This window comes from Hemitrygon akajei, chromosome 25 (genome assembly GCF_048418815.1).
Source record: "Hemitrygon akajei chromosome 25, sHemAka1.3, whole genome shotgun sequence".
In the NCBI taxonomy this organism is placed as follows: Eukaryota; Metazoa; Chordata; class Chondrichthyes; order Myliobatiformes; family Dasyatidae; genus Hemitrygon; species Hemitrygon akajei.
In genome coordinates this window covers 21,657,183-21,728,946 of record NC_133148.1, presented here as the reverse complement: position 1 = coordinate 21,728,946, position 71,764 = coordinate 21,657,183, and the positions used below count along the sequence as shown (strand labels likewise).

Below are 71,764 nucleotides of genomic sequence, written 5' to 3'. Positions count from 1 at the left end.
AACTGCTCTCTGTGTAGAAAGGGATTCACTCAGTCATCCAACCTGCAGAAACACAAGCTAGTTCAAACTGTATAGAGGCCGTTCACCTGCTCTCTTTGTAGGACGGGATTTATTCAGTCATCCAACCTGCAGAAACACCAGCTAGTTAACATTGGAGAGAGGCCATTCACCTGCTCTGTGTGTAGGAAGGGATTCATTCAGTCATGCAAACTGCAGAAACACCAGCTAGTTCACACTGGAGAGAGGTCGTTCACCTGCTCTGTGTGTAGGAAGGGATTCATTCAGTCATGCAAACTGCAGAAACACCAGCTAGTTCACACTGGAGAGAGGCCGTTCACCTGCTCTGTGTAGGAAGGGATTCATTCAGTCATGCAACCTGCAGAAATACAAGCCAGTTCGCACTGGAGAGAAGCCGTTCACCTGCTCTGTGAGTTGGAAGGGATTCATTCAGTCATCCATCCTGCAGAAACACAAGCAAGTTCATACTGGAGTGAGGCCATTTTCCAGCTCTGTGTGTTGGAAGGGATTCATTCAGTCATCCAACCTGCAGAAACACAAACTCGGTCAAACTGGAGAGAGGCCGTCCACCTGCTCTCTGTGTAGGACGGGATTCATTCAGTTATCCAACCTGCAGACACACCAGCTAGTTCACACTGGAGAGAGGCCGTTCACCTGCTCTGTGTGTTGGAAGGGATTCATTCAGTCATCCAACCTGCAGATACACAAGCTCGTTCAAACTGGAGAGAGGCCGTCCACCTGCTCTCTGTGTAGGACGGGATTCATTCAGTTATCCAACCTGCAGACACACCAGCTAGTTCACACTGGAGAGAAGCTGTTCCCCTGCTCTGTGTGTTGGAACGGATTCATTCAGTCATACAAACTGCAGACACACCAGCTAGTTCACACTGGAAAGTGGCTGTTCACCTGCTCTGTGTGTTTTTAAGGGATTAATTTGGTCAACCAACCTGCAGAAACACCAGTTAGTTCACACTGGAGAGAGGCCGTTCACCTGCTCTGTGTGTAGGAAGGGATTCATTCAGTCATCCATCCTGCAGAAACACAAGCAAGTTCAAACTGTATAGAGGCCGTTCACCTGCTCTCTTTGTAGGACGGGATTTATTCAGTCATCCAACCTGCAGAAACACCAGCTAGTTAACATTGGAGAGAGGCCGTTCACCTGCTCTGTGTGTAGGAAGGGATTCATTCAGTCATGCAAACTGCAGAAACACCATCTAGTTAAGATTGGAGTGAGGCCGTTCATCTGCACTGTATGTGGGAAGGGATTCATTCAATCATGCAACCTGCAGAAACACAAGCCAGTTCCCACTGGTGAGAGGCCGTTCACCTGCTCTGTGTGTTGGAAGGGATTCATTCAGTCAACCAACCTGCAGGAACACCAGCTAGTTCAAACTGGAGAGAGGCCGTTCACCTGCTCTCTGTGTGTGGGAATGGATTCACTCTGTCATCCAAACTGCAGAAACACCAGCTATTTAACACTGGATAGAGGCCGTTCACCTGCTCTGTGTGTAGGAAGGGATTCATTCAGTCATCCAACCTGCAGAAACACCAGCAAGTTCGCACTGAAAAGAGGCCGTTTGTCTGCTCTGTGTGTTGGAAGGGTTTCATTCAGTCATTCAACCCGCAGAAACACCAGCTAGTTAACACTGGAGAGAGGGCATTCACCTGCTCTCTGTGTAGGAAGGGATTCGCTGAGTCATCCAACCTGCAGAAACACAAGCTAGTTCAAACTGGAGAGAGGCCATTCACCTGCTCTCTGAGTAGAAAGGGATTCACTCAGTCATCCAAACTACAGAAACACAAGCAAGTTCACACTGGAGAGAGGCTGTTCACCTGCTCTGTGTGCAGGAAGGGATTCATTCAGTCATCCAACCTGCAGAAACACAAGGAAATTCACACTGCAGTGAGGCCGTTCACCTGCTCTCTGTGTAGGACGGGATTCATTCAGTCATGCAACCTGCAGAAACACCAGCAAGTTCGCACAGTAGAGAGGCCGTCCTTCTGCTCTGTGTGTTGGAAGGGTTTCATTCAGTCATCCAACGTGCACAAACACAAGCCAGTTCACACTGGAGAGAGGCCGTTCACCTGCTCTCTATGTAGGAAGGGGTTCACTCAGTCATCCAACCTGCAGAAACACCAGCTAGTTCACACTGGAGAGAGGGCATTCACCTGCTCTCTGTGTAGGACGGGATTCATTCAGTCATCCAACGTGCACAAACACAAGCCAGTTCACACTGGAGAGAAGCCGTTCACCTGCTCTGTGTGATGGAAGGGATTCATTCAGTCATCCAAACTGCAGAAACACCAGCAAGTTCACACTGGAGAGAAGCCGTTCACCTGCTCTGTGTGTTGGAAGGGATTCATTCAGTCATCCAAACTGCAGAAACACAAGCAAGTTCACACTGGAGAGAAGCCGTTCACCTGCTCTGTGTGCAAGAAGGGATTCATTCAGTTATCCAACCTGCAGAAACACCAGTTATTACAGACTGGAGAGAGGCCATTCATCTGCACTGTCTGTGGGAAGGGATACATTCAGTCATGCAACCTGCAGAAACACAAGATAGTTCACACTGGAGAGAGGCCAATCACCTGCTCTGTGTGCAGGAAGGGATTCATTCAGTCATCCAAACTGCAGAAACACAAGCAAGTTAACACTGGAGAGAGGCCATTCATCTGCACTGTCTGTGGGAAGGGATTCATTCAGTCACCCAACCTGCAGAAACACAAGCTAGTTCACACTGGAGAGAGGCCGTTCACCTGCTCTGTGTGTAGGAAGGGATTCATTCAGTCATCCAAACTGCAGAAACACAATAAAGTTCACACTGGAGAGAGGCCGTCCACCTGCTCTGTGTGTAGAACGGGATTCATTCAGTCATCCAACCTGCAAACACACCAGCTAGTTCACACTGGAAAGTGGCTGTTCACCTGCTCTGTGTGTTTTTAAGGGATTAATTCGGTCAACCAACCTGCAGAAACACCGGTTAATTCACACTGGAGAGAGGCCGTTCACCTGCTCTGTGTGATGGAAGGGATTCATTCAGTCATCCAAACTGCAGAAACACCAGCAAGTTCACACTGGAGAGAAGCCGTTCACCTGCTCTGTGTATTGGAAGGGATTCATTCAGTCATCCAAACTGCAGAAACACAAGCAAGTTCACACTGGAGAGAAGCCGTTCACCTGCTCTGTGTGTTGGAAGGGATTCATTCAGTCATCCAAACTGCAGAAACACAAGCAAGTTCACACTGGAGAGAAGCCGTTCACCTGCTCTGTGTGCAAGAAGGGATTCATTCAGTTATCCAACCTGCAGAAACACCAGTTATTACAGACTGGAGAGAGGCCATTCATCTGCACTGTCTGTGGGAAGGGATACATTCAGTCATGCAACCTGCAGAAACACAAGATAGTTCACACTGGAGAGAGGCCAATCACCTGCTCTGTGTGCAGGAAGGGATTCATTCAGTCATCCAAACTGCAGAAACACAAGCAAGTTAACACTGGAGAGAGGCCATTCATCTGCACTGTCTGTGGGAAGGGATTCATTCAGTCATCCAACCTGCAAACACACCAGCTAGTTCACACTGGAAAGTGGCTGTTCACCTGCTCTGTGTGTTTTTAAGGGATTAATTCGGTCAACCAACCTGCAGAAACACCGGTTAATTCACACTGGAGAGAGGCCGTTCACCTGCTCTGTGTGTAGGAAGGGATTCATTCAGTCATGAAACTAGCAGAAATACCAGCTAATTCAGACTGGAGAGAGGCCGTTCACCTGCTCTTTGTGTAGGAAGGGATTCATTCAGTCATCCATCCTGCAGAAACACAAGCAAGTTCACACTCGATAGAGGCCATTCAACTGCTCTCTGTGTAGAAAGGGATTCACTCAGTCATCCAACCTGCAGAAACACAAGCTAGTTCAAACTGTATAGAGGCCGTTCACCTGCTCTCTTTGTAGGACGGGATTTATTCAGTCATCCAACCTGCAGAAACACCAGCTAGTTAACATTGGAGAGAGGCCATTCACCTGCTCTGTGTGTAGGAAGGGATTCATTCAGTCATGCAAACTGCAGAAACACCAGCTAGTTCACACTGGAGAGAGGTCGTTCACCTGCTCTGTGTGTAGGAAGGGATTCATTCAGTCATGCAAACTGCAGAAACACCAGCTAGTTCACACTGGAGAGAGGCCGTTCACCTGCTCTGTGTAGGAAGGGATTCATTCAGTCATGCAACCTGCAGAAATACAAGCCAGTTCGCACTGGAGAGAAGCCGTTCACCTGCTCTGTGAGTTGGAAGGGATTCATTCAGTCATCCATCCTGCAGAAACACAAGCAAGTTCATACTGGAGTGAGGCCATTTTCCAGCTCTGTGTGTTGGAAGGGATTCATTCAGTCATCCAACCTGCAGAAACACAAACTCGGTCAAACTGGAGAGAGGCCGTCCACCTGCTCTCTGTGTAGGACGGGATTCATTCAGTTATCCAACCTGCAGACACACCAGCTAGTTCACACTGGAGAGAGGCCGTTCACCTGCTCTGTGTGTTGGAAGGGATTCATTCAGTCATCCAACCTGCAGATACACAAGCTCGTTCAAACTGGAGAGAGGCCGTCCACCTGCTCTCTGTGTAGGACGGGATTCATTCAGTTATCCAACCTGCAGACACACCAGCTAGTTCACACTGGAGAGAAGCTGTTCCCCTGCTCTGTGTGTTGGAACGGATTCATTCAGTCATACAAACTGCAGACACACCAGCTAGTTCACACTGGAAAGTGGCTGTTCACCTGCTCTGTGTGTTTTTAAGGGATTAATTTGGTCAACCAACCTGCAGAAACACCAGTTAGTTCACACTGGAGAGAGGCCGTTCACCTGCTCTGTGTGTAGGAAGGGATTCATTCAGTCATCCATCCTGCAGAAACACAAGCAAGTTCAAACTGTATAGAGGCCGTTCACCTGCTCTCTTTGTAGGACGGGATTTATTCAGTCATCCAACCTGCAGAAACACCAGCTAGTTAACATTGGAGAGAGGCCGTTCACCTGCTCTGTGTGTAGGAAGGGATTCATTCAGTCATGCAAACTGCAGAAACACCAGTTATTTCACACTGGAGAGAGGTCGTTCACCTGCTCTGTGTGTTGGAAGGGATTCATTCAGTCATGCAAACTGCAGAAACACCAGCTAGTTCACACTGGAGAGAGGCCGTTCACCTGCTCTGTGTAGGAAGGGATTCATTCAGTCATGCAACCTGCAGAAATACAAGCCAGTTCGCACTGGAGAGAAGCCGTTCACCTGCTCTGTGTGTTGGAAGGGATTCATTCAGTCATCCGAACTGCAGAAACACAAGCTAGTTCAAACTGGAGAGAGTCCATTCTCCTGCTCAGTGTGTAGGAAGGGATTCATTCAGTCATCCATCCTGCAGAAACACAAGCAAGTTCACACTGGATAGAGGCCCTTCAGCTGCTCTGTGTAGGAAGGGATTAATTCAGTCATGCAACCTGCAGAAAGACAAGGTAGTTCACACTGGAGAGAGGGCATTCACCAGCTCTGCGTGTAGGAAGGGATTCATTCAGTCATCCAATCTGCAGAAACACAAGCAAGTTCACACTGGAGAGAGGCTGTTCACCTGCTCTCTGTGGAGGAAGGGATTCACACATTCATCCAACCTGCAGAAACACCAGCTAGTTCACACTGGAGTGAAGCCGTTCACCTGCTCTCTGTGGAGGAAGGGATTCACACATTCATCCAACCTGCAGAAACACCAGCTAGTTCACACTGGAGAGAGGCCGTTCACTTGCTCTGTTTGTAGGAAGGGATTTATTCAGTCATCCAAACTGCAGAAACACAAGCAAGTTCACACTGGAGAGAAGCCGTTCACCTGCTCTGTGTGTTGGAAGGGATTCATTCAGTCATGAAACCTGCAGAAACACCAGCTAGTTCACACCAGAGAGAGGCCGTTCACTTGCTCTGTGTGTTTTTAAGGGATTAATTCGTTCAACCAACTTGCAGAAACACCAGTTAGTTCACACTGGAGAGAAGCCATTCACCTGCTCTGTGTGTAGGAAGGGATTCATTCCGTCATCCAACCTGCAGAAACACCAGCAAGTTCACACTGGAGAGAGGGCATTCATCTGCTGTGTGTGTGGGAAAGGATTCATTCAGTCATCCAACCTGCAGAAACACAAGCAAGTTCACACTGGAGAGTGGCCGTTCACCTGCTCTGTGTAGGATGTGATTCATTCTGTCATCCAACCTGCAGAAACACCAGTTAGTTCACACTTGAGAGAGTCCGTTCACCTGTTCTGTGTGTAGGAAGGGATTCTTTCAGTCATCCTACCTGCTGAAACAAATGCAAGTTCACACTGGAGCGAGGCCGTTCACCTGATCTGTGTGTAGGAAGGAATTCATTCAGTCATCCAACCTGCAGAAACACAAGGAAGTTCACACTGGAGAGTGGCCGTTCACCTGCTCTGTGTAGGATGTGATTCATTCTGTCATCCAACCTGCAGAAACACCAGCTAGTTCACACTTGAGAGAGTCCGTTCTCCTGTTCTGTGTGTAGGAAGGGATTCTTTCAGTCAGCCAACCTGCTGAAACACCTGCAAGTTCACACTGTAGAGAGGCCGTTCAGCTGCTCTGTGTGTTGGAAGGGATTCATTCAGTCATCCAACCTGAAGATATATCAGTGAGTTCACACTGGAGAGACGCCGTTCATCTGCTCTAAATGTGGGAAGGGAGTTCATTCAGTTGTCCAACCTGTAGACACATCAGAGAATTCAGACCGGGGAGAGGCTGTTCAAATGCTCCATGTGTGGAATGGGATTCATCCAGTCATCTGAGCTACTGACACATCAAAGGGTTCATACTGGGGTGAGTCCGTTGATTTGCTCCATGTGTGGGAAGGGATTCATTTAGTCATCCCAACTGCTGAAACATGAAAGAGTTCACACTGGAGAGAGGCCATTCACCTGTTCCGAATGTGGGAAAGGGTTTATTGAATCATTCAACCTGCGGTCGCTCCAGCCAATTCACACTGGGTGAGGCCATTCACCTGTTTTGAGTGTGGAAAGGGATTCACTCATTCATCCCACCTGATCAGACACCAGCGAGAGGCCGTTCATTTGTTCCATGTGTGGGAAGGGATTTATTCAGTCGTCCCACCTGATAATACACCAGCGAGTTCACACTGGGGAAAGGCCATTCACCTGCTCTGAGTGTGGGAAGGGATTCATCCATCCATCCAACTTGCAGAAACACCAACGAGTTTCCAATGGGGAGAGGCCGTTCATCTGTTCTGAATGTGGGAAGGGGTTCAGTCAGTTATCTCACCTTGTGAGGTACCGGCAAGTTCACACTGAAAAGTCACACACTTGTCCTTTGTGAGCAAAGAAGCTGGTCCTCCCACCTATGGGAAGAGCAGCAAGTTCACGCAGGGTAGGAGGTTTAAATAAATCTGATGAATTTTTAAGCATCGCATTTGGAGAGTCCATTTGCAAGTTTAAGAGTTACTGTTGTCAAATTCTGCATTTATTGCTGCTGTTCATCACTCCTGGAACTGAACCCTGGTCATCGGGCACGGGAGGAGGTTGTTCTGATGACAATAGCCTTTAATTGGACTTTTATTTAATACTGGGGATCTGGTCAGGAAGGGAATGATGAAGGGTCTTGGTCTGAAATATCACACAGAACCGATGCTCACGACATGTGTTTTACTTTTTGTGTCATTTTCTGTAAACTCTAGAAACTGTCTAGAGACATGAAAATCCCAGTTGATCAGCAGTTTCTGAGATACTCAAACCACCCCATCTGGTACCAACAATCAAAGTCACTTAGATCACATTTCTTCCCCATTCTGATGTTTGGTGTGGACAAAATTTGAACCCCTTGACCATGTCTGCATGCTTTCATGCATTGAATTGCTGCTACATGATTAGCTGATTAGATATTTGCATTAATAAGCAGATGTACTGGTGTACCTACAACATGGTCACTGTATATATAGTTAAATTTGTTTTTTTCCTGCATCAATACGATACGAAATCACGATTGTAATTTACAAAAATAAGTAACTAAATATTGTAAAAGGGAATACCGACCTTTTCATTGACCTTTCAGAAATCTGAGGATGGAAAGAAAGAAATGTTTCTAAATCACTGAGTATGGGTCTTCAGACTGCTGTACATCCTCGCTGATAGCAGTAAAGAGAAGAGGGCATGTCCTGGATGGTAAGGGTCCTTGATGATAGATGCCGCCTTCTGAAGGTACTGCCTCTTTAATGTGGCATGGTTGGGTCATGGTTGGATCAGAGATGGGAACCATTATGGGTCAGAAATCAGAGAGGGGTCAGTACAGGGTTGGGGGGGGGATGATGGGTTTCTACAGAGGAGGGAATGAGTAACAGGAATACGTGACGATGAATGAAACAGCATCAATATCTGAATGATACCCAGTGAAGCTTGTTCCATCCAAGATCCTGGGTGATCTTGCACCTCATCAGTTGCTCCTACACTGTGCACCCCCCCCCCCCCCCCAGATCTCCGGTCGTCTCTTCTCTATCCCCAGCTCAGTTTCTGAATTTAAAAATGCAAACACGAGGAACTCTGCAGATGCTGGAAATTCAAATACACACACAAAATGCTGGTGGAACGCAGCAGGCCAGGCAGCATCGAGGTGAAGAAGCACTGTCGATGTTTCAGGCCGAGATCCTTTGTCAGGACTACTGAAAGACAAAATAGGAAGAGATTTGAAAGTAGGAGGGGGAGGGCCTCCCACACACAGCATTTTGTGTGTGTTGCTTCAGTTTCTGAAATCTCCCATTTCACCCCTTACCCCCAAGGTAGATTACCTTCTTCCCTCTCACACCTAGTTCCTGCCTCTACACCCTACCTCCCCTTATCCACCCTTCCCTCACTCCCTCTACCCATTTCCTCCCCACCTCCCTCTGCCCATTCCCATTCCCTCTCCCACTATACTCCTCCTCTTGCCTCTCACCCATCCCCTCCTCTATTCTCCTCCATCTCCTTCACCCCTCCCCATCACTCTTCTCCCATTCTTCCATCTTCCTCCCTCCCTTGCTCCCACTCCACCCCTCCTCTTTCCTCTCACCCATTCCCCCTCTATTCTCCTTTCCCCCTTCCGTCCTCTGCCCCACCCCCATTCTCTTTCCTCTCGCCCTTCCCTATCACTCTTCTCCCATCCTCAAACTCCTCCCCCACTTGCTTCCACTCCTCCCTTTCTCCCCATCCTCCTCTCCACCAATATCCCTTCCTCTCTCCCCTTTTGCTTCTCCTCAGCCCTCCCGTCACCCCTCTCTCCTCTCCCCTCACCTACTCCACACTTTCCCTTTCCCCTACCCATCCTCCCTTCCCCTCCCCTCTCCCAGTCTCTCCCTCTGCACTCCCACCTCTCCCTACCCTCTCTGTCCTCTTCCCCTTCCCCCTCCCAGTGGGCTGGAACATGAGCAACTTCACACAGGGGGAGGAAGTTTAAGTAACTGTATGTTGAATTTTTAACCATCACACTTGGAGAGTCTATATGAAAGTTTAAGAGTGACTGTTGTCAGATTCTGCAGTTACCACTGATGTTCATCACATCCAGGATTGAAACCTGGTCACTGGGCTGGAGAGGAGGTTGTTCTGATTACATTAGCCTTTAATTGGACTTTTGTTTAATACTGGGGATCTGATCAGACAGCAACCATGTAAAGGAATGATGAAAGGTCTCAGTCTGAAATATCACCCACAGAACTGCTGTATACTGGATGTTTTGTGTTTTTTTCTGCACAATTCTCTGCAAATTCCAGAGACTGTTGTGCATGAAAATCCCAGTTGATCAGCAGTTTCTGAGATACTCAAACCACCCCATCTGGCACCAACAAAGTCACAGATCACATTTCCTCCCCATTCTGATGTTTGGTCTGAACAACATTTGAACCTCTGGACCATGTCTGCATGCATTCATGCATCGAGTTGCTGCCATATAATTGGCATATGATATTTGCATTAATGAATAGGTGTACTGGTGTATCTATAACGTGCTGACTATATATATAGTGACATTTTCTGGCAGCAATACGATACCAAATCATGGCTGTATGTTACAAAAATAAGTAACTAAATATTGTAAAAGAGGACATTGACCTTTCAGAAATCTGAGAATGGAGGGGAAGAAATGTTTCTAAATTATTTTTATGTGTGGGTCTTCAGGCTGCTGTACATCCTCACCGATAGCAGTAATGAGAAGAGGGCATGTCCTGGATGGTGAGGGTCCTTCTTCATGTACCACTCCAATCTTTGGATTGCCTCCTTCCCCCCCTCGCATTATCCTCCCTCCTTCACTCTCCCTACCCATATTCTCCCCGCCTCCCACCCATCCCCAACTCCTCCTCTGCACTTCTTATTGCCCCTCATCCCATCCCCTCACCCCTTCCTTGCCATTCCACCTCCTCTTGCCCCTCACCCCATCCCCTCCTCTCTTCCCTCCCTTGCCCTAGCGCCATCCCACTTCGCTCGCCCTTCCCCATCCCTCCGCATCACCGCTCTCCACCTCCTCTCAACCCTCGGCCCAGTCCCCTCCTCTCCACCAGGACCCCATCCCCTCACCTGCCTCCCCTTCCTCCTTTCCCCTGCACCCTCACTCTTCCCCCACTTCCACCTTCCTCGCCGCTCACCTAATCCCCCCTTCCCTACCTCACGTTCCCTCCCCTTTGCTCCCTTGTCTCCGCTCCCCCTCCCCAGTCCACCCTCACCTCCCACCCACCCACCTCTCCCCATGGCTGGAACACCAGCAAGCTTACCCAGGGGAGGAAGAAGTTTAGGTAACTCTATGCTCAGTTGTTAACCATTACACTTAGAGACTGTTGTCAGATTCTGCAGTTACCGCTGCTGTTCATCACATCCGGGACTGAACCCCGGTCACTGGGCTCAGGAGGAGGTTGTCCTGATGACATTGGACCAGAGTTTAATATCGGGGATCTGGAAAGGAATGATGAAAGGCCACATGATTGTCTTGATTTGAGATATTTGCATTAAGGAGCAGGTGTACTGGTAACATGGCCACTGAGTGTTTCTAGTAAAATTCGTTGTTTTCCTGAAGCAATACAATACAAAATTATAGTGTCACAAAAATAAATACTACTGTATATCACAAAAATAAATTTCTAAATCGTGTAAAAGAGAATAACGAGATGTTCATTGACCATTCAGAGATCTGAGGGCAGAGGGGAAGAAATGTTTCTAAATGTTGAGAGTGGGTTTTCAGGCTCCTGTACCTCTTTCCTAACAGCAGAAAGGACATGCCCTGATGAAAGGTGCCGCCTGTTTGAGGTACAGTACCGCCTCTTTCAGGTGGACGGCTGGGTTACTGTCGTCCGCTGCCCTGATCAAACGGGCGCCATGTGACTCGACGCAGGATTGGTCCAGCCTCCTGTCTCCTGGTCACGTGCTCCGCGAGCGGACAACCGAAGCTGGCGCTGTGATTGGCTGCATGCTGCCTCAGCGGCTCTCCTGTTCCCTGATTCCCATTGGTTGTCTTGCTGGTTGGGCGGTATCCATTGACGAACGGACGGCGCCGTGACTGGCGCATCTTCGTGCCGCTCATCGCAGCCTTCTGCAGCTCTGTCCAATGAAAACGTGCGGTTGCTCGCGGCCTGCGTGCTGATTGGACGATGGGAGAAAGCGAGAGATGAAGCGAAAGACCAAATGTCAGTGAGAGGCAGGCGACAGTGACAGTGGAAAGAGACAGGCGGTGAGGGGAGAGGCAGTGAGGAGCGGGTAGGGTTCAGTGAGGGGAGAGGGAGAGGCAGTGAGGAGCGGGTAGGGTTCAGTGAGGGGAGAGGGAGAGGCAGTGAGGAGCGGGTAGGGTTCAGTGAGGGGAGAGGGAGAGGCAGTGAGGAGCGGGTAGGGTTCAGTGAGGGGAGAGGGAGAGGCAGTGAGGAGCGGGTAGGCTATAGTGAGGGGAGAGGGAGAGGCAGTGAGGAGCGGGTAGGGTTCAGTGAGGGGAGAGGGAGAGGCAGTGAGGAGCGGGTAGGGTTCAGTGAGGGGAGAGGGAGAGGCAGTGAGGAGCGGGTAGGGTTCAGTGAGGAGAGAGGGAGAGGCAGTGAGGAGCGGGTAGGGTTCAATGAGTGGAGAGGGAGAGGCAGTGAGGAGCGGGTAGGGTTCAGTGAGGGGAGAGGGAGAGGCAGTGAGGAGTGGGTAGGGTTCAGTGAGGGTAGCAGGTCAGCGTGAGGTAAGAGCCTGAGGAGAGAGTGGGAGAAAGATTGTGAAAGACACATCGGGAGAAGGACAGTGAGGGACGGTGAGAGGAGGAGAGACAGTGAGAGTGAGGGGAAGAGGAACAGTGAGAGGAGGGACAGTGAGGGGAAAGAGGAACAGTGAGAGGAGAGAGAGAGAGAGGCAGTGAGGCTGAGGAAAAGAGGGACGGTGAGGAGAGAGACTGAGGGGAAGAGGAAGAGAGAAAGACTGTGAGAGTGAGTGAAAGAGGGTTAGTGAGAGGAGAGAGTGAGGGAAAGAGGAACAGTGAGAGGAGAGAGAGGCAGTGAGGCTGAGGAAAAGAGGGACAGTGAGAGGAAAGAGGAAGAGAGAGACTGAGAGTGAGGGAAAGAGGGACAGTGAGGGGAGAGGAGTGTGAGGGAAAGGGAGGTGGAGCGAGTGAGGGATACTGAGGGGGAGAGGGGCAGTGACAGTGGTGAAGAGGAGGGGGAGTGAGTGACAGAAAGGAGGGAAGGAAAAGACATCAGGAAGCGGTGGAGAGGAGACTGTACCTGAGGAGAGGCTGGGTTTGGGAGAGAGATTATTCCCAATCAAACCGGCACCAGAGAGAGGATTCACGGACGCTGACCGTGCAGACTGAGAGCGGAGAGGGGGCTAGATCGGACATTACTCTGAGCTCACCATGTTTTACTTCCCTGACGTATTGCAGAGAACCACCGGGAAATTTTGCACCATCTGGTGAGGGGAGGGGGTTGTGGGGTCATTGTTTCTATGGGTCTGGACGGGGGCTCGGAGAATGTTCGTGTGGTCAGGATCTGGCACCCCCATCCCCTGAATCTCCCCGTTTGAGATCCTGCTCCTCGGACTTGAACCCCATCCCTGCCCGGGGCAATCGCTCAGTGGCCAGGAAGAATTGAAGAGAAATGGGGTCCTGTGACATTCCTCGGTGCTGAACATCACTGAGAAACAGGCCCTTCAGCCCACAGTGTGCCAATGAAGGGCCCTCAAACCTTAACTTTGATTCTCTCTCCACAGGTGCTGTCCGACATGCTGAGAGTTTTCAGCATTTTCTGCTTTTATTTCAGATTTCCAACAGCCACAGTACTCTGTGCCCATCTGTAATAACCCCCTTTTCAACACAATGCTGTGTTTCAAATGTTCGTCTAAATACTTAAATACCACTCCAGTCCCCAGGCAATGGTGGGTACCCCAACTACCCTCTGGGTGAAAAATACCCTCACACAGCCTCCAAATCTGCCTCTCAGTTTAAGCCTGTGCCCTTTTGGATAGAAAACTTTACAAAGGGGTAAATGTTCTATCCAAGCGAGCTGTGCCTCTCTCCTCTCTTCCTATTTCCCTAGCACATCCTCCCCCTTCCCCTTTCCATCCTCCCTCCTTCCCTCCCTCCTCTCCTCTCCTGTCCTCCCTTTTCTCCCATCCTCCATCATGGGTCTGTTGGCTCTATCAGCTGCAGCCTGGTCAGGTTGTGGGGGTGGGGGGGGGGGTTTGCTGGGTCATTAGGGAGGGATGGGATCCATGTCGTACCAGCACAGGATGGGCTTGTTACTGTTACTCTGATGAACTAATGTCTCTCTCTCCTTTCCCTCCCCACCCAACCCAACCCAACCGCCACTACCCTCCCTCTGCACCTCCCACCCAATCTCTCCTGCTCCTCTCACTCACTCCCTCTTTCTCTTCTCACCTCCACGCCACCTCTCTCTCTCCATCACTCTCCCACCTAGGCTGGTGGCAACCAAAGCTGGGAAGGTTACAAGACGAGACTATTTGAAAGTGAACGTTGTGAGAACATGGTGAGAGTATTCCCAGCTCCCCCCATCGTTATCTCTGCCCTCCCCTCCTCTCCTCTCCCCTCACTCCACCTCATGCTCCCTTTCTCTTGTACCCCCTTTCTCCCTCCTCTCTTTCATTCCCCCTCCAATGCCCATCCTGCTCTCCCTCGCACGTACTGCCACTCTCAGTCACTTCCTCTCTCGTTCCCCTCTGTTGCTCGCCCCAGACACTCGACCTTCTGGCTAACTCACAGCCACTCCACTCTCTCAGACTCGTGATCCCCATCCCCTTCCCCTCTCTGCACAGTCAACCTCCGTTCACACTCTCACTCTCCTCCTGACTCCCCCTCTCACCCCCACAGCCGCAGCCTTACTGACGGCCCTAGTTATGCGATTCACCAGGACCCTCACAAGGAGCGGCAATCTGTTCTGCAAACTCGAGCTGAGGCTAGGCCAGCACCACCTGCCTCACTCACAGTCACACCCTCGTGTCCCTGGCCACAGAGTGAATTTGAATCAGTTAATCCAATGGGTGTGATGGCAGCTCCAGGTAACTCCCCTCCCTCCCTGGCCCATTGTAATGTTTGAAACACACGCCAGTTCATCAACTTTGAGCTTGAGTTCCTCGAGCAGCCAACACACGTTACAGATGATGCTGTCACGGTGGGGTCCAGCACTCCCTAGATCAGGCAGCTGCAACTCATCAGCTGGTAATGCATCCCTATTTTATTTAGTTTGTTGTAAGTTGCTGTCCTTTTAGTTATATAAAACCAACAGTTACAAAAATCCCTTACCTGTAATTACCTGCGACTCACCTGTGCCTCCTTGTCATAGCCTATCAAGCCAAAGCTCAGAGCCTAGACTCCTCACACAACTGTTGATGCAAAATGGTCTCCCCCTCTTTTCACCAAAGCCTCAGTTCCCCTTTCTGATGCTGAACCATTGCAACAGTGGCCACCCCCTCTTGCATTCCCCTGCCATCTCGCACCCTTCTTACTCACTGTAGCTGCACACTTTCTTCTTGCCCCCGTCTCTCTACCTTTCCCCACTCTCTCACACTCAGTCCCTTCTCTCACCCCTCCTCTTTCTCTTGCTTCCCCTCTCCTCTCCCTCTGATTCCAGCTCTCACTCTCCCCTTCTCTCCTTCCTGTGTTCCCACTCTTTCCTCCCTCACTCCCCTCTCGTCCTCGCCAGTACCTTATTCCCAGCTCTCTTGCTGCCTACTTCTTCAACATCCATCTCTCATGCTCTCTCTACCCTCTATCCCGCACCATCTTTCTTGGTCTCACCCCCTACTCTCCCTCACTCCCCTGCCCCACCCACTCCCTCGCCCTGCCCCCTCCCTCGCTCCCCTCCCCTCACTCTCCTCCCCTGCACTTGCTCTCCTCCTTACCCCTCCCCTCTCCTCGCCCTCCTCTGCCCCTCCCCTTGCCCTCCTCTCCCCCTCACTTTTCCCTCACCCTCCTCTCCCCTCACTTTGCCCATGCCCTCCTCACCCCGTCCCCTCACTCTTCCCTCACCCCCTCCCCTCACTCTTCCCTCGCCCTCCTCTCCCCCTCCCCTCACTCTTCCCTCTTGTTCCTCCCCCTTTTCCCCACTCTTTGCCCTACATTCCCTTCCCCCTTCTGTTTTTCTGTCCCCCTGTTCGTTCAGAGCCCAGCCCCCAGGGAGCAGTCTCTGTTTTCCCAGATTCTCTGTTGCCGGTCATTCCTGGGACAACCAGGACGAGATTACTTCTCTCCATCTCTCAATTCTCTCCCCCTCCGCCAACCCCAGCCACTAAGAGCCTTGACTCTCTGTTCCTCTCCCTGCAGTGAAGAGATCATCAGGTACATTCTGGTACAGGTCCTGCCGCCCTACCCCAACACCTCCAGGCCTCGATTCTCCCTCTACCTCTCGGCCCAGCTTGAGATCGGCGTTGTCCGAGTCTTCCACAGGCAATGCAACTACCTGATAGGTAGGTGAGGGAGGGAGAGAGACACTGGGGCTGTGCGCCAGGGAAACGTACATCTTTGACCAGACCTGTGCCCAGGAAGGGATGATCGGAGGGTGGTGGGGAGGAGGGGTTTGCCTCTCGTTGCATTTGGTGATTGGATGGGAGGGGTGTCTGTAGTTGAGATCTGGGCCACGTTCAGTTGGATACATTTAGTGTTTTCCAGCAGTTGTTTAACCTGTACCTGGAACCTGGCTTGCATGGTGACACTCCGGTTAAATGGTTTGCCTGTAGCCGAGACCTGAGCTGACAGAGATGACCCTATAAATGGATTACCTGTCACCAGACATGGGCTGTCTGTAACAGCTGGGACAGCTGTTGTCAAGCTTGATAGGGGTCTTCCTGTAGGACTGGCCAAGCATGCCTGTAGTTGAAAGCTGGGATGCCTGTAGCCTCCTTCAGTGGAGAATTTCCTGTGATAAAGACCCAGGATGCCTGTATCCTCTGTGGGAACTGCGCCTGTAGCCGACACCTTTCAGGGGTTTGGCTGTAGCACAGACCGGGGATGGGTGTTTCCTGTAGGAGGGACCTGGCGTTCGGTTGTTCTTTGCACGCAACCTTCACGAGGAACACGCGTGGCTGTGGCTGGAAGGGGTTGGCCTGAGCTGGGACAAGAGAACCCCTGCCGATGTAGCCCTGCTCGGTGGCAGAGAATCGGGAAGCACTGCTGGAAATCCCGGAGTCGGCAGAGATGGTTCCCATGGATAGGGGACGAGCTGGCGGGAAGGGGGAACACAAAGGCACCCAGTGCAGACTCCAGTAGCCCTCTGCATCAAGGTCACCCTCCTCACTACCCCCCACCATTTCTCCTCCTCCTTGCTCTATCCACAGAAGAGATCCAGCACACCTTGGAGCGGATCGACCGGATGTATTCCCAGGTTCGGATCAACATGCCGGAGCTGGAGCAGTGAGTATCCTCGTGGGGGTGGGACTGGAGGGAGGAGAGAGGATCAGATCCTGGGAGGGGCCGGTTCTACTTCCAGGGGAGCCAGGTGTGTGTTGAGGGAGTTAAACACGAGGAGGGTAATTGGACAATGGAGTGAATATGGGTGGAAACTCAGTGACCAGGTCCCATGATTGGGGGAAGTTTCATTGGGATGGGATGGAGAGGAGGGAATTGTATCTGAGGGGTGAGGGTTAATTAGTGGAGTGGGTTCAGGTCATTGGTGTGGGAGTGACGAGCAGGTCCCCAGGACTCAGAGTCCTGAGTTGGTGGTGGTGTTTCTGTTTGTGGGCAACGGGTCCCCAGGGGACTGGGTGGGGGTGACACTGGTACGTTTGAGCCCATGGTCCCTGGTCCATGGATTGGCAATGGATGGTGTTTTTATATGGAGGGGTCTGATGCTGTGGGAAGGGAGGGATAGTCAGCAAGAAGGCTTGGCAGTACAACCTGGCACAGTGGTGAACAGATGCACAATGGGGAGAGGGAGGCCCCAGAGGCAAGGTGAGAGGAGGGAGGAGTGCAAGGGAGGTTAGTTGGGGAAGATGTGGGTGGGTCACCAAGAGGAAGGGAGGGAAGATGCCTTGGGGAAGAGAGAGAGAGAGGCCACAGAGATGGAGAGCTTCCTGGAGCAGTCGGTCAGGACGCCGGAGGGAATTTCTGGATGTAGGAGGGAAGGCAGGAAAGATCAGGGAGATTCCCCAGGGTTAGAGGTGGAACCTCAGGGGAGGATGAGAGGGAGTGGGAAGATTTGGTAGATGCCTGGGCCAACGTGGTGGTGTTACCAGGAAAGTGAGGATGTGTTGGGAAGGGTTTGGGGTTGGTTTCCCGGGGGGGGGGGGGGTATTTGCAGGGTTCCTCACTCGGACCTGTGATCCTGCTCCCTTTCAGGCCCAACCTGCTGCTGCCGGACATGGCCACACTGATGGAGACCTACGAAGGGGCCTTGGATCCATTCTTTGGATTGATGACTAGTCCCCCACTGCCTAGTCCAAGTCTGATCCCACAGGCAAGTGTAAAGTCGGGTTGTAACTCCCACCTCTCCTCCCCTGACTCATTAAACCTATCGGAGCACAATCAGGCCATTTGGCCCATTGTCTGCTCCGCCATTCGATCATGGCTGATTTACTTTCTCTGTCAACTCCAATCTCTTGCCTTGTCCCTGGACTAATCATCCCCCAATCAATCTTCACTTTAAATATCCCCAATGACTTGGTCTTTGAGGCCATCCATGGCAATGAATTCCAAAGATTCACCACCTTCTGGCTAAAGAAATTCCTGCTCAATTCTGTTCTAAAGTGACATCATTTTCTTCTAAGGCAACACACACAAAATGCTGGATGAATTCAGCAGGCCAGGTAGCGTCTGTGGAAAAGAGTTTCGGGTCCAGACCCTTCATCAGGACTGGAAAAAAAGGTGAGAAGTCAGGAGACTTTTTTCTTCCAGTCCTGATGATGGGTCTCGGCCAATAATTTCGACTGTTTTGTCTTTTCAATTGATGCTGTCTGGCCTGCTGAGTTCCTCCAGCATTTTGTGTGTGTCGCTTTGGATTTTCCAGCATCTCCAGATCTTCTCATCCTTACATTCTAAGGCTGTGTTGTCTGGTCCTTGATTCTCCCACCACTGGAAACAACCTCTGGACATCCACTGTGTCTACTCCTTTCAATATTTGGTACGTTTCAATGAGATTCCCCTCTTTCTTCTAAACTCTGAGTAGAGGCTCAGGGCCATCAAACGCTCTACATACGTTAACCCTTTCATTCAGGGATCATTCTCGTAAACCTCCTCTGGACCCTCTTGAATGTCAGCTCATCCTTTCTTGGATATGGGGATCATAACTATGCAGAAAGCTCCAAATATGGTCTGACCAATGACTTAGCATTATCTCCCTGCTTTTATCTTCTCGTCTAGAGGAAATGAATGCTAACATTGGATTTCTCTTCCTTATAACAACTCCACCTGCATATTAACCTTCAGGGAATTCTACATTAGCCGAGTTTGCTCCCTGTTTAGAAAATGGTTTATGCATTTATTCCTCCTACTGAAGTGCATGATCATACACTGTATTCCATCTGTCACTTCATTGCCCATTCTCCTCATCTGTTGACTTTCTACAGACGCTTTGCTTCCTTGCTACCTGCCCCTATGCCTATAGTCCGTAAACCTGCCCACGGCATCATCAATTCAGTCATCTAGATCATTAAACTGTAACGTGAAAAGAAGTGACCTCTGCAGAACACCACTAGTCACCAGAAAAGATCCCCTTTATCCCTGGGAGTGTGTGACGGGACGGTGTGGAGGGAGCCTCACCCTGTGTCTGACCCTGTCCCTGGGAGTGCGTGACGGGACGGTGTGGAGGGAGCCTCACCCTGTGTCTGACCCTGTCCCCGGGAGTGTGTGACGGGACGGTGTGGAGGGAGCCTCACACTGTGTCTGACCCTGTCCCTGGGAGTGTGTGACGGGACGGTGTGGAGGGAGCCTCACCCTGTGTCTGACCCTGTCCCTGGGAGTGTGTGACGGGACGGTGTGGAGGGAGCCTCACCCTGTGCCTGACCCTGTCACTGGGTGGGGGGTGTGACGGGACGGTGGGGAGGAATGGATCAGGATTAATTCTTTCCCATCTGCTTACAGGTGAAGCCGCTCCTGAAACCTCCAGTTCCGGGAGGCCCACCGGAGGCTTTGCCCAAAGCTGAAGGTGTGTGGCTGGGTGTGTGATGCTGCTCCTGTTGTTTGCAGAGGCTTGTCCAGGGCTGTGGCTTCCGATGGAGCATCAGCCCGTCCTTCCCCCTCTCCCTGGGAATGACTGGCTGAGTCACCTCCTTCATCACCAGAACACACTGGGATGCTGAGACCCAGAGAGCGGTCAGGAGTGGGGAGCGGGCTGGGCTGCAGGAAGCTGAGGGTGGGTACAGCTCCTTTGGGAAGGACTGGGGCAGCTCTTTCCATCATGAAACACTGTGTCATGGCTGGATGGGTGTGGATGGGTGCTGGGGAGTCACTTTGTGTTTCAGGTGTGCTGGCTACATTGGTTATGTGATTATACATGTGTGCACTCTCATGTGCACGTGTCCACACACACACACACACACACACACACACACACACACACACACACACACACACACACACACACACACACACACACACACACACACACACACACACACACACACACACACACACACACACACACACACACAGTCTCTCTTAAGTCTGATGATGTTTCTGTTCTCAGAGCCAGTTCCCGTACTCACTGTGTCTCCAGAATTGATCACAATCCGTGAGGTAGAGCCCATCTTGATGCCTGAAGTGGAGGTTTGTATCAGATCCCAGCCAGCTCCCATTCAACAGGGATTTGGGTAATTATATTGAGAGGAACTGGGGATTCAGAGAATTTGGAGTCGATGAGCATTTGCTGACTGAAAACACAAGACCTTCTTCATTCACTGGAAATCTTGAGTAATGCACTCAAAATGCTGGGGGGAACTCAGCAGGTCAGGCAGCATCTGTGGAAGAGAATGAACAGTTGACAATTAGGGCCAAAACCCTTCATTTTGACTCTGATCCTGATGAATGGTTTTGGCTGGAATGCCATTATTTATTCTCCTCCATAGATACTGCTTGAACTCCTGAGTTCCTCCAGCGTTCTGTGTGTGTTGCTTCAGGTAATTGCATTGAGATTATGGGGGAATACAAAATTTTGGAGGAAACCAGCAGTTCAGGCAGCACGTGCGGAAAGGAATGGAGCATCTGTGGAGGAGAATGAGCATTTGTAGATCAGGCATTATTTGTGGGAAGCAATAAACAGTCGACATTCCGAGCCAAGACCCTTCATCAGGACTGGATAGGAAGGGGGAAAATCCAGAATAAGAAGGTGGGGAGAGGGGGAGGAGTACAAGTTGGAAGGTGTTAAGTGAAGCCAGGTGGGTGAGTGATGAAGTGAGAATGTGGAAGGTGATCGGTAGAAAAGGTCTGATGAAGGGCTGAAGAAGGAATCTGTTAGGGGAAGGGGGTAACGGACCCCAGGGTGAGGTGATAGGCAGGAGAGAAGAGGCAAGAGGGGAGCCTGAATGAGGAATGGAAGAAGATGGAACCAGTGGGGGGTGGTGGTGGTGGTGAATGACTGGAAATTATTGAAATTTATGTTGATGCCATCAGGTCAGAGGTTTCCCAGCGGAATATGAGGTTTAGCTCTGCCATTCCGGAATCTGCATTGGTATTGGGTGTAGACCAGGGAATTGTGATTAAATGGTTATTGAAAGTATTGTGTTGGTATTGAATGGGAATTTGGGAAGGTGCATTGATAGTGAATGGGGTTTTGAGGAATTGTGTAGGAATTACTTGGGATTTCAGAAAATTGAGTTGTGAATAAATGGAGATCCAGGGAATTAAAGTGGGATTAAATGGGTCTTTGAGGAATGAAGTAGGCCTTTGGGGAGAGGTATTGTTATTACATTGGGATTTGGAGAACTATATTGGGATTAAGTGAGGATTTGAAGAAATACATGGATTGAATGGGGATACTGGAATTATTGGCAGATTATATGCAGATTGCGTGGCAAATGGAGGGATGAGTGGGGAATATTGGAGAATGGTTCAGACCAAATGGTGATGGAGGTTTGGGGAGGGTGGGAGTCTTGATCACCATTGGCCCGGTATTGCCATGTTGGGGAAAGTAGGTAGGAGGAGAAGGGGGGATTAGAGGAGGGATGGGTGGGAGGGATGATATGTGATGTTGGGGTAGGGACTGATGGCTAGTAGGGGGAGAAGAGATGATTTGAAGTGTGATTGCCATGATTAAGCTTGTGATTCAACCCACCTTACCTTGCCTTTCCTCCCCTCACAGGCTGGACCCGACTTGCCTGAGCTCAGTGTCAGGCAGCTGGAAGATTTCCTGGCCGAGGAGTTCTGGTTCCCTGAGGAGCCTGGCGCACCGGAGACCCGAAAACTCCGGAGACGGCCTCGGCGGGAAGGTAGTGCTCTGTTTGATCCAGAGAGAAGGCAGCTCCTTCAGTCCTTCAATCCACGTTGTTCTTCAGACACCCACTTACACTGCTCCTACACCAGACCCATTTCATGTTACCTACACTCTCACCAACTATCTTCAGATTCCCTGCCTCACCCACACAATGGGGTGGAGTGTGTGGGCATCAGGGTGCAATTTACAATGGCCATTTTACCCACCAACTGGCACATCTTTGGGTCATGGGAGCAGACAGCAACACCTGAGGAGGTAAGCGAGTACAAGCTCCACACACAGGGCAACGCAGGCCAGGATCAAACTGAGGTGTGTGGGGCTACGAGGTAGTGGCTCTAACTGCTGGGCCACCGAGCTGATCTGAATGTAGGGGCTTGATTTGAAGTACTTCAGACATGGGCGCATGGTGTTAAGGAACTGCACTTAGCCCTCAAGTTAGGCAGTTGAACTACCAGCATCCCACATCCCCAGAATGCCAGAATGAAGGGGTTTGAGCCCTGGATTATTTTGTCATTCATTTTTGGGCACTGAATGTGGGGAAGCTGCACAGCAGAAAAGATAGATTCCCATTATTGTTAGCTTGTGTGTGTGTGTGAGAGAGAGAAGAAAAAGAGGAACAAAGAGTGGTGTGTGTGTGTGTGTGTGTGTGTGTGTGTGTGTGTGATAGAGAATACTGTGTGTATATAAGAGTGATTACTGAGCCAGGTTTCTGATTCATTGGGATCTCTTCTGCAGAAGGTATGATCTGCACAAGAAGGATGAGTTACACCGGAACTCAAGGGGGAACTAATATCCTTTCAGGCAGCTTTGTTAGAGCTAGTTAAAGTAACTGAAGAAGTTGACAGGGCAAAACTACAGTCAGTGGGATTGATAGAAGTGTGTCTTTAAACTAAATAATAGGTTTAACAGTGTAGAAAAATAAGGTTAAAGTAAAAGGGAAGGAGAGTGCAGGGGAAATTATGGAAGTCTCCAGAATAAATATAAAGATCATAACTTCCAAGGATATACATTGTATTGAAAGGACAGGCAGAGGGGGTGATGTGGCTCTGGTAAAGTGAAATCAAATCCTTAGAAAGAGATGACATAGGATCGGAAGTTGTAGAATCCTTGTGGGTAGAGTAAGAAACTGCATAAGTGAAAAGACCCTGATGGGAGTTATCTACAGGCCTTCGAACAGTAGACAGGATGTGGGCTACAAATGACAACGGGAGATAGAAAAGGCACGTACAAAGGGCAGTGTTATCATAGTCATGGGGGATTTCAATATGCAGGTGGATTTGAAAAATATTAAAAATTAAGATAAGCTGTCAAAGGAGATATCAAAATTTTTCAGATATAGATAAAGACAAAGTGAGGCAAGAGTGAGGTAGTAATCAGGACAAAGAAATGACAGACAAACTCTAAACATTTTCTATCAGTCTACATTGTGGAAGACACTAGCAGTATGCTAGGAATTCAAGAATGTTAGGAGAGAGAAGTGAGTATAGTTGCGATTACTAAGGAGAAGGTGCTTAGGAAACTGAAATGTCTGAAGGTAGATAAGTCACCTGGACCAGATGGACTACATCCCATGGTTCTAAAGGATGTAGCTGAAGAGATTGTAGAGACATTAGTAGAGATCTTTCAGGAATCACTAGATTCTGAAATGTTTTTGGAGGAATGGAAAATTGCTCCACTCTTTTAGGAAGGGAGGGAGACAAAAGACAGGAAATTACAGGCCAGTTCGCCCAACTTCAGTGGTTGGTAAGATGTTTGAATCTATTATTAAGGATGAGGTTTCGGGGTACTTGAAGGTACAGGATGAAACTGGTTGATGTCAGCATGGTTTCCTTAGGGAGAAATCATGCCTGACAAATCTGTTGGATTTCTTTGAGGAAATAGCAGGCAGAATCAGGTACAGTATCACTGGTGTATGTCATAAAGTTTGTTGTTTTGCAGCAGCACTACAATATATAATATTTTTTGAAACTATAAATTACAATAAGGAATTTATTTAAAAAAAAATAAATAAGGAGTGCAAAGAGGGAGAAAAAAGAAAAAAAAATTGTGAGGTCGTGTAATGAGTTCATTGTCAGTTCAGAATCTGATGGTGGAGGGAAGAAGCTGTTCCTAAAACTATCAACTATGATGAGTGTGTGTCTTCAGGCTCCTGTACCACTTCCTTGATGGTAGCAATGAGAAGAGGGCACGCGCTGGGTGATGAGGGTCCCAATGACAGATGCCACCTTGCTTTGAAGACGTCCTTTTTGCTGGGAAGGCTAGTGCCCATGATGGAGCTGGCTCAGTTTGCAACTTTCTGCAGGCGTTTCCAATCCTGTGCAGTGCCCTCCATACCAGTGATGCAACCAGTTAGCATGCTTTCCACTGTACATCTATAGAAATTTGCTATACTCTTTGATAACACACCAAATCTCTTCGAACTCCTAATATAGTCACTGTCATGCTTTCTTTATAATTTCATCAATATGTTGGACCCAGGATAGATCTGGTCACCCCCAGGAGCATGAAAGTGCTCATGAATCCCATGGTTGTATATGTTGGTATACAGTACTGTGCAAAAGTCTTGGGCACATATATATAGCATGGGTACCTCAGACCTTTGCACAGTACTGAAGTAATTTTCTGTATTAAACTGTATAGCTGCTGCAAAACAAAACAAATTTGATGACTGAGTGATTAAAAAAACCTGATTCTGATATGGGTCTCTATTGTGGACTGAGAGTGGGAAGGGTGATGGAAGAGGGGTATCATGGTTGTGGAAAAGGAGAAGGAAGCAGGGACATAGCAGAAAGCAATGATCAATCAATAAATAAACACACACACACACACACACACACACACACACACACACACACACACACACACACACTCTTGATTAGTAAGGGCATCAAATGTTATGGGGAGAGGGTGATAATATATTAGCTAAAGTGGAATAGCAAAAAGCTCAATGGGCCAAATTGTCTAATTTTGCTCCTATGTCTTGTGTCGAGATGTTTGTGTGTGCAGTGTCTCTCTAAGATGTATCTCTGTATCTGTGTGGTGGGGGGGGGGGGGGATGCATTTTTATGTGTGTGTGATAATCTTGTGTCTGCTCAAGCATTGATTCTCTGGGTGTCCTTCGCCATGAGGGTGTTTAAACTCAAGAGTTCAAAGCATATTTATTATTGAAGTGTGTACACCATATACAACCTTGAGATTCATCTTCTTGCAGGCCACCACAAAACAAAGAAACACAATAAAATTCATGAAATATCCTGCACCACAAAGACAGTCAAATGTGCAAAAAAGAACAAATCATGCAAGTAATTAAAAAAATGCATACAAATAGTCCACAGAACATGAACTGTAGAGACCCTGAATGTAAGGCCACAGCTACAGAGCCAGTTCAGCACTGCAGCTGGTCCAGGAGACTGATGGCTGCAGGCTACAGCCACAGAGCTGGGTTCAGTGCTGAGTTGCTTGCTGATGGCTGAGGCCACAGATGTAGAGTCAGGTTCATCGCTGAGGAAAGTAAAGCCTCATGGAATAATGAGCTGAACACGGTTCGTCCTTCATCCTTTTAAAATCTGGTTTGGAGCTGAAAGAGGTGACATAGGGTCAGAAAATATTGTAAGGCAAATGGTATGTTGGCATTCATAGCAAAAGGATTTGAGTACAGGAGCAGGGAGGTTCTACTGCAGTTGTACAAGGCCTTGGTGAGACCGCACCTAGAATATTGGGTGCAGTTTTGGTCCCCTAATCTGAGGAAAGACATTCTTGCCATAGAGAGAGTACAGAGAAGGTTCACCAGATTGATTCCTGGGATGGCAGGACTTTCATATGAAGAAAGACTGGATCGACTAGGCTTATACTCACTGGAATTTAGAAGATTGAGGGGGGGATCTTATTGAAACATATAAAATTCTAAAGGGATTGGACAGGCTAGATGCAGGAAGATTGTTTCTGATGTTGGGGAAGTCCAGAACAAGAGGTCACAGTTTAAGGATAAAGGGGAAGCCTTTTAGGACCGAGATAAGGAAAAACTTCTTCACACAGAGAGTGATGAATCTGTGGAATTCTCTGCCACAGGAAACAGTTGAGGCTGGTTCATTGGCTATATTTACGAGGAAGTTAGATATGGCCCTTGTGGCTAAAAGGATCAGGGGGTATGGAGAGAAAGTAGGTACAGGGTTCTGAGTTGGATGATCAGCCATGATCATACTGAATGGCGGTGCAGGGTCGAAGGGCCGAATGGCCTACTCCTGCACCTATTTTCTATGTTTCTATCTTTGTGGATAGAGCTCAGGATCTGCAAGGACCCTGATGAGAGTTGTATACAGACCCCCAAACAGTAGTAAGGATGTGGTCTGAAAATTACAACGGGAGATAGAAAATGCATGCCAAAAGGCAATAATACAACAGTCATGGGGGATTTCAATATGCAGGTAGATTGGGAAAATCAGGTTGGTGCTGGATTCTGGGAGCGAGAATTTCTAGAGTGCCTATGAGATGGATTTTTAGAGCAGCTTGTGGTTGAGCCCACTGGGGGATCAGCTGTTCTGGATTGCATGTTGTGCAACTAACCAGAATTCATTCAGGACATTAAGGGAAAGGAACCCTTTGGGCAAAGTGATCATAATATGATTAAATTCACCCTGAAATTTGAGAATTAGAAGCTAAGGTCAGATGTATCAGTATTACAGTGGAGTAAAGGGAATTACTGAGGCATAAGAGAGGAGTGGACCAGAATTGATTGGAAAAGAACACTGGCAGTATGACAGCAGAGCAGCAATGGCTGGAATTTCTGGAATCAATTCAGAAGGCACAGGGTATATACATCCCAAAGCGGAAGAAGTATTCTAAAGAAAAGATGACACAACCATGGCTAACGAGAGAAGTCAAAGCCAACATAAAAGCCAAAGAGAGGGCATTTAATAGAGCAAAAATTAGTAGGAAGTTGTAGGATTGGGAAGCTTTTAAAAACCAACAGAAGATAACAAAAAAGTCATTAAGAAGATAAAGGTGGATTAAGAAAGTAAGCTAGCCAATAATATTAAAAAGGACACCAAAAGTTTCTTCAGATACATGAAGTGTAAAAGAGAGGTGAGAGTGGATATCGGACCACTGGAAAACAATGCCGGAGAGGTTGTAATGGGGGACAAGGAACTGGCAGACAAACTAAATAAGCATTTTGCATCAGTCTTCACTGTGGAAGACACTAACAATATGGTGGAAGTTCCTGGTGTCAGGGGTCATAAAGTGTGTGAAATGACCATATCCAGGGAGAAGGTTCTGGAAACTGAAAGGTCTGAAGGTAGGTAAGTCACCTGGACCAGATGGAGCACACCCCAGGGTTCTGAAAGAGGTGCCTGAAGAGATTGTGGAGGCATTAGTAATGATCTTTCAAGAATTACTAGATTCTGGAATGGTTACAAAGACTGGGAAATTGCAAGTGTCACTCCACTCTTCAAGAAGGGAGAGAGGCAGAAGAAAGAAAACTATAGGCCAGTTAGTCTGACCTCAGTGGTTGGAAGATGTTCAAGTCGATTATCAAGTATGAGGTCTCAGGGTACTTGGAGGGAATGATAAAATAGGCCATAGTCAGCATGGCTTCCTCAAGAGCAAATGTTGCTTGAAATTTGAAAAAATAACAAGCAGGATAGACAAAGGAGAATTGGTTGGTGTTGAGCACTTGGATTTTCAGAAGGCCTTTGACAAAGTGCAACACATGAGGCATACACATTACTGAGGATCTCGCATGGTCTGTGCATACCAGCTGTGTGGTGGAAAAGGCACAACAGCGTCTCTTTCACCTCAGATGATTGAAGAAGTTTGGTCTGGTCCCCCAAATCCTAAGACCTTTCTACAGGGGCACAATTGAGAGCATCCTGACTGGCTGCATCATTGCCTGGTATGGGAATTGTACTTCCCTCAGTTGCAGGACTCTGCAGAGAGTGGTGTGGACAGCCCAGTGCATCTGTAGCTGTGAACTTCCCACTATTCAGGACATTTACAAAGACAGGTGTGTGAAAAGGGCCCGGAGGATCATTGGGGACCCGAGTCACCCCAACCACAAACTGTTCCAGCTGCCACCATCCGGGAAACAGTACCACAGCATAAAAGCCAGGACCAACAGGCTCCAGGACAGTTTCTTCCACCAGGCCATCAGACTGATTAATTCATGCTGATACAATTGTATTTCTGTGTTATATTGACTGTCCTGTTGTACATACTATTTATTATAAATTACTATACGTTGCACATTGTGCGTTTAGACGGAGAGCCCATGGTATTACAGGAATAGCATGGAAAAGCAGTGGTTGATTGGCAGGAGGCAAAGGGTGGGAATAAAAAAGTCATTTCTGGTTGGCTGCTGATGACTAGTGGTGTTCCACAGGGGATTGTGTAGGAACCGATTCTTTTTGCATTATACATCAATGATTTCGATAATGGAATTGATGGCTTTGTTGCAAAGTTTGCACTTGGTGTATTGTGAGCAGTTTTGGGCCCCTTAGAAAGGATGTGCTGAAACTGGAGAGGGTTCAAAGAAGGTTCACGAAAATTATTCCAGGATTGAATGGCTTGTCATATCAAGAGTGTTTGATGTCTCTAGGTCTGTATTCACTAGAATTCAGAATAATGAGGAGGGATCTCATTGAAACCTATCGAATGGTGAAAGGCCTTGATAGAGTGGATGTGGAGAGGATGTTTCCTATGGTGGGAGAGTCTAAGACCAGAGGACACAGTCTCAGAATTGAAGGGTGTCTTTTTAGAATGGAGATAAGGAATTTCTATAGCCAGAGAGTTTTTATATTTCTATAGCAGAATTTCTATAGCAGCTGTGGAGGATGTCTTTATGTATATTTAGGTAGAAGATGATAGATTCTTTATTGGTCAGAGCATGAAGGGATATGGGGAAAAGCCAATGACTCTTTGGGCCCTTTTTACACAGCTGTCTTCGTAAATGTCCTGAATAGTGGGAAGTTCACATCTGCAGATGCGTTGGGCTGTCTGCACCACTCTCTGCAGTCCTGTGATTGAGCCCCCATACCAGGCAGAGATGCAGCCAGTCAGGATGCTCTCAGTTGTGCCCCTGTAGAAAGTTCTTAGGATTTGGGGGCTGGGAGGAAAATTGGATTAGCCATGATGAAATGGCAGAGCAGACTCGATGGGCTAAATGGCCTAAGTCTGCTCCTATATCTTATGGTCTAAATTGACCAAACTTTGGCTCATTAATCTGTCCTCAGGCCTGGGCCTTGCTGCTTCAGTCCGGCCCCGTCTGCTCCAGTCATGACCTCCGAGGCTGTACCTGCATTCTCAGGAATTCCGTTCACCAAATCCTTCAATATATTACAAAACAGACAGACCATACAGATGGTTCGAAAGCACGAACCAGTGGAAAATTGCAGGCTGCGGATTGCCGTGATTGCAGTCCTGAAAAGTATATTTGGTAGAATTGTTGGTAGTTTTGTTAACTACCCGCAAAGTATTGCTGTATTTCTCCAGAACTCATGGAGGGTACATGTTGATATATGGGAGTGGTGGTGTGTGTGGAGGTGAGAGGGTGAGTCTGTCATCATCTGCATGGTGGGAAGTGTCTGTGATGGTTTGTCTTTGTATATGGAGTCTGCACATTCTCCCCCGTCGGCTGCAGTTGCCTCCCACAGTCCAAAGGTGTGTGGGTCGGTGGGAGGATTAATCTGCCGCAGTGAATATCTTGCAGGAAAAGTTATTGGAGAATTATGATTCTACTGTGGGATGGCAGCAGCCTAACAGGCTGAATGGCCTCTGTCTCTGTAATAAGAGGATATAACAATAGTGTTGAGAGGGAGTAGATCAGGTCTGAATGATAGTGGGGCTGGCACATTGGGGTTGTTTTCTGTCTTGGGCACGAGTGAACAGTTTGCACAGGATGGGGTGTGGATTTGTGGTGGTGTGAGTTTGTGTGTGATTTGGGCAGTTGTAGGTGGAACATTTTATGGGAATGGGTCATGAATTGATTGAATGGGTGGGTCATTGGGTGGGTCATTGGGATGGAGTGGAGCTTTGGGTGTTGAAGTGAATGGGGTTGGGTGATATGTTGCTGGAATGTGCATGTATGAGGGGGAAAGGATGCTGTGTAGGGTGAAGTGGTGTATGTTGGGAAACAATCAATCTGCTGGAAGAACTCTGTGGGTCAAGCAGCATCTGTGAGGAATAGTTGACATTTCAGGTCGAAACGCAGCATCAGGACTGAGATGGCCATGAGAAGGGGAGCAGCGAGAAAGGGTTTCGAGGTGACTGGTAGGCTGAGGATGGTCGTTAGGATGTGTGTCAGGGGTGTGTGTGTGTGTATGTTTAAGATGGAGCGGTGTGCTTTGTGTATATCTGGTAGACTGTGGAACTGGATAGTTGGCTGCAGTCTTTATTGTGACGTGTTGTGGAGGTGTGTGTGTGAGTGGGGTAGGGTTTGTCTGAGGTAGGGTGTATTGAGGAGTGTGTTTGGGTGGGGTTTGTTTGAAGTAGGTTGCATTGTGTTGTGGGTGGGTGGCGTGGCATTTCTTTGAAGTAGGGTGTGTGGGGTGGGGTTTGTTTGGGGTGTGTAATGGGGTGCATGTGTGTTGGGGAGGATTTGTTTGAAGTAGGGTGTTGGAGTGTGTGTGTGAGTCGGGTGGGTTGTTTGAGGTGGAGAGTGTGTGTGTTGCAGAGTTGGTGATCAGTTTGAATGATTTGTAGGGTGTGTTGGAGTGTGTGTTGTGGGGTTGGTGATTTGTGGGGTGTGTTGGAGTGTGTGTTGTGGGGTTGGAGATTTGTGGGGTGCCTTGGAGTGTTGCACAGATAGGATGCTTCTGGAGGTTGGATTAATCTGTGGAATTGGTGGGGAGTCTGGTGTGTTGGATTGGGAGTGTGGTTGTGTGGGTGGTTAATGTTTGTGCTTGATGATATGTGTGTGGGTATTTGGTTGTGTAGAGAGGCTGGGTGGGAAATTAGGACAGGCTGGATGTGGGTAGGGTTAGATTAGGGGCTGAAAGTGGGTGTTTGTGTATGAGAAGTCGGGGTAGTAGGTGAATTGTACAGCTGGTTGTGTGGGAACTCGGTGGGGAAGGCTGCATGTTGGGTTTGCGGGAGAGGGGAGGGAGAATGCCAGTTGGGAGATTGGAGTCAGCCTCCAAAATGATCAAATCTCCCCTGATCCCATTGTCTCACTGTAGTTCCCAGGGAGGAGGAGGAGGTGGCACCAGAAGTCACGGAGATATCAGCGAAGAGACCGGAGGTCTCACCTGTGAGGTGAGTTCCAACTCTAGCCAGGGGGGATGAGGAGAGGGGTGTTAAAAGTGGTTCCAGGACCCGACTCTGTCCCATCTATTGAGTTGTTGGCTTATTATTTTCACGGTTTTACAGTTAAAGCTTTGCATTCTGCATGCCAGCCATTCAGATCATTTCACCACAGGGAATATTAGAGTGCAGAATAGAGTGTTACATTTACAGAGAAAGTGCATTGCAGGTGGACAATAAGATGCAATAGTCAAGGCAAGGTCGATTGTGAGGTCAAGAATCCATCTTATTGTACAAGGGGACCATTCAATCATCTTATAACAGCGGGGTAAAAGTTATTGTTAAGCCTTGTGACACGTGCTTTCAGCTTTTGTGTCTTCTGCAAGATGGGAGGGGGGAAGTAAGAATGTCTGGGGTGGGATGGCTTTTTGATTAAATTGGAATGAGCAGGGTGGATTTTTTGATTATGTTTGCTGTGTTATTGAGGCACTGGAAGTGTAAGCAGTGCACATGACCACAAACACGCAATGCAGTTTCTTGTGGCCTTGGCAGAGAAGTTGCCATACCAAACCATGATGCATCCAGATAGGATATTCCTTTGGAATGACACTAGCTGCTGACCAACCCCAGCACCCCACCTACACTGTTTAAAACTGAGGGACACCGCAACATCTTCTCGTAGAGAGTGGTGAATTTTTGGAATACTTTGCCATGGAGTGTTTTGGAGGTCGGATTGTTTAAAGAGGAGGCAGAAAGATCTGAAAATAGGGGCCATGGGGAACTGCAACAGTAGAAGGACTGAAGAGCATAGGTTAGCCAGGATCATATTGAACACCAGGGTAGACCTGAGGGGCCAAGTGACCAACTTCTCTTTTCTTGTGTTCTGAATGGTTTGTCTTAAAACATTTCTCCTTTTTCCGTCCCTTTCACTTTCTCTGTTCTTTTTTCACTCTCACCTCTCTCATTTTTCTTCACTTATCATATGACATGAAAAGTAGTGGTCCAACCAGCTCTGGAGAACACTCCTGGTAAGTGGCCACCAACCAGAATAGGCCCCCTTTATTCCCACAGTTTGCTTCCTACCAGTCACCCAAATCTACTGTCCATGCCAGTTTACTTCCTGTAATACCATGGGCTCTTCTTTAGTAGTCTCATGTGTGGCATCTTGTCAAAAGCCTTTGAAAATCCAAGTAAACAACATCCACTGACTCCTTTGTCTATCCTGTCTGTTATTTCCTCACAGAATTCCAGTAGATTTCCCCTTATGGAAACTAGGCTGATTTCAGCCTATTTTATCATGTGCATCAAAACAACATCCTAAGCAATGGAGTCTTAACATCTTGCCAACCACTGAAGTCAAGCTAACTGGACTATTAATTCCTTTTTTCTCCCTCCTTTTGTCTTGAAAGATAACTACTAATACCTCCACAATTTCTTCAGCTATCTCTTTCAGAATCCTCAGGTGTAGTCCATCTGGTCCAGGTGACTTATCTACCTTCAGAGCTTTCAGGTTCCCAAGCACCTTCTCCTTAGTAATAGCAACCACACTCACCACTGCCCCTTGACACTCTGAATTTCTGATATTCTGCTGGTGTCTTCCACACCGAAGACTGAGGCAAAATACTTAGTACGTCCTTCATTTCTTTGTTCCCCATTACTGCCTTTCCATAACTCCACATATTTACCACACTCTGGCTAAAGAAACTCCTGCTCATCACTTCTCTGAAGAGACATCCTTGTATTATGTGACTGTGTCCTCTACTTCTAGACTCTTTCGCTGGAAACATTGATTATTAAAAGGCCTAAATGGTGTGGACATGGAGATGGTAAGTTTCAATGAGATTCCCCACCCCTCATTCTTCTAAACTCCAATGAGTACAGGACCAGAGCCATCAAATGCTCCTCCTACATTAACCCTTTCATTCCCGTGACCATTCTCTTCAACCTTTTTTGGATCCTCTCCAATGCCTTTATCGGGCCCAAAACTGCTCACAATACTCTAAATGCAGTCTGATCCATGCCTTATGAAGCCTCAGCATTACACTTGCTTTTGTGTTTGTCTACTGGCAATAAATGCTAACATGCATTTGCCTTCCTTATTACCAACTCAACCAGGAAGTTAATCTTTATGGAATCCTGTGTGAAGACTCCCAAGTTCCTTTGCACATCCAATTTCCAAGTTTGCTTCCCATTTATAAAATGGTCATGTATGGAAGTACATGACCATACACTTCCCTACGCTGTGGTCCATCTGCCACTTCTTTGCTCATTCTCCCAATTTGTCCAAGCTGACTCTCTGCTTCCTCAACATTATCTGCCCCTCTACCTGTGTTTGTATCATCTGCAAATGGCCACAAAGCCATCAATTCTGTTATTCATATTACTAAAATCACTGCCACATACAGCTTGAGAAGCAAAGTCTTTGGGTAGATTTAAAGCAGAGTTAGATTGGTTCTTGATTAGTAGTAGTCTCTCGACGTCCGAGGAAGACGAATGTGTTGCGCAGTCAATGTCTGTGGGCACGCATATGACTTCCGAGGCCGAAGTCCAAAGCGCAGATACGGTTGCAGATGGGGCAAGGAGCACCGCCTGTTGAGGCAGGAGCAGACGCCTTCCTGTGTCTTTCTTGACTCGCCTTGAGGCGCTGCATGCGCCAGTTGGCTTGGAAGTTGTTTGCTGCCTTGGAGCATAGATTGCGCCACTTGGACCGATCAGCAGCAGTGTGTTCGAGATTGCGGAGCTGGAGTTTGGCCCACTTAAGGTTTGACTTGAGGTTGTCCTTGTACTTCTTCCTTGGGCGACCTTGGGCACGGTTGCCCTGCTCCAGTTCTCCATAGAACAACTGACGCAGCATTCTGGACTCATCCATGCGGATCACATGGCCAGTCCATTTGAGCTGAGCCTTCGAAACCTTGGCTTCAATGCTTGTAGAATTGGCTTGGTCCAGGACTGTCAGGTAGGAGATAAGGTCTTGCCAGCAGATTTGTATGATTGATCACAGAGCGCGATTGTGGAATTGTTCAAACTGTTTGACATGTCTGCGATACAGTGTCCAGATTTCACAGCCTTATAGAAGTGATGAGACCACAACAGCATTGTAAACCTTCAGTTTAGTGGAGAGGCGAATGTCTTTGTGCTGCAGAACTTTGACCTGGAGCCTTCTGAGTGCCTGGCTTGCTTTCTGAATCCTTGACATGATTTCTTTATCAAGGGCACGTCGCTGGAGATGGTACTCCCCAGGAATTTGAAGTTGTCAACGTTCCATAGTTGTGTCATCGATGGTGATGCATGGCTGTGGCGGGGCGCTGTTAGGTGCAGGCTGCAGGAAGACATCTCCTGACTCCAGGAGGAGACTGCAGCCTCAGTTTTACCGAGGCTGATTGTCAAGCCGAACAATTTAGATGCAGCTGAGGGTCTGCTGACCATTGTTTGTAGGTGGTCCTCTTGGTGCGCCATGAGTGCGCAGTCATCTGCAAAGTGCGCTTCTATGAACAGCTTTCAGCGGGTCTTTGTGTGTACTGCAAGGCAATGTAGGTCAAAGAGTGACCCGTCCAGGCAGTAAATGCCCAGGTTTAGGTCTTTGATGGCATGCATTAGTACGAGTGAAGTACTTTCAAATCTCATACTATCTTTCCTTTCGGTTAGTCCTGACGAAGGGTCTCGGCCTGAAGCATCGACAGCGCTTCTCCCTATAGATGCTGCCTGGTCTGCTGTGTTTCACCAGCATTTTGTGTGTGTTGAAGACAAAGTACAAGTTCATGTTCTGCTCCAGGCATTTCTCCTGCATTTATTTAACAGTGAAGATCGTATCCACAGTACTGCGTTTAGGCCAAAAGCCGCATTGCAATTCTAGGAGGTTTCCTTCGGATACTGTTGAAATAAGTCTATTGAGGATGATGCGAGCCAGGATTTTGCCGGCAATGGAAAGTAGGGAGATGCCCCGGTAGTTCCCACAGTCTGTGCGCGGGCCTTTGTTTTTGTATAGGGCGACTATTACAGCATCCCGAAGGTCGGGTGGCATTACTTCCTCTTCCCAGATACTGACCAGGACGTCCTAGAATGCTTCGAGTGACTCCTGGTTGAGGGCTTTGAACAGTTCTGCGGGGATGCCATCCTTGCCCGGTGCTTTGCCACAGCTCATCTGTTTGATGGCTGTGCTGACCTCGGTCGGGGGGGGGGGTGGTTGTTGAGGTGCTCATGGACTGGGCTCTGGGGAATCTGGTCGAATACTGACTGGTCAACAGTAGAGGGGCAGTTCAGGAATGACTGAAGTGTTCCTTCCACCTGGTGTCGATGCCCTTTCTGTCCTTGATAAGCAAGGATCCATCTGCAGAAAGCCGAGGAGCTATGCTTGACTTTGAGGGACCAAAGACGACTTAATGGTGTTGAAGAACTGCTTGGTGTTGTTTGTGTCAGCATAGTGCTGAACCTCATCCGCCTTCTTGTTCCACAATGTGTCGCGCATTATACGGATTTCCCTTTGAGCGAGTACCTGATAGGGCTTGAATCTGTCCTTTTTGCAGGTGGAGTTCGGGTCATCCTGCCATTCTTTGAATGCCTTGTTGTTCTTGGTGAGTAGGTCATCAATGATGGTGCTATTCTCATTGAACCAATCTTGGTGGGTGCACTTTCTGTGGCCTAGGGTTGATTTTGCCGTTTTAGTTATAGCATTTTTGAAGTGGCTCCATTTCTGGTTTGGGTTACCCGTGAGTGGCTGGTTTGTTGATGGTTTCTGTTTAAGAGTATTTTGAAATTCGCGTAGACACGGAGGGTGCTGAAGTTTGGAGGTGTTAAAGGATGACCGTACTGCCTTTGGACGCTTTTTATGAGATTGAACAATTTGTAGCTTGAGGGTGGTGCTGAGGAGTCTGTGGTCCGTCCAACACTCTGCTCCTCGCATGGCTCGTGTGATGACTACGTCTCGGATGTCACGACAGACAATGACATAATCGATCAGATGCCATTGTTTGGATCTAGGGTGCATCCACGTTGTCTTGAATTTGTTGGCCATTCTGAACACTGTGTTTGTGACAGTGAGGTCATACTCTTCATATTTGCTGAGAAGCAGAAGGCCATTGGTGTTCATCTTCCCGACTCTGTGTCTGCCGAGCACTCCATTCCACTGATCGTGGTCTTGGCCGTCTCGGGCATTAAAATCTCCCAGCAAGATCAGCTTATCACTGGCCGGCACTGAGCGCAGGATGGAGTCAAGGTCAGTGTAAAACTGCTCTATGGTTTCAGTAAGGCTGGTCAGGGTGGGGGCATGGGCACTAATAATAGTTGCATGTCGATTTTGGCTGAGGTGCAGACGTAGCTTCATCAATCTTTCGCTGATGCCAACAGGCAGGTCGGGGAGCTGTTTCATCAGGGTACTCCTTATGGCGAAGCCCACTCCGTGTCTTCGTTCTGCGCCCTTCCTCTCCAGAAGAAGTCGTAGCCACTGGCAAGCTCAATGATGGATCCCTCGTCTGCAACCCTGGTTTTGCTTAGCGCTGCAATGTCAATGTTGTAGCGAGCAAGTTCTTTACCAATGAGAGCTGTTCTCCTTTCAGGTCTTGCAGTGTTTTCCTTATTCATTAAGGTGCGAATGTTCCATGCTCCTAGATGGAGAATCTTTTCCTTTTGATTTTGATTTCGACCACAATGTTTGGGTGATACGTCAGTCGTGGTTAACTGGCCGGATGATCTAGGGCAGGCGATGTTTCGGCCACCTTTTCTAGGCCCCTCCCTGATTACAGGGTGGGCAGCGCTGTCCTAAAAAGGGCTGCCCAGTCATCCTGGATGCTGCCGGACTCCCCTACTGCCCTGGGTTCAGAGGAGAATGACCATCTGTCCAAGGGCCGCCTATGTGCAGGTTTGCAACTGCAACTCAGTGGTCACCTCCACCTGTTGGTTCGCTGCTCTCCCATCGCCGGAGGACTTTTGAAGAGAGAAAGAAGACGAAGATGCACAACACAAGGACACGTGCGTGAAAGATATTATAGTGAAAAAGCCTTAGCATGGAGACAGTCCCACTCTCTCAGCCTCGGAGGTCAGGATCCACTGGCACGAAGATCGTTACACATGGTGGCCTCTTCGGCTGCAGGAGTTGCCGGACAATAGATTGATGAAGTCCTCCCTATTGACCGCCTATGGGACTCCGGCTCCGGATTTCTTCTCAGGGTTTTCTCCCATAGCCTTTCCCATTATCGGGTGTGGCCGCAAGGCAGCGGAGGTTTTCAAATCAGAGTTTTCCTTCTCCTAGGTGGGCAGTCGACCAGGACTAACAAGCCCCACCTGCCCGAAACATCTGGTTTTGAGGCGCCAGAGATCCGCCTTTGCCCCTTCTCCCATTGGCAGGAACAGTTCCGCCACGTGAAGGCTGGGAGCTGGTCTTGGTTGACAGAGGCTATTTGAGACGCAAGCCATGTGGAAGCACTTTATAGGTAGTGAGAGCTTATCCTCATTACCACCTCCGGCAATGTCAACCTTGGAACCATTCTTGATTAGTAAGAGTGTTAAAGGAGTGAGGGGGTATGGGGAGGCAGGATAATGAGGTTGAGAGGGAAAATAAATCAGCAATGATTAAATAGCAGAGCAGACGATGGGCTGAATGTCCTAACTCTGCTCTTACACTTTATGGTCTTATAACTATCCTTCTTGCGTTTCTTCTCTCTGCCTTTTGTATTTGGTTTACTTTTCTATTTTGTTTCTTTTTCATCCAATCCTGCTCCTGTTCCTTTCTCTCCCTACCCTTTCTTTTTCCTCCTTTCACTTTCCTTTCTCTATCGATCCTTTCTCTTTCACTCTCCTTTCTCCCGCTCTTGATCTTGTCCCTATAATTTTCTCCTTCCTGCAAGCATTATTTCTTTCACTGCTCCATCTCTCCTCCCTTTGTCCTCTTCTCCTTTCTTCCTCTCCCCTCCTTCACTGCCGGTTCTCATTCTGCTTCTGCCTATCATGTTTTCCAGACTGGAGTACGAAGAGCCGTCTGCAGGGGAGGCGGAGGTCACGGGGGTCCCGTCAGAAGTCTACGCTGTCCAGCCAGGTGAGTCTAGGTGTGATCAGTCGAACATTCTTCCCAGGGAAGGTGGCTTCTGTCAGCCAACAGCTGTGTACGGAGAGGTCCCATTGGGTTGACATCTCGTTCAAAAGGGCTCATCACTTCAGACAGAGCAGTGTTCCCTTGGTTACATACATAGAAGATCTGCAGAGTTTGGAGCCAGTTCCCTGGAGTGAAACTGAAGAGTGAAGAGTGTTGGCTCAACAGACCTGCTGCTGATCCATCCCCACCCTCCACAGTGTCCTCCCCCTACTCTCTGTAACCCTTCCCTCCCCCCTTTTCCAAGCCATCATCAAACTTTTTATTCTGTTTCCGTTTCTCTCTCTCTCACTCTCTCCCACAATCCCCCTGCACCTCTCTCACACTCTCTCTCACACTCATACTCTCACTCACTGTTTCTCCCACCCTCTTTGACCCCATACCCCCTTTGATGCCCTCTACTCCTGTCCCTTTCCTCTTTTCATGTTCCCTGTTCCACCTTTCTCAGCCCTTCCCATCTTTCTCAGTCCTTCCCTCCCTCTTTGTCCCCTCCTTCCCTGTGCATTAACCCACTCGCTCATGCTCTCACACTCCCCATTGTCTGTATCTTTCCTTCCTTCCCATCCCTCTCTTTGGAATTACTCTTTCCACCTTTCTCTCTCTCAATCCCACTCCCTAAATGATTTTCTTTGTAACCTGTTAGACCATAGAACAGGACAGCATCTGAACAGGCCCTTTGGCCCACAATGTTTTACCAACCAATTGAATTAGTAACAAAATGGCCAACCAAAGCTAATCCCTTCTGCCTCCACAATGTCCATATCCTTCCATTTCCCTCACATTCATGGATCTATCTAAACATCGCTGTCTCTACCACCACCCAGGCAGTTCATTCTAGGTTCCCACCATTCTCTGTGTAAATTAACTTGCACCCCCACATCTCTCACCTTTAAATGCATGCCCTCTGGTATTAGACATTTCAACCCTGGGAAAAAGATACTCCCTGTCAATTCTATCTATGCATCTCATAATCATATAATCTTCCTTCAGGTCTCCTCTCAGATTCTGGTGCTCCAGAGGGAAAAAATCAAGTTTGTCCAATCTCTTGTTATAGCAGACACCTTCTAATCCAGGCAGCATCCTAGTAAACCTCTTCTGCACATTCTCCAAAGCCTCTAATGGGGCAACCAGTACTGTATGCAATACTCCAGATGTACTCGAATGGGAGTTTTATAAAACTGCAACATAACTTTCCATTCTTCCCACATTGCTGTCAGCTTCTCCCAAATTCCACCCTCACCCACATACTCGGGGGGGGGGGGGGGAGGAATTCACAGCGGCCAATTAAGCCACCAATCCACATGTTTCTGCGACGGGGCTGGAACTGAAGGCTCTAGCAGAAACTCATGGGGTCACAGGGAGAAGATGGAAACTATCACACCCATGTGCATCGCCCCTGCCCCCCCCCCCACACACACATCTCCAGAGGTCAGGACTGACCTGTGGCCTCTGTGCCACCCTTTGTTACAAGATCATACTAAACTAAGGAGAAAGGGAGAGGGAGGGAGAGTCAGGGAACAGCAAAGGGCAAGTTTTGGATGTAAATTTTCCATTTGGACAGGAATATGAATGACTTGACTGTTTGGAGGATTATTCACTGGGGGGGTGGGGGAGTAGGGGTAGACAATTGAAGCAGAGTTAAAGAGAATTTCCAAGAAAAGGAAAGGTTGCTATGTGGTACCAGGACACACCTCTGGTCCATCTGTTGGTTTGTTATTGTGACATGGAGAAGGAGTAGTTTACAGAGCTGTGGGCAAACACAGTGGGGATGGGAAGGTTCAAATTGTTCTGCAAGGGGTTGGTACAGACACTGTGGGCTGAATGGACTCCTTAATACTGAGATCAATAGAACCCTGTTCTAATTGGGTGATGCAGGACCGGGAAGGAGGATGGAGGATGGACAGTGACTAGCAGCCACTAGAGCTGCAGTGGGGAGTGGCCAGGTTTAGAGTGGGATAGGAAAGGGTTCACTGCCTAGACAGGGTCAAATCTGGATGGGGGTGAGTTATGGTAGGAGGTGGTCCCTCCACAACACTCTGGTCTAGTCTTCTATTCCCACCAACCACACCTCCTAACAACCTCCACTCTGGCATTTCCTTTGCAACTGCAGAAGATGTAACGTTTGCCCTTTCTCATTCCTTCCCGTCATCTGGGGGAGCCAGACAGCTCTTCCAAGGGAAGGTCGATTCACCTGTAATTCTTTCAATCCCCACTCATTGTGTTCAGTACTCACAATGTGGCCTCCTCTACACTCAAGAAATCAAACTCAGACTGAGTCACCGCTTTGTGGGGAACCTGCATTCAGTCTGCAGGAGTGACCTCAAGCTCCCGGTGACCTGTCGTTTTAATTCTTCATCTCACCCCTCGACCCTGCCCTGACCTGTTGCAATGAGCTTGAGGGGCGGCTCTTCACCTTCCCTCTGAGCATTTTACAGCCTCTTGGACTTTATATTGAATTCTATAACTCTTATCTCTGCAAGTAGAGGTGGAACTGCCAGATTGACCTGCCGGGCATGTCTCCCTGCTCTGCATTTCACAGCTCCTCCATTCTTTTCTCCATGTTCTCTCTCTCCCATTCACTCATTGACCAGGTCACAGTGTCTACAGCTCACCCCTATTTTACCCACCACAGGCATACCCTGCCTCTGTCCTTCCTGTAGCTTCTATTGACCCCATTCCCCGGCTGATGAAGGGTCTGAAATGTTGAAACTGCTTCACCACCTGGATATTTCCGGTGTTTTCTGTTTTATTTTTGAATTCCAGCATCAGCAATTGTTTTGATTTTTTAAAATATAGCAGTGGATCGGTGAGGGTTGGATTGTGGAGGGGTAGAATCTCTCTGGATAACAGGTACAGCTTGAATTTGTCACAGCCAGGGGAAGATAGCTGGTCTGAATCTAATCTCCACTCAGTATCCCAGGGAAACAGTCAAAGGCAAAGTAAAGGTTATTAATGTAGGCACAAATGTAATGGAAAACTTACTTTCAGCAACATCACAGGCCATGGCATCAGATAAGCAGCATTCACAACAAACATAGAATTAAACAAAAATTATACAGAATTTTTACAAGAATGAAAACAATAAGAACATTAAAATAACTAAGTCCATTAATGTGTAGAGTAATCATGGTGTTGCTATACTAAAGCTGTGATTACATTTTATCGGTTGGTTCAGTCAAGTCAAGTTTATTGTCATATAACTCAATACATGTATACTGTCAAACAAGATGTTTCTCTGAACCAGGGTGTAAAGCACAGTAGTACACATATAACACACAATAACCTAGGAAAGTAAGGATAAGATCTACAGGTGAACGACACATCAATAAACAAAGTGCATAAATTAAATATTGTCAGGTACAGGACAGACTAAAAGGTGAAATCGAATGCGAAGTGGTGGGGAGTCCAGAGGCCTTATGGCCTGAAGGAAGAAACTTTTTCCACCCTGATCATCCTTGTTTTTATGCATTGGACTCTCCTGCCTGATTTTAGAAAGTCAAAGAGGATGCTGGATGAGTGGGTAGGATCCTTGATAATACTTGGGGTCCAGTGTACACAGCGCTCCTGATAAATGTCCCCGATGGATGGTCGGGAGACCTCTATAATCTTCTCAACTGTTCTATCAGTCATTTGTAGGGAATTCCGGTCGAATCCCTGCTGCTCCCATACTATAAGAACATAAGAGATAGGAGCAGGAGTAAGCCATCTGGCCCGTTGAGCCTGTTCCGCCATTCAATCAGATCATGGCTGATCTGGCCATGGACTCTTCTCCACCTACCTGCCTTTTCCCCATAACCCCTAATTCCCCTACTATGCAAAAATCTGTCTTAAGTACATTTACTGAGGTAGCATTCACTGTTTCATTGGGCAGAGAATTCCACAGATTCACCACTCTCTGGGAAAAGCAGTTCCTCCTCACCTCCATCCTAAATCTACTCCCCCAAATCTTGAGGCCATGTCCCCTAGTTCTAGTCTCACCTACTAGTGGAAACAACTTTCCTGCCTCTGTCTTATCTGTCCCTTTCATAATTTTATATGTTTCTATAAGATCTCCCGGCATTCTTCTGAATTCCAGTGAGTATAGTCCCAGGCGTTTCAATCTCTCCTCATAGTCTAACTCCTTCATCTCTGGAATCAACCTAGTGAAATTTCTCTGCACTGCCTCCAAAGCCAGTATATCCTTCCTCAAGTAAACAGACCAGAAATGCACGCAGTACTCCAGGTGTGGCCTCACCAGTACCCTATACAGTTGCAACATAAACTCCCTGCTCTTAAATTCAATCCCTCTAGCAATGAAGACCAACAGTCCATTTGCCATCTTGATAATCTGTTGCACCTGCAAACCAATCTTTTGTGATTCATGCACGAGTACTCCCGTCCTTCTGCACAATTGCATGCTGCAATTTTTTACCACTTAAATAATAATCTGATCTTCCTTTTTTCCTTCCAAAGTGGATGACCTCGCATTTCCCAACATTGTACTCCATCTGCCAGACCCTTCCCCATTCACTTCACCTATCTATATCTCTCTGCAGACTCTCCATATCTTCTGCACAATTTGCTTTTCCACTCAGTTTAGTGTCATCAGCACCCAGGGCAAGCCCTTTTCTCACTGTTACTATCAGGTAGGAGGTACAGAAGCCTGAAGGCACACACTCAGTGATTCAGGAACAGCATCTGCCCCTCTGCCATCTGATTCCTAAATGGACAACGAACCCATGAACACTACCTCACTTTTTAAAATATATATTATTTATGTTTTAGCATGATTTTTAATCTCCAATATGCATATACTGTAATTTATTTATTTTTCCTCTATATTATGCATTGCGTTGAACTGCTGCAGTTAAGTTAACAAATTTCACAACACATGCCAGTGATAATAAACCTGATTCTGATTCTGAATTTAGATACACTAGACTGGGTCCACCTCTTCCAGGTCATGTTGTGAGACCATTCACCACTGATTGCCAGCCAGTGTAACACCCATGTATCCCAACTCTCTACGTTCTATCAGTTAACTAATCCTCTATCCATGCTAATACCTCACCCTCAACTTCATGCATCTTTATCTTGTGCAGCTTGTCAATGGTGCTCCTGTAAAATTCAGTTAAAGTAATGGTGGAGGGGTGAGGTAGGCCTCACTTGCCTCAGTCTCTTTAGGAAGTGGAAATGTTGCTGTACCTTCTCGATCAGGGAGGTTACACTGAGGGACCAGATGAGGTTATCTGTGATGTGAACTCCCAGGAACCTGGGTGCATTTAATTCTCTATGGAGGAGCCGAATAGCTGAGGGAAGTAGCTGATCCTGAACATGGTGGTGTGGGACTTCAGCTTCTGTCCCTCCTGCCTGATGGTGGCAGTGAAATGATGGTATGCTCCAGATAGAGGGGATTTTTTGATGACAGATGTTGCCTTCCTGAGACAGCACGTCCTGTAGATACGTGTGATGGTGGGGAGGGATGTGTCCATGAAGTACTGGGCAGAGTATGCAGTATACTTTCTGCAGCTTCTTCAGTTCCTGCACTTTTGAGTTGCTGTATCAGACCATGATGCATCCAGTCAGGAGACCTTCAAGTATACATCTGTGGACGTACGGTAGAGTGTCTAGTGACATGCTGAACCTCCTTAACCTTCGAAGAAAGTAAAGACACTGGCTCACCTCCCTTGTGATTACATCTATGTACTTGGCCCAGATCAGGTCATCAGATAACACCCAGGAATTTAAAGCTGCTGTCTCTCCACCACCAATTTCTCAACCCCCCCCCCCCCAAGTAGATTGCTGCATGTTCGCCCTCCATCCCCCTCCTGAAGTTAACAATCAGGTCTGCAGTTGTACATTGAGTGAGAGGCCCTTGGTGAGGCCCCACTCAGTCAGGTGACTTATCTCACCTGGTAAGCTGATTCATCGCCGTCTGTGATCCACCCAATACAATGGTTTCATTAGTGAATTTGTCACCCCTGGTAAAGTCAGGTTAATCTCCCCAAACAGAGAGCTGTTCTGGTAGTGCTTTAGAAACTTGTGGAATTGTTGTATAGCAGGAGGCCTTTCGGTCAATCAATCCTAGCCTGTTTCCCTGTGGTAGATGCCAGCTGTCTCATCCCTCCACTCTTTCTCAGCGGCCTCATGAGTTGCTCCCCCTCTTGAATTCAATCCCATTCCATTCTATGGGTTGACTCTTGCATCTCCCCATGAGCAGTGAGTCCTGGTCCATAACCACTCTCATGATGTGGAGACCCTCTGGCCTTCCTGTCTTCTCTCCTTCACCCCACTCACCAACTTCTCCCCTTTCTGCCCAGCCGAAGCTGCCCCAGAGAAAGAAGTGGAGATACCAACTCCCCCCATGCTGCCCCCCTTGCTCAAAGAAGAGTCTCCAAGGCGCCGAGAGCCCTTGCCCAGCCCAGAGGTAGGTTGGTACTGGGGGGGATGGTTGGAGATGAAGTGGGGGGGGCAAACAAGGAAATAAGTATTTTGTCTCAAAGGCACAGGGAGAAGTCAGTTTCTTGTCTCTTAAATCCGTCAGTCGTACCTCAGCATCTCTGTCCCACGCCTATGTGCCTGACATCCCCACCCCAGTTCAGTCCCATTCTGTACCAGACAGGACATTCCATTATTGCTAGGCAGCACGGGCTGGGAAGAGTGCCTACCTCCTCTCCGGTTCACACTGAAATGTGTCCTTCCAATTAAATACTGGAAAGACCAATGCTGCCTTCTTTGATCGATGCTCCACTCCGCCCATCCTTTCCCCATCTCAACTCTGTCACCTCTGCTTCTCTCCTAATGATCCAGGCAATGGAAAGAGGCCATTTAGTTTGTCAGTAGATGCCAGCAGTTTGCAAAAGCAGCTTGGCCCATCCATCCTGCTCCCCAGCTTTCTTTCAAATCCCTGCAAATTCAGGAGCCCTTAGGTTCGGTAAGTGGAGATAGAAGAGACACACTGCTAATAAGTAGATTAACTATTTATTTACGAGATACAATGGACACTAAGAATTCAGTAAACCCTACAAGCTAGATTCTGTTACAAATTTTTATCTAAACTGAGCACCCAAAGTGGCAGGATGAAACAGACACTCCACATACACACAATGGCAAATACTTATCTTATGTGTGTACCCAGGACCTCTTGACTGCAACACAGCTCCACTGTTTCCATGGCACCACCTGCCCCTGGCGACCTGAAGAGAGACTGCACGTTCGATTTAAACTCTACCAGCACAGTGACATCTGCTAAACGGCAGGTGGTGAGAGCGGTTGTAGTGCTCCTTACCCCAGGCTAATCCCCACCCCTATTGGGGAGTGAGAGGGGTCGTAGTGCTCCTTACCGCAGGCTAATCCCCACCCCTATTGGGGAGTGAGAGGGGCTATAGTGCTTCTTACCCCAGGCTAATCCCCACCCCTATTGGAGAGTGAGAGGGGTTGTAGTGCTCCTTAGTCTGGCCAATCCCTGCCTTCCTTGGGGAGTGACCTTTGATGAGTGGGAAATTAAACATTTACTGCAACATCCATCGCTCAAATGACACGACACCGTGACAATAACCCCGTAGGCTACTATAACTCTGTGGGCGCCCCACTATACTACGCACAATCCATAACACAATAATACCTGGAATTATCAGCCCACCAGTTACTACCCAGTGTATTACGGTAGCCCACCAGCTGCACAACGCTCCAAAAGACCACCAGCCTCGTCCCTGGATGTAGTAGTTATGGAGCTGGTCCCCTGCTCTCTTGATCTTACTGACTGACTGCTGGAGATGATCAGCCAGGTGAATAATGTTCCCACACTCGCTGGAGATACAGGAACAGCAATCCTGACCAATCACACCACAGGTGTCACCTATCTCCTCAAGCAGGTAGTCCAAGGCCATCGAATTTTGCGAGGCCACCATCCGAATAGCCATCATCTCAGCTGATACTCTGGTCAGCATTTTGATCTGTATGCCTGAACATTGTGACCGTCTTGATGGCCAGCAGCTCCATCACAGAGTCTATGATTATCAGTTTTCAGACTAGCTGGCTGTACAATACAGGGAAAAGACTATCACCCAGAACCTTTCTGCCTCTTTGGTACAGCTGTTACTATACTGACCCTTATGGCTAGGGTGTTTGTGTAGGCTATTAAGGCAGTGTATATATGGCAACACATACTCTGGGTAGCAGCAGCTGTACCATCCCTCAGAGAGCCACGGGTAGGCCCGGGTGTCACATTTTCAGTATTTACCATTTAGCCTCCAGGGAGTGCCTACCTTCACGGCACCATTCAGAGTCAACGCAGTCATCCCAATGTACTGATCCTGCTCACACTCGCTGTGCCCCACTGACTGGTTTGACCTGTGCTCATCGTACTGCCTGCACCAACACTCCTTCCCCTCGCCTGTTGGCAAAGGGAATACTCTCCAAGTTGGCACCTTGGAATTAGACAAATCGTAAGTAGTGTAGTGGTTAGCACGATGTTAGTGTTGCTCAGGGCATCAGAGTCAATCCTGGCGTCCTCTGTAGGGATTCTCTTTATGTCATCCCTGTGGAATTCATGGGTTTTCTCTGGGTGCTCCCAAAGTCCAAAGATGCACTGGATAGGTTAATTGGTCATCATAACTTGTCCCATGATTAGGTTAGGATTAAATCGAGGCTGTCGGGGGTTTCTGAGGCTCGAATGGACTATTCTCTGAATAAATTAAAAAACTGTAAATAAAATGAAGTGTTAGCATCTACACTGGTACCGCTGTTGCGGGTCCCAATGAGGGCAGCACCATTTGCTTTAGACTGTGAGTTGCTGCTTTAACTAAAATTCCTACCATGGTCAAGGTTAGCCAATGATCCCCCCCCCCCCCCCCAGTGGGCTGTTGCTGTCTTGCTCAATCTCTGTGATCAGGGGTCACCACTGGTGAAGGGCTCCACTGTGCTCCACTCCTTGAGGCTGCAAATCCCACTCAAAGAGTGAAAGATACCTGACCTTAACTGCCATTCTCTCTGCCCCATAGTGATTCCTAACCCCTGTGAGAAGCAAGTGGCACTCACAAGGCACTGGTGATTTTTGTAACAACAGACCACCCCCCCCCACCTGCCCTTCCTGGCCACCCATCTCCCTGTTGGAAAAGCTCCACTACTCCCTGAATTTCAGATCCTCTGCAACCATGTGGACAGAAGCTTTCCTGGCTTGTGCCATACTGGCCTCCCAGCTTTGCCAGTTCCTCAGCAGAGAACTCCCTAATGGTAATGGTCTCAATCAGACATACTGTGATATCTTCCCCAAATCTCCCTCCCCCAGTCTGCTGGTATTCCTCACCCTCTTCCATGGAGAGGCTATGGGCCAGTGGTCCCCCTTGGAGAGTCTGGGACTGTGTGGCCACGTGTCTGGTATGGGTGCATAGGGGAAGGGTGCTCACTCAGGGGAATCCCCAAGGATCTCTTCCCCATCCTCACTGATCTAACAAAATGCCCCCATCCACATGTCGGGGTCGTCTCCCCTCAACATCGGGACTTAATTGGGTTCAGTTGCCTGTTAGTTCTGTGGGTAGCCTCTAACGTCTCTTGTCACCTGCTTCAGCTGGTCTTACCTGAGATCTATGAGCTTCCACCAGTGGCACCGAAACGCAGACGGCGAAGGCTGCAATTTATTGACACGACCATCCAGATACCACGAGAGGAGATGCAGGAGCAGATCCAGAGGGTTGATATCCTCTGTGTCCCATTTGTGAGTAAACATGCCTGACATAGTGGCGGCAATAGATTGTGGAATGGTTCCAAAGGTCTGGAAATTTGCAAAGGTCGCTCCACTCTTTCAAAACAGAAGGAGGCAAAGACAGGAAATTATAGGCTGTTAGCCTGACTTCAGTGGTTGGGAAGGTGTTGGAATCCATTATTAATGATGAGGTTTTGGGGCACTTGGATGCATATGATAAAATAGGCCAAAGTCAGCATGGTTTCCTTAAGTGGAAATTTTGTCTGACAAATCTGTTGGAATTCTTTGCGAAAATAACAGGCAGGATAGACAAGAGTCACTGGATGTTTACTTGGATTTTCTGAAGCCCTTTGACAAGGTACCACACGTGAGGCTGCTAAGCAAGATAAGAGCTCGTAGTTTTACAGGGAAAAGCCAGCATGGAGAGAAGATGAACTGATCGGCAGGAGGCAAAGAATGGGAATAGATGGGGCCTTGGTGGTGTTCCACTTGGGCGGGTGTTGGGACCATTCCTTTTCACATTATATGAAGATGGGTTCAAAGAGAAGGTGAGGGTCTGTCCCTGAAGCTCATGTTGGACCTCAATGTAACAACGCAGGAGAGCAGATCAGGTTTGGGTGGTGGGGGGGGAGGTGGATGGACAATTAAAGTGACAAGTCACCGGGAGCACAAAACAGTTGATCTACTCCTCCAGTGAAGGTGAGGCTGCACTAGAGCACCATATGTACTGAGTGGATGGGAAGAAGTGCAATCAGTTGTTGCTACCCCTGGGAGGGCTGGCTGTCTCTCTGGATGGTGAGGAGGATCGAGGTTTAAGGACAGACATGGTTGAGTGGAGTAAGTTCTGTAAGATGCAGAAGGGTGGGTAGACCAGGGGATCATGAGGGAGTGCTACCTTTGCAATACTGAAGGGTGAACAGATCCTCTCATCTGTCCTGACGAAGGGTCTCGGCCCGAAACGTCAACAGCGCTTTTCCCTATAGATGCTGCCTGGCCTGCTGTGTTCCACCAGCATTTTGTGTGTGTTGTTGTTTGAATTTTCAGCATCTGCAGATTTCCTCGTGCCCACTCAACCATGTCTGTCCTTAGAGTGTCTTGGGCTGGAATTTTGTTGGAGCTGTCAGACATTGTTAATGCAGCGTGTGTTGAGGTGGGGCGTAAAAGCCAGAAGTGAGGGTTAGTACGTGAAAACAGACTTGGGCGCATGAGTGAGATGCATTCAGGGCTCAGGAGGCATTTTAGAAAGTCACCCACTTCACCTGGTCTCACCCTGTTGCATATAATCCGTCTGGCTTACCCATCCTTCGCAACTGCACACTGACCAGTTTTCCTCTCCTCTCTGTATTTGAGGAGGGGTCTCAGCCCCAAATAGTATCTCCACCTCATCAGTGTGTCAGGTGAGAAGGGGTAGTCAAGGATGGTGAATGAATCCATGGACTTGAGTGCCGGCTTAGTGTTTTTCTCAGAACATCACACGATGGGACTGCTTCCACTGATGTAACCAATCTCTTTCAGCACCCCATCGAGCTCTCACGCCAGCGGAAGGTCTCACCTGCGAGTCTGTTCCAGAACCCAGCCTATGGTGAGCATCATCACCACCTCCTTCAGTAACACTGACAACGCTTGCCCTGAAGACGGCTCCACTGGCGTTTTCTGGGGTGGGATCGGTGAGACATCTGATACGAGGCTGGGTTCCCATCCACAAGTGAACCATCTCCCAATCTGTGGGCCATTGCAAACAGACTCACTACCCCCCAACCTGTCACTCTGAGAGCGTTTACATGCTCTGAGAGAGATCTGACCACATCTGACAGTTAAACCAGACACAGGAAATCCTGGCAGACACCACACCCCCCACTCAACCCCCATCCACATCAGCCCCTGCTCGTCCACATCACCCCTACCCTATCTACACACACCTCTATCCAGCCACAACCTCTCTCCATCCACATCAACACCCCTATCAACACAATCCATCCCCGTCCACACACACCCTTACCCTGTCCACAAACCACTCGTCCTCACATACCCTCGATCCACAGACCGACTCTCCCTCCCACACAACCGCCCATCAGTTCACACACCCCTTCCCGTCTACAAACCTACCCTAACCTCTCCCAAACTCTTCCCTCCAGTTCCTAAACCTCACTCTGCCTCCCCTTTTCTGAAAGGGCTCCCATTTTCCCGAGCCTGCTGTTGAGTGGGATATTCATTGCCTTCTGATCCCGGCCTGTCCCCAGTGCTGCATCTCTGCACTTAGCACGGGGCCAGCTGATCCTCTCCACCTCTCACAGGCACCTGACCATACTTGTTATCTGCAGAGCCATGGACGGCCCCTGCGCTGCGACAGCTGTGGACGAGGTGTGCCAGGACCGAGCCGGTGGACTACAGTGCCAGGCGCAGGCTGGAGGCTCTCGAGATGGAGGTGAGGATCTGTCCAAATGATGAACATGAGGAGATGGGTTGGCCCCTCCACATCCTGCTCTCCCCACCGTGCAAGGTCGCAGTCCACTTGACTGTGACACCCCCAGAAACCATTCACCTCCTCTCTTACACACACAGCAGCAAACTTGGCTTCTCGAGTTTCCCCTCCTGTTCAATATCACAGTTGACTTGTCCCTGTCCTCGTCTCCTCTGCACCAGAGCCCCTTAGCCCCAGATCTGTCAGACATTTATCCAATGACACTTCGTCCTTCTTGTGACCTGGCCTCCACAACTCCACGTGAAAGAGAATTCCAGTTATTCACCACTCTCCGAGAATGAATTACTATGCATCTAGAATTTATGTGACTGCTCCCCCACTCATATATTCTCTCTTCCACTCTTGCTGATCAGCTCGCACCAACCCCCACCCCCTGGTTCTCCACTCTGGGTCAATTCACAGCGGTCCAGGGCCACAGGGAGAATGCAGAAACTACACACACGCTCGCATATGTTCACGTACAGAGTGCTGGAGGTGGGGATGGAAACCAAATTGTTGGAGATGTGCACTGACCTGGATGTCTAGATGTGGGAGGAAACTTGAGGGGCCCTGGGGGAATTCTGCAGGATCACACATAGACTGTGCAGACTCCAGAAATAATTCCCCATTATATTTTATCCTCATCCTTTTACTTCTCTCACCTATATCCTTCCAGGGGCCTGGCAGGTAGTGTTGAATCACTGGAAAACTCTTGGATAGCATGGACATGCAGGCTGAAGCCAAATGATTTTCCTAACCTCCCAACAACTCCACCCCCACCCCACCCCATGCATCCACATCTCTTGTCTGGTCACTAACCACACGTTTCCCTTCATTTCAGGTTCTGCGAGAGACCCTGGAGCCAAGCATACCTCAGCTAACTTTGACAGGTATGTGTTGTTGTGGGGAGACCCAGTCCCAGTACCTGAAGAGCATTGAGTTCATATTACATCCTGAATCCAACTCATGGCTCCCTGCTGTCATGTCTCAAGGCTCCAGATTACTTGTAGACCATAAGACATAGGAGCAGAATTAGGCCATTCAGCCCATTGAGTTTGCTCCACCATTCCATCATGACCTATTATTACCCCTCTCAACCATGTTCTCTTACCTTCTCCTATAACCCTTGACACCCTTACTAATCACAAACCTCTCAAGCTCCACCTTAAATATACCCAATGACTTGGTCTCCACAGATTCACTTCATGCTGGCTAAAGAAATTCCTCCTCATCAGGTTCTAAAGGGGTGTCCTATTCCAAAGCTGTGCCTTCAGATCTCCAACTCCCCATCTATAGGAAACATCCTCTCCACATCCACTCTACCTGGGCCTTCCAATATCTAATAGGTTCAATGAGATCAACACCACCCCCCAATTCTTTAAACTCCAGACATTGTATTTGCTTTCCTCATCACTGACTCAAACTGTTAATGAACCTTTATAAAATCTTCCATTGAGGACTCCCAGGTCCCTTTACACCTCTGATTTCTGAATTTGCTCTGATTTAGTAAATAGACTGCACCTTTATTCCTTCTACCAAATTACGTGACCATACACTTCCCTACACTGCGTTCCATCTACCACTCTTTGCCCTTTCTCCTAATTATTCTCCTTCTGTAGCTTCCCTGCTTCCTCAACACTACCTGTCCCTCCACGTATTCTTGTATCATCTGCAAACGTAGCCACAAAATCAACAATTCCATCATCCAGATCAGTGACATATAACGGGAAAAGAAACAGTCCCAGCACTGACCCCTGCAAAACACTTGTCAAGCAGCCAACCAGAAAAGGCCCCCTTTGCTTCCTTCCAGTCAGCCAATGCTCTTAACCATCTTTTCTGTAGTACTATGGGCTCATATCTTGCTCAGCAGCCTGATGTGTGGCAGCTTGTCAATGGCCTTCCGAAAATCCAGGTAAACGATATCCACTGACTCCTTTGACTATCCTACCTGTTATTTCCTCAGAAAATTGCAACAGATTTGTCAGGCAAGATTTCCCCTTAAGGAAACCATGCTGACTTTGGCCTATTTTATCACGTGCCTTCAAGTGCCCTGAAGCCTCATCTTTAATAATAGACTCCAACATCTTCCCAACCACTGAAATCAGACTAACCGACTATTAATTACCTGTCTTCTGCCTCCCTCTCTTCTGAAAGTGGAGTGACATTTTCAATTTTCCATACCTCTGGAACCATTCCAGAAGCTTGTGATTTTGAAAGGCGATTAATGGCCTACAGTTACTTCTTTCAGAACCCTAGGGTGTAGTCCATCGGGTCCAGGTGACTTACCTAACTTCCCAAGTACCTTCTCCCTAGTAATGGCAACTTCACACACTTCTGCCCCCAACACTCTCGAATTTCTGGCATACTGCTGGTGTCTTCCACAGTGAAAACTGATGCAAAATACCTTCTCAGTACATCCACCATTTCTTTGCCATCCATTATTAATTTTCCAACACCATTTTCCAGCAGTCCAATATCCACTCTTGCCTCTTCCTTACTCATATATCTGAGAAACTCCTACAATTATTGACTTGCTTGCCTTCACATTTCATCTTTTTTTCTTTTTGTTTTTTCATTCATCTTTTTTTGGTTTTGAAAAGCTTCCCAATCCTCTAGCTTCCCACTAATTTCTGTGATATGCTAACAGTATGGAGGAACCCCTGCCCCTAAGAGTGCGTGGTGGGACGGGTAGAGGAAATTTCACCATATCAAACATTATAGCATGGCTGATCCTGTCTCCCTCCGCTTTCCCTCAGGGTCACTGGAGGAGTCAGAGCCTGAACCATCCCTAATTAAGTCACCAGAGGAAACCAGGTAAGTTTGGCGTTGTAGGAACCCAGACTGAGAGATGCGTCAAATCCCCCATGGGTACAGGGGACATAAGAAGGTAAAAAGCAAAATCATTCAAATACTGTGCTGTCATTGTACAGGGTGTTGGTGAAATTAATTTTGAAATATTGTGTTTAATTTTGGCCAACCTTCTAAGAGGAAAGATGCCTTTAAGCTAGAAAGAGTGCAGAGGAGACTTATGGGGATGTTGCCAGGTCTTGGTCTGAGTGATGGTGAGAGGTTGGACAGGCTGGGGCTTTATTCATTGGACCATTGGAGAATGAGCGATGATCTTATAGAGATGTGTAAAATTATTAGGGACATTAACAGGGTGAATGTGCATGGTTTTCCCCCAGACTTGCAGAGTCAAGAACCAGAGGGCATAGGTTTAAGGTGAGAGGGGAAGAAACTTACTAGGAAGCTGAGGGTCAGCTTTTTCACACAGATGGTGGACAGTGTATGAATGAGCTGCCACTGGAAGTGGTTGAAGCATATACATTGACAACATTTAATCATACTTGGACAGGTACCTGCATAGGAAAGTGTTGGATCTGCAGATGAAATAATCCAAAAGGCTCTTTGTAAGGCAAGAATGAAGCTCAAATTGCTGGTTGCACTCATTTTATCATATGTTCAACATGCTACAGGTCAGACAGGGGTCAGCCTGCATTAGCAGGCAAGGCAGAGAAGTAACAAAGGAACTGTAGAATGTAAGGGTCTGTAACTGGAATGTGAGCACCTCCGCACCACCTGCCAGAAGCAGAATTTCCCAGTAGACAATCATTTTAATTCCTATCCCCATTCCCATATGTCAGTCCATGGCTGCTACATTTGCCACAATGCAGACACTTTCAGGGTGGAGGAGCAACACCTCCTATTCCGTCTAGGTAACCTCCAACCTTGATGGCATGAATATTGATTTCTCTATCTCGTAATTTTTACCTCTCCCTTCCTCCTCTTCTATTCCCTACACTGGCCTCTTACCTCTTGTCCTCAGCTGCCTATCACCTCACCCTGGTCCCCTTCCATTTTCCATTTCTCCTATGGTCCACTTTCCTCTCCTATCAGATTCCTCTTTCTTCATCCCTTTTCCCACCCACCTGGCTTCAGCTATCACCTTCTAGCTTGTCCTTCTTCCCTTCCTCCCTCCACCTTTTTTATTCTGGCATCTTCCCCTTTCCTTTCCAGTCCTGGTGAAGGACCTCAGCCTGAAACATTGACTATTTATTCATTTCCATAGATGCTACCTGACCTGCTGAGTTCCTCCAGCAATTTGTGTGTGTTGCTCAGCATTTCCAGCATCTGCAGAATCTCTTTGTGTGCAGGTGAACACAGTTTCCTTTTGTACTGCAAACTGGTTTGGGCTAGTTTAGATGAGTTTAGCAGGTACTGACTGAGCTACACTTTACTTTTGCAGACATGGGACCTACAGAAGTATAGAACCAAACTACTGCAAGTTATAAAAGTCCACAGACACATGATTATACAAACACATAAGCAAGTGGAAAGGAAGCTTAAACCAGAAGGAAAAACACAATAAATGCAACAGTCTGGACCCAATCCATCAAAAGGCTTGAGTCAAACATATGCAAATTGGATAAACTTACTTGGCAGTTTTGTTCAGCATGGAGGAGTTGGGCCGAAGGGCCTGTTTTCCATGCTGTATAAAGAGTTTGGACTTTAAAACCAGGGAAGTTTTATTATGTTTGTATGGGAGGTTGTTGAGGTCATACCTGGAGTGCGTTGCACAGTTTTACTTCCCTATACAAAGGTAGGTGTAGTCCAAAGGAGAGTCACCTAGTTAATTCCTGGAATTTGGGGGTGGTCCTATCATGAATTTGGGTCTGTCTTTGTAGCATCGAAGAATGAGGGGTGACCCTACTGAAACAAGGGGGCAGGACAGGGTAGATGATGGGATGTTTTCACAAGTGGGAGAGTTGAATGAGAGGACAGAGTTACAAGGTAAGGGGCAGTCTTTTTATGGGGGTGGTTACAAATTTCTTTATGCAGAGGTAATTGGTTTATATATTGTCACATGTACCAAGATACAGTATGGGGGGAAAATCTGCTTTGCTTTTATCCATCCAGTGTGAAACAGAAGTACGTTGAGGTAGTGGGAAGAGGAATCCAGAGTGATACAGTTACAGAGAAAGTGCAGGTGGACAAATAAACTGCCAGGCAGACTGAAAGATCAAGAGTTTATCTTTATTATACAAGAGTTCCATTCAAGAGATTTGTAATAGTGGGATGGAAACTGTCCTTGAGCTTGGTGTACGTCTTCTCTGTGGAAAGTGGGAGATGACTGGTTGTGGGAGGAAACTTGATTATTTTGGCTGCTTTCCCACAGTGTAGATGGTGTGCATGGTGGGGAGGCTGGTTTACATCGTGAACTGAACTGATGGACTTTGATTAGTTGGTTACTTTTCCAAGCTGTAGCCGGAGTGCATAGTGGGGTGAGTCCTCCAGGTTTATTATCAGCCGCATGTGAAGTGAAATTTGTTAACTTAGCAGCAGCAGTTCAATGCAAGGAGATGTCAGGGGTAAGTTTTTTACTCAGAGTGGTGAGTGTGTGGAATGGGCTGCCAGCAATGGTGGCGGAGACGGATACGATAGGGTCTTGTAAGAGACTTTTAGATGGAGCTTAGTAAAATAGAGGGCTATAGGTAAGCCTAGTAATTTCTAAGGAGGGACATGTTCGGCACAACTTTGTGGGGTGAAAGGCCTGTATTGTGCTGTAGGTTTTCTATGTTTCTATGCAATACATAATCTAGCAGAGAGAAGAAAACTTATAATAAAAAATAATAATAAATAAGTAAATCATTACGTATATTGAATATATTATTAAAAATATGCAAAAACAGAAATACTGTATATTAAAAAAAGTGAGGTAGTGTCCAAAGCTTCAAAGTCCATTTAGGAATCAGATGGCAAAGGGGTAGTTGCTGTTCCTGAATCACTGAGTGTATGCCTTCAGGCTTCTGTATCTCCTACCTGATGGTAACAGTGAGAAAAGGGCATGCTCTGGGTGCTGGAGGTCCTTAATAATGGACGCTGCCTTTCTGAGACACCGCTCCCTAAATGTGTCCTGGGTACTTTGTAAGCTAGTGTCCAAGATGGAGCTGACTAGATTTACAACCTTCTACAGCTTCTTTCGGTCCTGTGCAGTAGCCCCTCCATACCAGACAGTGATTCAGCCTGTCAGAATGCTCTCCACGGTACAACTATAGAAGTCTTTGAGTGTATTTGTTGACATGCCAAATCTCTTCAAACTCCTAATAATATATAGCCGCCGTCTTGCCTTCTTTATGACTACATCAATAAGTTGGGACCAGGTTAGATCCTCAGAGATATTGACACCCAGGAACTTGAAGCTGCTCACTCTCTCCACTTCTGATCCCTCCATGAGGATTGGTATGTGTTCCTTCGTCTTACCATTTCTGAAGTCCACAATCAGCTCTTTCATCTTACTGACACTGAGTGCCAGATTGTTGCTGCGGCACCATTCCACGAGTTGGCATATCTCACTCCTGTACCTTATTGTGGTTTGAAGACTTGTGTGCCTCAATGGCCCGAGGAGCTGCGTTGGCTGGAGTCAGGGCTTTATGCTTTGGCTCCTGGTAGGGTCACCAATGCCAAACAGGTCAAATGGCAGAGGCCAGACTAAGAGTGGTCCACTGGTCCTCCAGGTTTAGGGGTTCAGCTCAGGGCTAACAACCCTGACTGGTCAAACAAAATTGTTACAGAAACAACAATGAAGAATCCTACATCTGAATGTGACTTGCATGACTGACAGTAATGAAAACCGAGAGGAAGCTACTGACATGGTGAAGGAAGCTCTGAACATCGCCAGAGCTGGAGGTCCTTCGTTGCTGTTCTAAACGCCAGTGGCATTATAGGTAGTAAAGCAAACGGTGGGGCGGCTGGTTTCTGGGATGGACTGAACTGTATCCCTAACTCTCTGCAGTCTCTTGTGGACTTGGGCAGAGCAGCTGCCAGACCAAGCTATAGTAAAGCTCTGAAATTCTCTCTCCCTGAGGATGGAGGAAACAGGATCATCAGAAATATTTAAAGAGGAGGGAGCAAATGTTTAAATAATAAAGGTATTGAGGTCTTTGGCAAAGTGACATAGAGGAGGAGTTGAGTTCTGGGTAAATAAACACATCTCCCCTTCTTTTGGTAGGGGAGACCAGACCAGTACATAACATCTCACTGCAACCCTGCTTTACTGAGTCACTGATCCAGGCAGCTGACGTGCTTTGTCAGTGGTGGGAAGGCTTTGTGGTGTTGAGAGGTGAGCCTGTCACTATACTCCCCACAGGCAGTGCAGTCTGGGGAGTGTGGTCAGCTGGGCCAGAAGTGAGATAGGAAGCATGTTCCAGTCTGCTTGTCAAGACAGGAAGGGCAGTCTGGTGGACAGGATGCTGTATGTGTTCAATATTTGAGTAACATTGTAAATACATTGTTTGATTAAGCATTCTTTGTTACATTATTCATTATGGGTTATATGCAAGAAGTACACGAATGGCAAACATCATCACGTCACCACGTCATACGTGACTGCCTCATTAAGACAAAACTAAGTACACAAGTACTCCAGGCTCCCCTGTTTTTCTCTCTATTACTTTCTGGAGTTAAAAACTATGGCAGATGTGCGTTCCACTTTGTGTTAGCCAGTAAGTGTAATCTTAATCTTGTGAACAGAAACTTTGGGCTGATGGACAGGAGGAGAGGGATTCAGTGAAAGCTAATGAGGTGGATTTGGAATTGGCTCTATAATGGAATTCATAGGATAATGGTGAAAGGTCGATTCTCCAACCGGAGGCGTGTGATTAGTGGGGTGCCCCAGGAGTAGGTGCTGGGACCTCTGTTATTCATTATTAATATAACCGATCTGGATGTGAACATACATGGTATAACCAGCAACACTGCTGTTGTTACTGAATTAGAGGGTCTTGTTGATAGTAAATTTAGGTTCAATGAATTACAAAGACATCTTGATCAGTTAGGGAGATGGGTAAGGAATGGGAAATGGTTTTCAACTTAGAAAGTGGCTTGGTAGCCGAGTGGGTAGCACAACGTTTTACAGTACAGGCAACCCAGGTTCAATTTCCATCACTGTCTGTAAAGAGTTTGTGCGTTCTCCCAGTGACTGTGTGGGCTTCCTCCGGGCGCTCCGGCTGCACAAGTAGACAGAGTAGTGAAAGCAGCTTTTAGCCTGCTGGCCTTCATCAGTCGGGGCATCGAGTTCAGTAGGAGGGACGTGATGTTGCAGTTCTACAAGTCACTTGGAGAAGAGTGTACAGTGTTGGTCACCCTGTCTTCTTCTTCGGCTGTCCGTCGATTTTTGATGATGACTGAGGCCTGGGCAGGGTTGTATGGAAGACCTGCAGTTGCCCATGCTGCTAGTCTCCCCTCTCCACGCCACCGATGTTGTCCAAGGGAAAGGTATTAGGACCCGTACAGCTTGGCACCGGTGTCGTCACAGAGCAGTGTGTGGTTAAATGCCTTGCTCAAGGACACAACACGCTGCCTCAGATAAGGCTCGAACTAGCGACTTTCAGATCACTAGACCAATGCCTTAACCACTTGGCCACGCTCCACACTGGTGACCCTGTAACAGGGAAAACACTGTTGAGCTGCAGAGGGTGCAGAAGAGATTTACAAGGCTGGTACTCAGACTAGAGAGCTGAGTTATAGGGAGAGGTCAGTCACACTGGAGTGTAGGAGAATGAGGAGTGACTTCTTGGAGGTTTACAAAGTCCTGAGGGTTTCATAGACTTTTTCCCAGATTTGGTGAGTCTAATATTAAAGGGTAAAGATACAAGAGAAGAGGGAGAGATTTAAAAGAGATCTGAGAGGAAAATGATCTGAGAGTATCTGTCAATGGCTCCCTCTCTCTTCCGGACTGAAGCTCTCACCCTCAGACTCTGCCAGACTGAATGTCTCACTGTTATGCACACTTCCTGACACTGGGACCCTGCTTTCTAAAATGGCACTTTCTATCTGTCACGTACAGCAAAACAATTCTGTTCATAATCTCTCCCCCCCCCCCCCCACCAACTCCATCTGCCCATCATCCACACCATCTTCCCTCCCACGATCTGATACTCACAGGGGGCAGTGAGTACCTGGAATGAGCTGCCAGAGGAAGTGTTCGAGGTGGGTACAATTGTAACATTTAAAACTCATTTGGATAGGTACACGGAGGGAAGTGTTTGGAAGGTTAGTGGCTGACCATGGGCAACTTGGACTAGCAGGAATGATGCTCCCTACAGTGGTCAGCATGGACCAGTTGGGCTGAAGGGCCTGTTTCTGTGCTGTATTACTCTGTGACTCCATGAAGACAATAAGCAGCAGAAAACAAAGGAGCTGGAGGGACTCAGCGGGTCAGGCAGTGTCTCTGAAGGGAAATGGACAGTTGACATTTCAGGTCAAGACCTCGTATCTGCACTGACTGCTGGTATAAGAAGTGGTGGAGCAAGACCTGGGTGGTAGGTAGATCCGGATGAGGAGGGGTGGATGGAGACAGTGACAGTGGCTGGGAGACCAAAGGTGCAGGTGACAAATGGTTGCAGGTGGTAGATCACATAGGAGAGGAGGAGGAGCAGTGAAAAATGGGAGGAAAGATGGTGTGGATGATGGGCAGATGGAGTTGGTGGGGGGGGGGGGGGGGAGAGATTATGAACAGAATTGTTTTGCTGTACGTGACAGATAGAAAGTGCCATTTTAGAAAGCAGGGTCCCAGTGTCGGGAAGTGTGCATAACAGTGAGACATTCAGTCTGGCAGAGTCTGAGGATGAGAGCTTCAGTCCGGAAGAGAGAGGGAGCCATTGACAGATGCTCCCACCTTTTGTTCTAATGTTTCCTTGATGCTCTCTGTGCAGACCTCCCACGGCAGAGCTGGAAGAGAAACTCCCGACAGTGATGGAAGTCAGTGAGACAGTGGAGGTGTCTCCGGGTCGCCTCCCACCTCCTGAAGTGACTGCTGTCACTCATAGATTCGTGATGGAGTGAGTATCAGGGAGCGGAGGGGAGGTATGGAAAAGCGGCAGGGCTCGGTCTCCAAACCTCATCCATCACCCCATCCCCACCCTCTCTCCCACAGATGCTACCCAATCTCCTGAGTGTTTCCAGCATTTTCTACTTTTGTGTCACCCTATCATTCTGTCCTCTTTCCTCCCCCACTTCTAATGTCCAGCCTCGGGGTGGAGGAGAGAGGGAGTTGGCAGAGGGTTCGAGGGGGTTGACATGGGTTCTTGGGCTGGTGATTTGAACTACAGGAGATCAGGCCAAGCTCTAGCTGTCAGCATGGAAGGATGGAGCCAAATGTCCTGGTCCGCAATCCCACAGCTGATTCCAGTTCCCACCACCTCCCTCCTGGAATTTTCGCTATTTTCCTATTCTGTGAGGTTTCTCACAGAAGGAGAGGTGGTCCCAAGTTCTCTCACCACCTGTTCCAACACTGCCTGCTGGAGAGGTCATGGGTGGTACCCTGGGGAGGGTCGGTACATAGTGGTTAGCACAACGCTTTACAGGACAGGTAACCAGGGTTCAGTTCCTGTAAGGAGTTTGTACATTCTCCCTGTGACCACGTGGGTTTCCTCCCACAGTCCAAAGACATACCGATTTGTAGGTTAATTGGTCATTGTAAATTGTCTCTGATTAGGCTAGGGTTAAATTGTGTGGTGCAGCTCAAAGGGCCAGAAGGGCCTACTCTGTGCTGTATATCCATTAAAAAAAATTAATAAAATCCTCATGTTCTACACAACCGCACTCCCTATAACATCCTCTATCTTGCTCACTGTCAGATTCCCCTTGCAGTGCCAACCAGCACCTCCTCCCTGGTTCAGCGGCTCCACATAGGCACCCAGCAGGGAAACAGGCCCTTTAGCCCACAGAGTCCGTGAAACTATCCAACTATACCAGTCACATTTCTGTCCCCTCCCCCTCCAACATTTCCATCAGCTCAACCCAGATTCCACCTCTCACTCTCACAGTGACCCACCAACCCACGTATCTCTGGATTGTGGGAGGGAACGAGAGCTCCTGGGCTCAGAGAGAGTGTGCAGACTCCACCCACAGAGATTGAATCCTGAGTCCCTAAACCCCTCGTCCCTCACTTTTTTTCTTGTCATTCATTTAATGCTCTTCACCATCCCTCTCATTATATTTCCTTCTCTTGCCCACTCTCTCCATCCCTCTGTCTCTCACTCACTGTGACTCCCTCTCCGCAGCCTTGTGTCGAGAGAGTTGATTGACCGTGATGAGACTGATCTTCACACGATTCTTCCCACCACCATCTCTCGCATAGACATCTGTCGCATCTTCTACATCTGTTTGGGTAAGTCCAGGCTCACAATGAGGGACCAGGTATTGGCTGAGTCCCTCTCAGTGAGAGTGGCACAGTGCAGCTCCTCCCCTCCCCTTGTCCGCATGTTCTCCATCTTGCCCTCCCTTCCCACTATTCCACTACCCCCAACTCTCCCCTCCAACTTTGCAGCTCTCTCCTGTTCCACCCTCACTCCCAACCACTTCGCCATCCGTTCCATCATCACCCTTTATATCTCTATTACCCTTACCATCTACCCCTCCCCATCTGCTGTCTCCCCAGCCCAAATCCTCCCCCTCTTCCATTTGCCTGTCGTTTCTCTTTCCATCATCTCCACTACCCTCCACCCCTCCCTCCCTCACCACACTCCTCACCATTCTGCATCCTCCACCTTTCCTTACCCCAATACTCACAACTCCCCCTGTACCCTGGAATCTCCACTCCCTCTCCACCATCTCCCTTTCAGCTCCCCCAACACTCTTCTCCCTCCTTCATCCTAGTCTCCCCTCTGCACGGTCTCTTCTCACTCTCTGCAATTTTCCCTATAGCTCCCCCCAACACCTTTCTCCCTGCTTCATCCTATCATCTTGCTTTCCCACCTTCTACCCCGCACTCTTCTCACACCCTCCACCATCTTCACTTCAATCCATGGTGTCTGCTCCCTTCACCCTTCACTCTCCACCATCTCCCCTGTCACTCAACCTCTCCCATTCTCCTGCCCTTACCATCCAATTCCCCTCACCCTCCACATCTCCCACCGTATACTCTCCTATCAACCCCCACCATCTTTTACCCAACCATCTCCCATTCCCTTTCCTGGCCCCGAACCGCCTCCGTTCCTTTCACTCCCCACCATCTCCTCTTCTCCACGCAACCACCCCACGGTACCCCCCATCACCCCTCTCTGTCGTCTCCCGCAGTGTTCGCCTCGAGGCAGGTTCTCCGCCTGGACCAGATCCAGCCCTATGGGAGGATTACCATCACCCCTGGCCCGCGGTTCGGCGAGGATCTGTGATGTGGAGGCAGGGCCCACTCACCATTCATCAATCTGCCTCTCCCGTCTGATTTTTCAGAGAAACAGGAGGAGGCCATTGGGCCCTCAAGCCTGTCTGTTATTCAACACGATCATGCATGATCTACACTGATCTCAGCTCCTGTGCAGTTCCCCTACCCCCTCAGTTCCTCGCACCCTTAAATATTTATCAAACTCCACCTCAAATATACACTGCAATTCAAACACCCCACCCTCATGGCAGAGTATCCAACTGACAGAGAATTCCAGAAATTTCCACCTGTCTTCATTTGAAATATAGCAATCGACCTCTGTCCTTGGCTCTGTCACTGATGAGAAGAGATACCCTATCAGGATGCCTAACTGCTACACTATCAAGCCCCCTTGGGATTGTATCTAAACATTTTCTAAATTCTGTCCCAAATTGTCTCACCTCTACTGGTAGATCATCCTAGGAATTACCCTCCATTGTTACTCTTATCTTTACCAGCACAAGGAATCAAAGCCCTCCACAGAATTCCAGGAGTGGCCTTACTAACAACCTGTGCAACCACAACAACACCCCTTTTCCCGTTCCTAAACTCCACTCCCTGTGTAGTAAAGGCCAAACTGCCGTCTGCCTTAACCATTTGATAAATCTGCCTGCTAACTTTTTTTCTGATTCCAGCTCAGGAAGAGACAGTCCATTTGAATTTTAACTCTTTTGTGGTTTGTCTCCTGTTAGATGATCTGCTTTTTAATTTCTTTTACTGAATTGCATGACATCGCACTTCCCCCACATTACTCTCCATTTCACAACCTTGTGCCTGCTCGCTCAGCCAGTCTGTATCCTGTTGCCGAATCACAATGTCGTCATCAGATTTCCTTCCACTGTGTCATCGGCAAACTTGGACATCTCACATCTCGTCTCCTGCTCCTGATCATTAAACAGTGAACAACTGTGGCCACGGACCAACCCCTGGGGTACCCCAAAAGTTGCCTCCTTCCAGTCCGAAAACAACCCACTTATTCCAGATACACAAAACACAAGGAAGCTCAGTGGATCAGCATCATCTATGGAGGGGAATGGACAGATGAATAGGGTCTCAATCCAAAACATCGACTGTCCAATCCCCTACACAGATACTGCCTCCCCCACTAAGTTCCTCCAGTGTTTTGTGTGTTGCTCCAGATTCCTGTATCTGCTGTACCCTCAGTTTCTATTAATTCGCTCTGTTTTCATGAAACACCATTTTGACGCACTCCCTCCAATATTGTAGTTGTTCCTCCTCACCTTGTGGTGCATTGAGCAGCATCGTTTGTCGTTTCTTTAGCATTTATCTGTGTTTTATGAGGCTGAGTTGCTACCTTGACACTCAACCTGGCACAGAGGGGAAGTGTGCAAGGAGCCGGCTGGATTCGATCCCGGGACCACTCGCCTTGAAGTCTGGTGTGGATGCCACTACACCACCAGCCAGCTATCTCTCCAAAATTGCGGCTTTTTAATTTGCATCCCAGCCTCCAATTTGGCACGCTGTCAGATGCCTTTCAAAAATCTAAGTATGCCACGGCCACAATTTTACATTTACCAGCCTTCCCTGTCGCATCCTCATTCTTCAGTTCCTTTAATATCCAAAACCCAGTGACCGAACACCCCTTTCCCACTCCTCCTGCCCTCACTAAGGGCACCAAAGATTCTCCTCCCTCTAGAGCACAGGAATTTATCCTCATCTTTGACTTCAATGGCTGACCTCGTACGCTGACACAGTGAACACCAACTCCACCCTCCCCCCCAACCACCAACACACACATCCGCCCTGTAGAGCCCTGGATGGATTCTCGATGAGATCTTCTCTCATCTCCTGAATTCCAGGGATCACAGGCTTGGTCTGTATAATCTTTCCTCATGGAACAATACAATCCCCACTCCTCCCACCCCACTGAGGGGCCGAGCACCTTGGTGAGGCCGGAGACAGTCGGTCTGGAATTCAGAAAGGCAGTGGGTTGGTCTGTGCAGGATCACAAGGGACAGGGGGTGAGAGGTGGCACGGGGGGTCGGGGAGGAGAGTGGACAGCTGGGTATCCTGATCCTGAAAACTGATCAATTGTAATTTGTGAGCTTATCTGTTTAATTAAGTTTATTAACTGACCCCGTTAGTAATGGAGATCATTGACCAGTGAGTCCAAATTGAAAGATGCCGCACAGGCTGCTGTGTCCAGAGAACCGTGCGCGCACTGGATTGTGACTGTGTGGGCACTTTCAGGCATCAGAATGTGCAGACCCGTGTACAGGAGCTTTGGTGTGTGCCTGAATCGAGTGCTTACAAGCGATTGTGCATCTGTGTTCCACACACACGTCCATACATGTACATGTGATCTGCACGAGTGATAGTCAGTGTGAGTGTGTATTATATGTGCATGAGAGTGAGCTTGTGTATGTGCAGTGTGTGTAACGTTGTGGTACACAGTTATATCTTCAACCTACAGCACCCGAGCTCTCACTTACACAGGCGTTGTGTGAGAGACGTGTTATTCCTGAGCATCTCCAGTACCTGCTGCCTCAGGTATACGAATACCACTACTGTTCTGTTGTGGCAAACTCCCCTCTTTGTGTTAATGGAGTTCCAGTGGATCCTGACTGATGCCTCAATCTTCGCAATAATGAATGTTTCTGGTGTTTGACTATGTTCCTATTTAATCAAATAAATTGCTCACATCCTATTGCTGTTTTCACTCTGTTCTGTGTCAAAGTAGGGTGTCCAGCCTGTGATCTCCCACTCTTTCTCTGCTACCTTCTCTCCTGAGTCAGATTTTCCCTCTTGGCTGATAACCCACCAGCCCCCACTTTTTGGAATGTGGTTGGAGAGTGGAGCACCCGGGGAAATCATGGGGTCATGTGGTGAACATGGAAAATCTACACACACAAAGCAGAGAGAGTTGGGATTGAAATTTGGGCTGCTGGAGATGCAAGGCAGTGGCTCTAACCACTGAGTCATCAGACTGTGTACACAGCAGCTTCAGCGAGCAGAGTCGCGTGTCGGGGTGAAACAGTAACCAGTCCATGAGAGAATGTTAATCATTTTAATTGCATTGTTACTAAGGGTGTGGTAATGGTCCATCTGTCCTCAATAGACAGGTAGAAAGACCCTGATAGATAGGGAGAGACAATGCTGGCACACAGAGTGAGAGATGCACACAGGGGGAGACAGACATTCAGAGGGAGAGAGAGATACACACTGATAAATGGAAGGAGACAGACAGCCAGATGCACAGACACACAGGAGAAAGGTGGGTCCTTGAACGGTTTACAGACATACAAGTGTGTTCACCGGGAGAGAGAAGTTCACTGAGTGGAGAAGGAATAGAGAGGTTCTCTTTCAGCAAGGTAAAGCTCACAGAAGTGCACACAGACATACTGACATTGGGAGTGTCTCACACAAACAGGGTGTCCCTGAGTTCCACTTACAGACACCCTACATAACAAAGAACCTAAATATGATTAAATTCAGAAGTCTGACATTAATTGCTACAAATGATTAAAAACTGGTTTCTCCTCTGTCTCACCACTTTTAGTAATTATATTTTTATCAGTCTGCTTTTGATGCCATCCCAAACATAGCCCAAGTCTGCTCCTATGTTTTATGGTCATAAGTGGTTTTTGTGTATTTTCTAACATCGACAAATTGAGTGATGGACATACAGAATGTGAAAACAAAGCCTGTTCTTCAATATGGAGTGGTCAGAAATATGCAAAACAGAAAGATGTGCATATTCAGGATATGGGACCCACACACAGGAACACATAAACATACATACAAACAAGAAAGTGGCGGGGTTAGAACCACTGACTCACTGCTCCAAGGTGCATTGAAATGATCCTGTGATCTCAGTCTTAGAGGCTGACATCAGAACATTTTTCAGTGGGTAATCCCTTGCAAGACAGTGATGCATTCTGATTTCATGGGCATTTATATTCTGGGTAGGTTTGCATATGTGAAAAAATGTGAACTTGCACTTGCTTGAAGCCACACTTAAAGTACTGTGTACAATTTTGATCACCCTGTTCCAGGATAGAAATATTTAAACTGGAAAGAGTGCAGAAAAGATTTTTAAAGTTGTTGCTAGTTTTAGAGGACCTGAGTTATAGGGCGATATGCAAGTATTTAGATACTTGTATCAGTAAGGACTGATTAGGGATAGTCGGGGTAGGTTGTGTCTAACTGATCTTGTAGAGTTTTTCTGTGGAATTTACCAGGAAAGTTGATGCAGGCAAGGTAGTAGATGCTGTCTACATGGATTTTAGCAGGGTCTTTGACGAGATCTTGCATAGGAGGTTGGTCAGGAAGGTTCAGATGCCTGACGTTCAGGATGAGGTAGTAAATTGGATTAGACATTCTTCACAGGAGAAGCCAGAGAATGGTAGTAAATGGGACATGGCCTCTCTAGAGGACTGTGACTAATGGAGTGCCACAGAGATTGGTGCTGGGACTTGTTTTTTTTTGTCATGTATATCAACAATCTGTATGATAATGTGATCAACTGAATCAGCAAATTTGTGACTGACACCAAGGCTGGAGGTATAGTGGACAGCGAGGAAAGCTATCAAAGCTTGCAGTGGGATCTGGACCAGCTGAAAAAATGGGCTGAAGAATGGCAGATGCAATTTAATACAGATAAGTGTGAAGCATTGCACTTTAGGATAACAAACCATGGTAGGATTTTCATAGTGAGCAGTAGGGCATTGAGGAGTGTGGTAGAACAGAGGGATCTGGGAGTACAGTTCCTTAATTCCTTGAAAGTGGCATCACAAGTAGATAGGGTCATAAAGGGAGCTTTTGGCACATTGGCCATCATAAATCAATGTATTGAGTAGAGGAGTTGGGATGTTATGTTGAAGTTGTATGAGATATTGGTGAGGCCTATTTAGAGTATTGTGTGCAGTTGGACATCTACATACAGAAAGGACATCTTTAAGATTTAAAGAATACAGAAAAAAAATTACTTGGGACCTAAATTTTAGGGAATAGATTAGGATTTCATTCTCTAGAACATAGGAAACTGAGATTTGATAGAGGTATACAGAATCATGAGGGTATAGACAGGGTAACTGCAAGCAGGTTTTTTTCCCACTGAGATTGGGTAAGACTAGAAATAGAGGCCATGGGTTAAGGGTGAAAGGGGAGATGATTAAGGAAAACATGAGGGATAACCACAGAGGTGAGAGTGTGGAGCAAGCTGCCAGCAGAAGTGGTAGATGTGGGTTCAATTTCAAAATTTTGATAGGCACAATACATGGATAGGAGAGGTATGGAGGGCTATGGTCTGGGTGCAGATTGATGGGAGTATGCAGATTAGTATTTGACAGACTAGATGGGCCAAAGGGCCTGTTCCTGTGCTGTAGTGTCCTATGATTAAGAAATCCTTGCCTGTTTTGTAACACCTTCACTGTAACAGGGTGACCACAATTCTTAAGTGCGGCCTCAACAGGATCTGGTGGGAATAGACCATGACCTCCCAACCTTTACACTCAATGCCTAGGCTTATGAAGGTCACTGCCAAAAGACTTCTTCACCACACTGTCTACCTGTGACTCCACTGTCAGGAACCCGTGTACTTGCACTCAAAGTTCCCTCTGTTCACTTGCCGGGGCCCAGGCATGCACCATGAAAGTTCTACATGGATTTGATTTTCTTAAATACAACATCTGAATTAAACTGTATTTCCTATGCCTTGGCCTAATTACTCAGCTGATCCAGATCCCCCTGATAAATTTGATCTTTATTGTCCATTATGTCACTGATTTTGATTGGCATTGGACACATTGGGCCAAGGTACCTGTATCACTCTGATGAAGCATCTGTCAGTCAGGGTCAACCATGGATATTGTGAGCTAGCTGTCTAGATAACCAAGCCAGGGCAATACAATATGGAGACCAAGCTGTTGCCCATGTAGCAAGCTCTTCCTCTCATGCATCTGATGAACCCAAAGGAATGTCAAAGACCAATACAGTTTAGCACCAGCAGTGTCACAGGAGTTGCCTGTCAGCATTGAACTCAATGTGGGACTGCCTTAGGGACTCCAGCTCTGGATATTTTCCCCTCGGGGTTTACTCTCGGTCTTCCTCATAGCTGCAAGGGAACAGAGGTTTTTCCTTCTCCTAGATGAGCTACCAATCACAGCTGACAAGCCCCATCTGCCCAAAGCAACTGGTTTTAAGGTGCAAGCAGCCTGCCCTTGCTCCTTCTCCTGTAAGTAGAAATGAGTCTCTGGGCTTAGTAGCTAAGCCACACGTGAAGGTCAGAGGCTATTTTAGCCACACACGGTTAGGAGCATTTAATAGGTAGTGGGAGCTGGTCCCCACTACTACTCCTGGTCGTAACAACCTTCAGGAACTTTAAGACGTATTGCTCCACGACTCAAAGATTTAAAGTAAATATGTTATCTAAGAATATACAAATTATATACCTTGATATTTGTTTGCTTACAGGCAGCCACAAAGCAAGAAACCTGAAGAAGACCCTAATTAAAATAAAGAAAGATCATAACCTGAGCAAGAAGGAAAAGCACACACAACAAGCATTCTGAACCAGATTGAATCCTGAGATCTGCTCCCCGGAGCAGCTGGAGTGGGCCCAAGCCTCGACCTCAGTTCATCATATCAGCGGAGCAAAAATGTTGTGAAACTTCAGAGACATCAGCTGCCAGAGCAGTTCACAGCCTTTGCGCCACAGAGAGAGGAATGAACATCACGGGAGAGTGAGTGAAATCATGAGTTGTGATTGTATCAGATTTAAGATTGTTTAATGTCAATTCCAGTACACAGTGCAAAGGAGAATGAAATAATTGTTACTCTGGATCTGATGTAGCACAAAAAATATCACAAAAAATATCACAATAAGATGAAGAATAGCAATAATAATATACACAATAAATACAATAAATGTGTTTGAGCAGCAATTGGTGATTGAAAGCGTGAGGTGTCACAGCTCACTCAGGTTCACTGATTGAGTACATAAGGCATCGATTTGCGGCAGTTTGGTGTTTTGAGCAGATGCCAATTCGTGATTGGGATTGACTGGCAACAACAAAACAAAATAAGGCAGGGGCAAACAGAACAGCCATTCTTAAGTGGGACGGTGAGCAGCCAGAAGTCGTGGTCCACGTAGGTACCAATGACCATCAGCAGGAAGAGTGCCAAAGTTCTGGAAAGTGATTCAGGGTGTTAGGAGCGAAGTTAATGGGCAGAACCTCCAAGGTTGTGATCTCAGGACTGCTACCAGCACCGCATGCCAGTGAGGCCCAAATCAGAAGATCATACAGTTTAACATGTGGCTAAGGAGTGGACAGTGTTAGAGTGGTTCTATGAGGCTTCAGCTCTTCAAGGCTTGTGTGAGAGAAGGGGAACAGTAATTTTTTTGCCCAGTTTATTGTTTTTCTGTCTTTATATTTGTTTAGTTAGACCAGTAGGTATGCCAGGCAGGATAGTTGAATGCAAGATGTAAGAAGGCAGGGAGACCTCCCGTGTCCCTGATTACTACAACTACGAGAAGTGCACCCAGCTGCAGTTTCTAACAATCCGCGTTAAGGATTTGGAGCTGGAACTGGATGAACTCTGGATCATTCGGGAGGCAGAGCGGGTGATAGATAGGACATTTACAGAGGTAGTTACACCCAAGATGCAGGACACAGGAAACTGGGTGACAGTCAGGAAGGGGAAAGGGGTTAAACAGCCAGTGCAGAGTGCCCCTGTGACCATCCCCCTCATCAACAGGTATATCACTTTGGATACCACTGCGGGAGTTGACTGAGCAGAGGAAGGTCACACTGGTCAAGTCTCTGGCACAGAGTCTGGCTCTGTGATTCAGAAGGGATGGGGGAGAAGAGGCAAGCTGTGGCGATAGGGGATTCATTAGTAAGGGACAAAGAAAGGAGGTTCTGTGGATGAGAATGAGATTCCCGGATGGTATGTTGCCTCCCAGGTGCCAGGGTCTGGGACATCTCAGATCGAGTCCTCATTCTTAAGCGGGAAGGTGAGCAGCCAGAGGTCATCGTCCATGTAGGTACAATGACATTGGTAGAAAGAGTGATGAGATTCTGCAAACTGAGGTCAGGAAGTTAAAAGACAGAACTTCCAAAGTTGTGGTCTCAGGATTGCTACTCGAGCTACCTCCAGAAATAGAAAGATCATACAGTTATACATGGAGTCATACATGGCTATGGAGTTGTTGTAGGAGGGAGGGCGTCAGATTTTTGGATCATTGCACTCTCTTCCATAGAAGGTGGGGCCTGTACAAAGAGTCAGTTTGCATCTGAACTGGAGGGGGGGACTAATATCCTAGTGAGAAGGTTTGCTGGTGCTGCATGGGGTGGCGGGGTGTAAGCGGTGGTTAAACTGGATTTACAGGAGGATGAAAACCAAAGTACCAGAACAAATAGTGGAGTGGTTGTGGAACCACGTTTTCAGACCTCGAAATCAGGAGTAGAGCATGGTGCAACTAATATTCCGAACTGTGTATTGTAGGAAAGGCATGGATCAACACATGGAATTATGATATTGTAGCCATTAGTGAGACTTGGTTACAGGAGGGGCAAGACAGGCAGCTCAATATTCCGAGGTTCCGTTGCTTTAGATGTGACAGAGCTGGAGGGATTATAAGAGGAAGGGTGGTGCTACCAGTCAGGGCAGACTGGAGAACTCATCTAGTGAGGCTTTATGGGTGGAACCGAGGAAGGTATAGCCATGTTAATGGGGCTGTATTATAGACCACCCAACAGTCTGTGGGATTTAGAGGACAAATCTGTAGAGAGATCGCAGATGTATACGTATTCCTGGAAACATGCTGGATAAACTGGTTTCTGGCTCGTGAGGGTTTGTTGCTATAAAGACCAGCATGGTTGGTGCGAGCAGCCCGCGGATCTGTCGGGCGTGTTTCAAATATTGCAGTAAATTTATTCTCAAAATACATATATATCACCAGAGATTCCCCCCCCCCCCGAGATTCATTTTCTTGTGGCATTCACAGTAAATACAAAGAAACACAATAGAGTCAATGAAAGACTGTACGTCACAAGACAGACAAACTACCAATGTGCAAATACAACAAACTATATGGCCTAAAACATAGATTGTTTACAACTGTTTACATTACATAGCAAACAAGACAAAATCCACTGATAGCAACATACACAAAATGCTGGAGGAGCCCAACAGGTTAGGCAGCATCTATGGAAAAGAGTATTGCTG

The 71,764-nt window shown here is 47.8% G+C and overlaps 2 protein-coding genes across 2 annotated transcripts in view; both read left to right on the top strand.

Moving 5' to 3' along the window:
* Positions 1-6,535, top strand: part of LOC140716251 (uncharacterized) — a 122,684-nt gene extending 116,149 nt beyond the window's left edge. The window contains exon 9 of the mRNA XM_073028860.1: positions 6,512-6,535. Coding sequence (XP_072884961.1) covers positions 6,512-6,535 — 24 coding nt within the window. The remainder of the gene's footprint in view (positions 1-6,511) is intronic.
* A 6,070-nt stretch (positions 6,536-12,605) lies between these two features.
* On the top strand, positions 12,606-63,219 carry rec8b (REC8 meiotic recombination protein b). Its single transcript, XM_073028858.1, has 19 exons — positions 12,606-12,949; positions 13,954-14,022; positions 15,816-15,958; positions 16,826-16,901; positions 17,826-17,943; positions 19,566-19,629; positions 20,170-20,249; positions 21,781-21,907; positions 31,083-31,158; positions 38,097-38,173; positions 44,527-44,633; positions 47,775-47,921; positions 49,425-49,491; positions 50,231-50,334; positions 51,212-51,260; positions 53,127-53,184; positions 60,084-60,209; positions 61,434-61,540; positions 62,449-63,219. Exons 1-19 carry the CDS (start codon positions 12,894-12,896, stop codon positions 62,541-62,543), a joined length of 1,746 nt encoding a protein of 581 aa, XP_072884959.1. The 5' UTR covers positions 12,606-12,893; the 3' UTR covers positions 62,544-63,219.
* Positions 63,220-71,764: the final 8,545 nt, after the last annotated feature.

Coding starts and splice junctions, on each gene's coding strand:
- rec8b (XM_073028858.1), top strand. CDS start 12,894: ATGTTTTACTTCCCTGACGTATTGCAGAGAACCACCGGGAAATTTTGC. Junction 20,250..21,780: donor TCTTGATGCCTGAAGTGGAG/GTTTGTATCAGA, acceptor CTCCCCTCACAG/GCTGGACCCGACTTGCCTGA. Junction 61,541..62,448: donor CATCTTCTACATCTGTTTGG/GTAAGTCCAGGC, acceptor CGTCTCCCGCAG/TGTTCGCCTCGAGGCAGGTT.